Source organism: Fusarium oxysporum, chromosome VII (genome assembly GCF_013085055.1).
Source record: "Fusarium oxysporum Fo47 chromosome VII, complete sequence".
Classification (NCBI taxonomy): domain Eukaryota; kingdom Fungi; phylum Ascomycota; class Sordariomycetes; order Hypocreales; family Nectriaceae; genus Fusarium; species Fusarium oxysporum.
Window position 1 is genome coordinate 722,196 of NC_072846.1, and position 57,720 is coordinate 779,915.

At 48.3% G+C, this 57,720-nt stretch overlaps 15 protein-coding genes across 15 annotated transcripts; 9 read left to right on the top strand and 6 right to left on the bottom strand.

The window, feature by feature from the left end:
* Positions 1 to 1,061: 1,061 nt before the first annotated feature.
* Positions 1,062 to 3,186, bottom strand: FOBCDRAFT_138649 (uncharacterized protein; the record flags this gene model as incomplete). The annotated part of the gene is made up of 3 exons (XM_059608002.1): positions 1,062 to 2,034; positions 2,389 to 3,013; positions 3,075 to 3,186. The coding sequence occupies 3 exons, from the start codon at positions 3,184 to 3,186 to the stop codon at positions 1,062 to 1,064; spliced, it is 1,710 nt and encodes a 569-aa protein (XP_059465301.1).
* Positions 3,187 to 7,462: 4,276 nt separating this feature from the next.
* FOBCDRAFT_295654 (uncharacterized protein) lies at positions 7,463 to 8,522 on the top strand (the record flags this gene model as incomplete). Its single annotated transcript, XM_054705447.2, has 2 exons — positions 7,463 to 7,569; positions 7,845 to 8,522. The coding sequence occupies 2 exons, from the start codon at positions 7,463 to 7,465 to the stop codon at positions 8,446 to 8,448; spliced, it is 711 nt and encodes a 236-aa protein (XP_054561422.2). The 3' UTR covers positions 8,449 to 8,522.
* Positions 8,523 to 8,730: 208 nt separating this feature from the next.
* Positions 8,731 to 8,892, top strand: FOBCDRAFT_227376 (uncharacterized protein; the record flags this gene model as incomplete). The annotated part of the gene is made up of 1 exon (XM_059609746.1): positions 8,731 to 8,892. A coding segment is annotated over one exon (162 nt), but the record flags the coding sequence as incomplete, so codon positions are not given.
* A 569-nt stretch (positions 8,893 to 9,461) lies between these two features.
* On the bottom strand, positions 9,462 to 10,091 carry FOBCDRAFT_139433 (uncharacterized protein; the record flags this gene model as incomplete). The annotated part of the gene is made up of 1 exon (XM_054705448.1): positions 9,462 to 10,091. One exon carries the CDS (start codon positions 10,089 to 10,091, stop codon positions 9,462 to 9,464), a length of 630 nt encoding a protein of 209 aa, XP_054561423.1.
* Positions 10,092 to 11,032: 941 nt separating this feature from the next.
* Positions 11,033 to 11,275, top strand: FOBCDRAFT_104828 (uncharacterized protein; the record flags this gene model as incomplete). The annotated part of the gene is made up of 1 exon (XM_059607704.1): positions 11,033 to 11,275. A coding segment is annotated over one exon (243 nt), but the record flags the coding sequence as incomplete, so codon positions are not given.
* A 334-nt stretch (positions 11,276 to 11,609) lies between these two features.
* FOBCDRAFT_203955 (uncharacterized protein) lies at positions 11,610 to 13,980 on the top strand (the record flags this gene model as incomplete). Its single annotated transcript, XM_059609092.1, has 5 exons — positions 11,610 to 11,626; positions 11,880 to 11,905; positions 12,022 to 12,908; positions 13,065 to 13,173; positions 13,277 to 13,980. 5 exons carry the CDS (start codon positions 11,610 to 11,612, stop codon positions 13,978 to 13,980), a joined length of 1,743 nt encoding a protein of 580 aa, XP_059465302.1.
* Positions 13,981 to 14,464: 484 nt separating this feature from the next.
* Positions 14,465 to 15,268, top strand: FOBCDRAFT_104322 (uncharacterized protein; the record flags this gene model as incomplete). The annotated part of the gene is made up of 2 exons (XM_059607702.1): positions 14,465 to 14,977; positions 15,185 to 15,268. Coding segments are annotated over 2 exons (597 nt in total), but the record flags the coding sequence as incomplete, so codon positions are not given.
* Positions 15,269 to 16,310: 1,042 nt separating this feature from the next.
* FOBCDRAFT_227377 (uncharacterized protein) lies at positions 16,311 to 16,830 on the bottom strand (the record flags this gene model as incomplete). Its single annotated transcript, XM_059609747.1, has 4 exons — positions 16,673 to 16,830; positions 16,545 to 16,612; positions 16,412 to 16,486; positions 16,311 to 16,344 (listed from the first exon to the last, which is right to left on the bottom strand). Coding segments are annotated over exons 1-3 (209 nt in total), but the record flags the coding sequence as incomplete, so codon positions are not given.
* An 869-nt stretch (positions 16,831 to 17,699) lies between these two features.
* FOBCDRAFT_227378 (uncharacterized protein) lies at positions 17,700 to 18,161 on the top strand. Its single transcript, XM_059609748.1, has 3 exons — positions 17,700 to 17,832; positions 17,922 to 17,943; positions 18,004 to 18,161. Exons 1-3 carry the CDS (start codon positions 17,758 to 17,760, stop codon positions 18,117 to 18,119), a joined length of 213 nt encoding a protein of 70 aa, XP_059467477.1. The 5' UTR covers positions 17,700 to 17,757; the 3' UTR covers positions 18,120 to 18,161.
* Positions 18,162 to 22,157: 3,996 nt separating this feature from the next.
* On the bottom strand, positions 22,158 to 24,809 carry FOBCDRAFT_227381 (uncharacterized protein). The gene is made up of 5 exons (XM_054705451.2): positions 24,731 to 24,809; positions 23,828 to 24,678; positions 23,563 to 23,686; positions 23,359 to 23,508; positions 22,158 to 23,311 (listed from the first exon to the last, which is right to left on the bottom strand). The coding sequence occupies exons 2-5, from the start codon at positions 24,443 to 24,445 to the stop codon at positions 22,650 to 22,652; spliced, it is 1,554 nt and encodes a 517-aa protein (XP_054561426.1). The 5' UTR covers positions 24,446 to 24,678; positions 24,731 to 24,809; the 3' UTR covers positions 22,158 to 22,649.
* Positions 24,810 to 33,098: 8,289 nt separating this feature from the next.
* On the top strand, positions 33,099 to 34,044 carry FOBCDRAFT_203957 (uncharacterized protein; the record flags this gene model as incomplete). The annotated part of the gene is made up of 3 exons (XM_059609093.1): positions 33,099 to 33,194; positions 33,235 to 33,756; positions 33,913 to 34,044. The coding sequence occupies 3 exons, from the start codon at positions 33,099 to 33,101 to the stop codon at positions 34,042 to 34,044; spliced, it is 750 nt and encodes a 249-aa protein (XP_059467478.1).
* An 856-nt stretch (positions 34,045 to 34,900) lies between these two features.
* On the top strand, positions 34,901 to 36,152 carry FOBCDRAFT_295661 (uncharacterized protein; the record flags this gene model as incomplete). The annotated part of the gene is made up of 1 exon (XM_059611867.1): positions 34,901 to 36,152. One exon carries the CDS (start codon positions 34,901 to 34,903, stop codon positions 36,128 to 36,130), a length of 1,230 nt encoding a protein of 409 aa, XP_059465304.1. The 3' UTR covers positions 36,131 to 36,152.
* A 377-nt stretch (positions 36,153 to 36,529) lies between these two features.
* Positions 36,530 to 37,317, top strand: FOBCDRAFT_227387 (uncharacterized protein). Its single transcript, XM_059609749.1, has one exon. It carries the CDS (start codon positions 36,543 to 36,545, stop codon positions 36,780 to 36,782), a length of 240 nt encoding a protein of 79 aa, XP_059465305.1. The 5' UTR covers positions 36,530 to 36,542; the 3' UTR covers positions 36,783 to 37,317.
* A 9,451-nt stretch (positions 37,318 to 46,768) lies between these two features.
* On the bottom strand, positions 46,769 to 50,854 carry FOBCDRAFT_276514 (uncharacterized protein; the record flags this gene model as incomplete). The annotated part of the gene is made up of 4 exons (XM_054705455.1): positions 46,769 to 48,193; positions 48,247 to 49,577; positions 49,752 to 50,229; positions 50,297 to 50,854. 4 exons carry the CDS (start codon positions 50,852 to 50,854, stop codon positions 46,769 to 46,771), a joined length of 3,792 nt encoding a protein of 1,263 aa, XP_054561430.1.
* A 273-nt stretch (positions 50,855 to 51,127) lies between these two features.
* On the bottom strand, positions 51,128 to 53,345 carry FOBCDRAFT_227404 (fungal-specific transcription factor domain-containing protein). Its single transcript, XM_054705456.2, has one exon. The coding sequence runs from the start codon at positions 53,030 to 53,032 to the stop codon at positions 51,524 to 51,526; it is 1,509 nt and encodes a 502-aa protein (XP_054561431.1). The 5' UTR covers positions 53,033 to 53,345; the 3' UTR covers positions 51,128 to 51,523.
* Positions 53,346 to 57,720: the final 4,375 nt, after the last annotated feature.

A 57,720-nucleotide genomic window follows, 5' to 3' on the forward strand; every position in this document is an offset into this window, starting at 1 on the left:
TTGTCGGCGTCCATGTTGTTGTTGTTGTCTGTGGGTCAGACGGTCATGGTTAGTGGGAGGCGCGGCAGCAGCGACGCTGCTGTATGTAGGCTTTGGGGTCGCAGGTCCGGAGCAGGAGAGCTCTCGTTTCCAAGAACCGAGGAAATCATCGGCAAATTGCTGAGCGAAACGTCGTTGCGGTCCGGTGACGAATTGCTGGGCCGCTTCTTCAAACTTGGTACAGAAGGCCCGGAACACCATCAGCTTGGTGTTGTACTCTTCCGCGTGTTCTCGCGCGAGATCGTTGGCTGATTCAACGATAGAGATTGGTCGTTGTTCAAAAGTGGATACGGGACTGGCACGCTCAGCTCCTTCCGTAGCTGTGGTGGTGGTGGCGGCGGCGTTGAGTGGTGAGGATGGTGTCTGAGCCATCCGGCCGGGAGCAGGTGAAACACCAATAGTGCCGTTGATGACTACCGGACTGTTCTGTAAGAGGGCTGCACGGGCTCCCCGGTTCAGGTTGATGGGAGTGTGGATCCCCAGATCGAAGGGATCCAAGGAAGCGGGCGGGATCGTCGATGACGAAGCCATCGCCGCGGCTTGCGACTGCGCAAGGCGCAGATTGGAATGTTTGTTGTGCACTTGTTAAGGATTTACGTGCAGACAGGGCCACTTTCCTAACATTTGTATGCCAAGAAAGTGTGATGACAAAGGAAGGTGGGGTTCAAGGAAGCAGTATGTGTATCTCTGCTATATAGGTTAAGCGATTTACTACTAACATACATGCCAGGTAAACGGATCAGTCAAGTGAGCGAATTGAAAATGCCTCAGTCTACATCATCTCTCTTTAGTCAATTAATTCTCAACAATTAGCTATGTCAAAATCTATTAAAAAGTCTCAGACCCTCCTTGAATTTTATACCTATCAGAAAGATCCCAAATTAAGCCTCCGATGCGCTGTAAAGCTCTACCAGGCTTTGAATACTACTCTCTACCGCCGTCAGGATGCATTAATACTACTCGTGATACTATCTCAATACATCGTCATTGTCCATAGTTTGCTGAAGCAAGCAATTAGTGCGTTAAATAAATTTCTTTGTTTGTTCGTCGCACCAGTTCCAGAAATCAGCCGCAAGGCCGGTACCCCCGTCATCTTTCGGCTTCAAGCTTGAGAGAAGATCCCTCCTAGGGCTCGGATGCCATCTGCCCCATGGGACGCCATACCGGCCACCGTCTTCAAGCATAATCTCTGTGCTGAGCCCAGCCCAGAGCTCCGAATAAGCGCCTCGTTTGGGTGGGTGCAAGAGGATTTTGACAGGTGCCTTGATAATCCAAGGAACACGATCCCATATATTAGTCACCAGGTTGCCTGGGTTTTGGGCAATGAATAGAATTCCATCCGCTCTGGTACGGCGATCAAATTCGGACGCAAGGAACCAATTCCCAGTCTTTGAAATTGCGTAATTACGCGACGGGTCGACAGATTGATTGCCAGGGAGTAGCTCAGACAGCGGCACACCTCCCAGCGGGGCCGCCATGTCCACCATGGCTGAGGCTACGAAGATGACTCGTGTCGAAGGTCCAGGAGAGATACTAGCCGTTTGTTTTAGGACAGGAAGCAAGAGCTTGGTGAGGAGAAATGGGCCCAAGCAATTGATTCCCATGTGAGGCTCATACCCTTGAGCGGTAAGCTCATCAGATGGTGCGTAGCTAATGCCCGCGTTGTTCCATAAGACGTCGAGGCGACTCTCCCGTGCCAGAAAGGTAGAGGCACAGGCTGCCACCGAATCGAGATCATTGAGATCGAGACCGAGAGTTTGTAGATCGCCGGTACTTTCTGGGTGAGCAGCTTGTATAGCTTTAATAGTCCGTGCTGCTTTGGTGGTAGATCGGCAGGGAAGATAAACCGTGCCTCCTTTAGCATAAAGTATATCGACCAGCGCCAGGCCGACCCCACTAGTTCCACCAGTCACGAAAAAGACTTTACCCTTTAATGAGGGTATGCTTTCCTCGGTGTAGGTAGGTTTTTGTGGGAATAGCTGAGTGAAAGTAGCTCTCATGATGGTGTCTTGAAAGATGATAGAAATCTTGGAAGTTGCCAAATGGAAGAAAATAGTGCTGGAGACCTGGTATACTTTAATGTTTCCCTCAAATAGAACGGGGACGTAGTTGATACTTATATATGTGAACACACTTTGGTTTGTTAATCTTTCTGTGGGCATTCCCTACGAACAGTCTGACGTTCAGGATTGCTAGTCCTCGTCAGAAAGAAATCGGCTAAGAAAAACAATGGTCAGAATGCATCCACTAAAGCCCCCCTTCATAAACACGCAGCAGAATGACAAGAATAACGACTTATGGGATAACTACTTATACTCCTGGACCAATCATTCTAGTAGAGCCAGTGACAAAGGTTTCTCTCCTCGTTGAGATCTCCAGAAATTAGTTGTTTGGAGGATCCCATTGTCCATCAAAAACCACCACCTTTTCGCAAATTCTTTACTAACTTCCCATCCCATTGGCTCCCAAGGCACGGTTCCCCAGATTCTGAGATTTCCGTTCCGCATCTCAAGCATAAACTCATCTTCATTGATGACGGAGAGGGACTTGAGAAGCCGGTCTCTTAACGAAGCCCAGGGTAGCATGTCTAAGTAGGATCGGTGTGGAACGCTTCTTTGCAGCTGGGTCGGCGTTATAGGCGAAGGCAGATTTTGAGTTGAAGCCCTTATATGGAAGCCGGGCCTTATCTGGCAGTCAAGGTCGAGACGCTGGGCGATGACGGCCAGAGCTGCACAAGCAGTCATGTCAGTCAGCACAATAAAATGACTGTCCACCATGGGCCCCTGGTACGAGGACTGGGCCCAAAATGGGCTTAGCTCGGACATGTCCGCCACAGCCATACCTGACACATCCGTGGATGACTGCTGGTGACCGGGACCTGGATCAGCATCTCCTCGAGATGGGGCGCTCGCGTCCATGTTGTCAGATTCGCACTGTGCTATGGCTTGACCTCGTTTTCCAGCAAGCCGCGCGCCTGTGATTCATCATTAGCTAGATGATTTCTTCCATTGCAACAGCGATATCATTGTACATACGCCTTGCCCGTTGTGCCAGCCGGTTTTGAATCCGCTTGCGCTGGGCGGGGTCTGGTACGACGGTCCAATCATCAGCGATGGTCTTCATAAATGGCTCCCAGTTGGATTCCATCTTAAGGGAATGCACAGGTCTGACGAAAAATTCAAGAGCATGACAAGTGTGGAGGACGGTTGATGGTTTCGTTCTACGGGGTGATGGAATGATAAAGGCCTCCTATTATTGCTTGTCCATTTCTGACAATTTCTGACAGTGGGACTTGTCAGCTTGCCTAAACGAAGTGGGTGATGGCAATATGATCGAATCACCGTTCAGACTAATCTATACAAGGCTAGCCCTACAAGTTTTATCCCGAGCCAGCCCTGGCTTTATTCGAATGTGGAGGCTGGGGCTACTCAATCATTGTCCTGGTTTGTCGACTGGTCGAGGCTGTGTATGTCACTTAAATTAAGGAGAGTGGAGACCTTAGGCAGCCCGACTTTTGCCAGCAAATCGCTGATCAGTCACCTGTGGTGTGACCTATCCCACAATCCAATCAGATGCAAGGTATACACCGCAACACCAAAGGACCTCGTGGAACTTGAGAGATCCCCCATTCCCAAATACCACTTTGTATACACACACTTATTAAAAAAATATCTAATAAAGAGGAACTGCCTAGTTTGCAAGACAACCTGGCTACCTGTGGACAGTGAACCCAAGCATAGAGAATATACCATTACGCAGCATCTATATGGCTGCTGCCTGCGTCCGCCGTGGCGGAGAACTCAACACAGGTCGACCTAGATAGCACGTGATAATGCTAATCTTCTAATGTGCTTTACGAGGCGTGATTGGGTTCATTTTAAGATGAGGGACAATGCTAATTTAGCCCATGCCTAAAATGAGGATCTTTGGCCGGAGCCAGAACTACTCGGGTAGGGCCTTGAGACCGGACCCCCTTAGCCTAACCCATTCCACCTGTGGTGCCAGAGGGTCAGGCACGGGGGGTACGTTGACTAGGCACAGGGACGGTTGACTGAGGAAATCTAAGATACCTCTTTTTCTTTGGTCTTTCCTTATTATCAGAAGTATCCTTTATCTCCAAATTTCCCCGCATATATCACGTGACTTTGACATATTAACGGTACTTCTTTTTCCTAGGCCTTGCCTTACTATGAGAGGTATCTTAAATTTCCTCAGTCAACCGAACCTTTTCCTAGTCACCGTACCCCCCGTGCTTGAGGCACGGTCACTGGTGACTGAATGAAAAGCACGGGGGGCCGGTCTCTAGGCCCTACCCGAGTAGTCCCCACAGCACAGGCAAAGCCAAAATTAGAGCTGTGTCTTCGTGGCGTGGATTATCAGAAGATTCCAGAGGCTTAACTTCTTCGAGCTGCATCTTAACATCGGCCAGACGCGAATTCTCCAATTAACCTGTTACAACCCTCGCTATTACGTCAAGTTTACCCCACAGAAACTCATGCAAGGCATCAGCCCTGGAGACCCGCTTTATAAAACCGAGTTCATCCAGTTACAACTCGGGCGACAGAATATCTACGTCTTATTCCATCCGCCCTCAGTGCAGGGCCATCCGATGCTTCGACAACCAAGAAATAACCTTTCTCAAGAGAGTAACTGGGAAGTTGCCACAGGTTCGAGATTCATTTCGATCCCGTTAAAATTAATCATGTAATCAAAATATCTTCCTAGAAATAGCTGTCGATGTTAGAGATACGTCTTACCTTTGTCCGCCAGCTCTTGTGAAGACTGCTCAAGAAGAGGCGCGGAATACGACTCGAGACGGTGCCATCCCGGTTCAGAAGTTTCCCAGAATGCGGTCGATAACCCTTAATATCGCTCGATTAAGCCGGAGTCCTAGCAAGCACCTACCGGATAATATTAGAAAGTTGTTGAAGAGAGTCAATACTGCCCTAGCAGGCAAGCGCACTTAATAACTATATGACGGCTTGTCGTAGAGAGAAGCCAGCGTGCTGGCGCAGCTCAGGACAGGCATGGCGAGACTAAACAGATATCTCTTTCAGATCACAGCAATATCATTATGGCAATGCGCATGTAGACAAGTGACAAAGAACAGTCGAGCATTTTCTCTTCCGATGCAGAACATTGACAGCGCACCGAGCCGAAATGATATAGTGCACTGAGATACAAAGAGGAAATATCTTATTCTTCCTGGGAGGAAGGTCACTGTCAAGGCGACGCAAAATAGACGCTAAATATGAAAGCAGTCCGCGTAACTATACGATTGGCGATAGCCACAGGTCGACTTGACAATAGGCAACGTTGAGGACAGCTTTCAAAATGTCACTCACTCTCTTTTACTTACTAAGTCACCCTATATCGAACACCTCGTGCCATAGACAGCAGGCATCCCGCTGACGGGTAACAGGCTCGATAGGATGCGTCATTTGTGCCGATGATATGCTGGATAGAGTGTGGTCTACTGACGCGTTTGCAGAAATTGGGTTCTGAGGAGGAGGTTAATTTCGCGTTGTGCATGACTAATCCCTGTTACAGCCAACGACATTTCTGTAAGGTTAATTACCATTATGGCAGGCGATAGAGGTGACTGTTGCAAAACCCCTGAAATCACTGCAAGTGTGCTGAATTGGGTTAGCGGCATATTCACTTCGCCCCGCAGTACATTACACTCTGTACCTCAGCTTGAATTTCTCGATTTTTAGAGTCGTGGCAAGATCCTGTCATAGCCACGAGGTCGCACCGAACCAGCCGAATGCATTTTAATTAATTTGAAGCAAGATGCGGTCTCATGCAGGTATGACATGCACGGATGTGCATCTCAATATTAAATGAGCGCCTGGTTTTCTATCCATAGGAGCGGTGAGAGTCGGTCTCTTATGCGTATGCTCAGTCTGCTGATCTTCTTGACAGCATTCTGCCTGTGTTTTGGGCTCATTCCAACCATGAAGTTATTCACGGCGGTCGTGATCCTTGCCCTCGACGTTCCAGAACAATATCGCCCTTCTCTGTAGTGTATGAAGTCGCTAAGCTCTTTTGAGTAGGCGGTTACGGCGCTAAACCACTGATGACCAGAAACAGAATTTACCGCGTTAATCACCATGGGCTCACCAGGCTGCTTTTTATTACGAATAGAAGAGGAATGGCCAGCCGTACTTCCGTGATATCTGAAACAGGATGAGCTGTAATCATAAAGTACATGTCAAAGCTTAGGCAGCGAGCTTATTTACAAAAAAATCGACGTAGATTGTGTTCATGATGACATGTAGGTGTCTGCGCTGTGGCGATTGTCCACCAGTGTCGCATTAGGTGTGTGCTTTGAGGGACAGAAGATCAAGCCATTAATAGCGAGTAGCAGTCGTGGATTGATTAATGTATGTGTATTCTTCGTCCGGGGACCATCGGTCCCGAAAAGTCCCCTACTGGGGCACAGGACGTGCTGAGCTAGGGGTCTCTATCTATGATCTAATTACACAATGCTATTGGATGGGGAGAGGCTCAGACGTTCGCAATGCGAATTGAGACTTCCCTGTCAACTATTCATCTGATGTTGGCTACAGCGCGAGCCCGCAGCTAGTCCGCAGTACATTTTCTCGATGATCCCAAAGTATTCAGATGACTAAGAAGTGAAGCCCCTAAGCCCAAATGGAAACGACCAGGAGTTTTGCAACAGTCCCCCCTATCGCCCACCGTATACCATGCAGTACCCACCTGCCGGTCATACCCACCTACCGGTCAGCGAAAAAAAAGAATTCCCCATACAAAATGTCAAACTTCACTTGCACAGTGCTTGGCCAAAATTGAAGTTATTTACATGGAACAGATTGTGTCTTACTGAGAGTTTCATGCTGTTTCATATTGGCATATTCATTTGTATTTTTACACAAGCAGTTTGGTCGCATGACACTAGTGTAAAATTTCTCAAATGTCTCCTTCATCACCCAGCCTCCCCAAAACTTCATCAAACTTTTATCTATAGCAGCTTCCTTTAATCGCCTTGAAAATGCCTCAACGGTCTTATACAGAGAATGATGTCAGTGAAGCTATACTGGATGTTATAGATAATCACCTCTCGCAGCACCAGGCCGCCCAGAAGCATGGAATGCCCCAAACCACTCTGTCTGACCGATTAAGAGGCCTACCGTCAAAGTCCGAGGCCATCCAACCTGCCCAGTTGTTATACAAATCCCAAGGGGCTAGATTAGTTACATGGATACTTCGACAAGAGGCATTGGGCTATGCTCCTTCCCACAGTCAAGTTCGCGCCACGGTAGCTGCCCTGTTGAGACAGCAGGGCCGGGAAAGGCCTATCGGTGTACACTGGCTAGCCAGATTTATTAAACGCCATCCAGAGATCGATACGAAGGTAGGAAAACGCCAGGAAGCTTCAAGGTTCAATTCTTTTACCCCAATGGCCGTCAATTGGTACTTTGATATCCGGGAGAGCGAATATGGCTGGATCAAGCCTGAGAACACGGTTAATGTTGACGAGGGCGGTATCATGGCTGGATTTGGTGAGTACTGACCACTTCTGATACAAGACTTACCAATAAATTGCAAATATAGGTTTGGATTCCTTGGTAATTGGCAGTAGCGATCCCAGGAGGAACAGACAGCAGGCATCGCAACTCTCTCCTGTAAAAGTTTTTCCTTGGCACCCGCTGTTAGCGCTCTGCTAGGGTAGAGAACTTTTTGCAGGCTAAAATGGCAACAAAAGCAGCTGTGGGGCTAACGGGACCCTAACAGTCGCTGGAAGAAAGGGATTCGGAGAGTTGACCTTTCTTCGTGGTGAGTGTCTTCAACGACCCTGAGCTTCGCGAGCTCTTGACATCGCCTCCGGGCGCCATTTCCTATGTGTTATCTGCGACTTCTTTCTACCTCGACATTTCGGCTTCGCGAGCCTGCGACATTTCGGGCTATGCGCCCTCGATTTCCCCCCGTACGACCGACCTCTGCAGCCTCGGCTGTCCAGACAACGTTTGCGGCATCCTGCTGCTTGACATTCGGGGCCACTACACCCTCACCTTCACCTTCGCCTGCAGTTTGGCGCTGCCTCGACCGACCACTGCCGCTTTGGCTGCCCGAACAACACAAGCAGCCGCCGGCTGCTCGACTTTCTGGGCCCCCTGGTGCCCCCGACCTCGACGCACGAGCCTCACATGGCTCGCTGCCCTTTTTGCAGCTCGGAAGCTGCATGACCGATCTCTGCAGTCGTGTACTGCCCAGAGACCCTCTTCTTCTTTGCAGCATCGGCTGCTGCCCGGAACACAACCGGGCTTCGACAATTTGTCTCACTGGCTGAGACCACTTGACAAAACTGCTGGGTCAAAATGGTACAGAGCTTACCTGCAGACCGTGGAATGGGGCGACTGCCTCGTCCACAGAGCAGCGTTGTAGCCGCCTTGGATTTTTCCCCTGCGAGGGGTTTCCCCAAGGATGCACGGTCCTAGGTTGCAGCTACTGGCGATCTTAGGGATCATGGACTTGCTGCCTTAGGGTATGGAAAGCTACTTGATCTATCTGTGCAAGAGAATTCTAGGCTGGAGAGGGGTGAGTTCCCGCTGACGGGATGCCCTCTTGGAAGTAAAGCGCCATTGTGCCGATGATATGCTGGATGAACTAGATGGAATTGCAGTTGCATGGAACTTTGCCTGAACTACCTGCTTTGACGTCCAAGATGATGTGCTTGAAACTACCGTAGGGCTGGCTACGAGTAGGGCAGGTGCCACTTGGAGGAAAGGGCGTCCGGCGCTCCCCGTTGATGCAAGTGGACATTGCGGGTGTTCTAAGTGGTGTTGGAAAACTGAGAATCCCCCTTATCTTCAGGATTCAGACTGTTAGTCTGAAAGTCCTAGATTTAAAGTTCAAAGGTCCTAGATACAATCATCTAGAGATATAAACCCGAGAAGAACTCTCAGCTCAATAATAAACAACCAAGTTTCATAAAAATATACTTTCACCCAGTACTACTGCGCAATATAAACAACTGGTGGATTTGGATGCGACAGCAATTGTGGATAGGTTAGCTCAGAACGTCCTGTGCCCCCCTAGGAGACTTTCCGGGACCGATGGCCCCCCGGACGAAAAATATACATACATACATACAGCAGGCATCGCTTCAGCCGCCGAAGATAGGAAACTGAACACTTGGAGGAAATAGGTTTTAAGTTGACTCGCCACTACTGATATCTAGGAGGGCCAAGGAGAAGAGTAATAACTAGACTGGAAAGAATAAGGCAAGATTCTCATAAGCTTAGAAAGAGCAAAGCAAAGACTAGAGAAATATATGTATTTTTAGCTTTACAGCCCTTTAGGTGTTGGCCTACCGGGCGTAATAGACTTGTGTATGTATATATATATATATATATATACAAGAAGTCACTTCAGACCAAATCCTCTAAACCACTCCTTCAATACTTGTTGACTATGTTGCCGTTGAGCACCGCGGCGATCCCGAGGCCGCTGGCACAGACGGGCTGGTTGCTGATGGCGATGTCGAGGTGGCAGATCTCGTCGACACCGGATTTGCAAGCGGGGTCGTTGATATTGTAGAGGTTATAGTTCCGAGCCACCCAGCTCTCGGGCTGACTGAGGCACGATGTGAGGTAGTTCATGCTGTTGACGGCAGAGAGCGGCAGCTTGCCGTCCGTCATGAGGCTCTCACACTTGGAGACGCTAACTACCTCATAGTTCATATCAACGCCACCACTCTCACGGGGACCCTCGGTGGCAGACTCGCCGTGGGTGAGGTAGTTCCAGGCATCATTGGAGATACCGTAGTCACCGCCAGACTGGCCAATGCGGAGGAGGTACAGGGAACGACCCTCGTTGAAGACCTCGATGCAGATATCGTCGCAGCCAACGAGATCAGGCCAGTAGGCGACGCGGTTAGTGTCGATCTTGCAACCGATGACATCAATGCTGCTGGAGTACTCAGCGCGAGGAGTGATGCTGGCAGAGCTAGCTCCACGGCGAGGGAGGGCACCAGCAGAGACCAGAGTAGCCGAAGCAGCGGTGAGAATAGCAGTGAAGGAGAACATCTTTTATGTGGTTTGCGTTTATTTGTGTGAAGGGTGATATCTTTCTATAAGAGTAGTTCCGAAAAGATATTTGATGGAGAGTGGCTTGACAAATGGCTCACTTAATGCGGTTTGTTTATGTTCTTATATACAGCAAAACGCGACTCTACGTCCAAAGGACTTCGACAATCAATGCGCGTTAATTTAGTGTAACTATCCCGGCCATAGGTGTCAGAGAGGTTAGTGTATGACTTGCTTGCTAGCTCGATTAAGCGTGTCAGAAAGACCAACCAATGTATCTTGCAGGGATAATAGCCAAACAAGAAGGCTTAGAGGTGTGCCTGCGCTTCCTATAGGCCATAAGTGTCAGAAATATTCGTGTATGACTTGCTAGCTCGATTAAGCGAGTTCAAAGCACTTTAAAGTGTCAGACAGACCAACCTATGTATCTTGCAGGGATTATAGTCAATTTAAATTATCTTGAGCGTCAGACAGACCCAATTGTTATCTTACAGGACGAGAGAATATGTATGCCGCACGAAGGATTGGCTGCAGCAGGGGTACACTCTCCGCCAGTCAGCTCCCGCGAACAGAGATCGCATAACGAAACTATTTCAGCACCTACAAAAGTAGATAAGCTGCTCACATGAAAACTTCTTGACCCACAATTACGGTTGCTCTGTTGCCATGCGGTATATTGGCAAGGCTGAGAAGAAACCCTACCATGTATTTCCATCAGGAACGCGGCCCATTCCCGCTTCTGCACCAATCACCTTATCGTAACTATCCTTGTTTACTACCAGCCCGGGAACGGGACCCATTCCCAAAATCCATCTTAGTTCCCACGTAAAATAGGGATTATCTGGGAATGGGGCCTGTTTTCTCCACCTTCCAACAAAACAGCCAATTACCATCAAGGGGCCCCTACCTACTCACTATACCCCTTACCCTTTCCATCCTAGTATGGCGCATCGAATCCGACCCAGGCCATCGAGGGTCTGACTATTCACAAGGGCTTCGCTTACACCTGGCCGGCCTGCGGGCATCTCACTCCAAGCTGGAAGTGGCTGCGAGTTCACTTCAACGAGGAGCACAACATCAAAGGAGCCAAGGCCCGGGAAGACCACTGGACCAGCGTCCATCTGCAGACCTTCTTTGCAGGGCCGAAGCGTGCGATCCGCTACTTCTGCGGCTCGACGGGGACCCTTTTGCGAGTCCGCTGTGGCACTTCCTCGGCGTGCTGGGGATTGACGGCGAGACGGGGCAACTCCGACCTGCCCACCTATTCACTTACGCACTTTTAGGCCTTGTGTTTACGGGACGGGCGCTACTAGCGGAATGCGGTGGAATGCTCCTGCCTCGTCTATCTCGTGGCATATGGGATGATGTCAATAAGGGTGTATCGAGAGGGCTACGAGATATTACGCCTCTGCGGGCCAGTATTTAGTATTAATGGTAATTTAAGGAACTAGAAAGGACACGACGCGTGCGTGGATACCCCAGTAACGTGTGCAGACCGAATCTGGTCAAATTGCCACTATGACCGCGCACAGTAGGTAGGCAGTCGTGATTATGCTACTAGCAATTCATCACCACAGGCAGACTGGCTATATTACTGACGAATGAGACTCTCTTCATGCTCTGCCCCATTCCGTCAAGATTTTAGAACGATGCACCGTTTCTAGCGCCAACCTAGTACTACAGTCCAAAATCAACTCTAGTAGAGTTGATTTTATTGACCCACTTTAAACCTAGTAGAGTTGATTATTGCCAGGGTGTAGAGTTTATTTAACGCTGTCCTATATACAGGAGTAGTAGTGCTGATCAGAACAGGGGTTTGTCAGGGGTTTGCCACAGAACGCGACACGTCCTTTCGTGTAAAGTGCTATAGGGGGGTAATATCATACTACTAGACAGTCTCGTTGTTGATCAAAGCACTATCATTATTCAGATCTTACTACTAGTCACCGAGTCACTATGACAGCTTCAAACTTGCAATCTGAACCATGCAGTGCAATTTATCCCTACGTTCTTCTCTCCACATACCGTCTTCTCGTGTGCCAGGTTTGTGGGTTCGCCTCTGTAGCCGATGAGGTTGCTACGCATTTGAGAACACGACATCGCGATATACAGCCAGAGCGTCGACAGGAGCTGGTAGAGAAGATAAAACAGATCCCGAATATTCTCCACAGTCGGGACGACCTACGTCACTATTTACGGTACCCAACGAATACGATTGAACCCATTCCGTATCTTGCGCCACCGAAGCCAGACGGGTTGAAATGTCGTGCTTGCGGCCATATTGTTCGTCGCGTCCAAAAGATACAAAACCATTGCGCTGAAAAGCATCAATGGATAAACCCACGAGGCAGGGGAAGACCAGCACCGAATTGCCCCGTATCCGCTTACGAGCTACCATGGGAGGAACATGTCGCGTGCCAACGATTTTTCCCTAGCAGGGCCGGCAGCATATGGTTCCAAGTAAATGCCCAGACACAGCTACCAACCGATGTGCGTAAGAGAATGCGTACAAATCCGTTCCAATCGCGAGTGGGGCAACGAGAACTCGACCAGGCCTCATGCTCTCATCTGAGTGAAGTGATAGAACGTGAACGGACTTACTGGGAAACAGTGAACCAGCCACGTTTGAGTAGTAAAGATATTGACAGTGGCTCCTTTGCGACTACAAGCATCTGGATGGAGAGAACACGGTGGCAAGATATATACAAAGGCGCGAGGCGCGATATCTTGCGAGCATCAACTCGACTACCTGACCGGCGCGCCTTGGCAATTGACTGCTTCTTAGGACAGGGAAACCAAGAATCTGATCCAGATATCGTAAGATCGAGCGAAGCTGAGCAGAAGATTTCTTGCATCTTAGAGGCTTTAGATCGTGGTGGACCGATGCGAAGACACGATCAGTCGAACAAGCCGTTTTCTTCTATGCTGGCTGAACAGCACGAGACACCAGCACTTTCATGAAAGACCTTTCAGTCTGGTGGCGGAGAAGAGTACCGAAAAGAAGTACCGGAATGTCCAGAAACGGCTGTTGGCTTTTGCTTTTCGAACGCATATGATGACAGCCAGGGTCAGGAAAGATTGTGTGAGGTTTCAGTTGAGCGAATATCTGACCTCCCAGCTCCAAATCATATGGGAGAATAAGGTCTGGTAATTGTTTGACTGGTCCAGAGGATCTTGGCCTCTAGTACCAGGAGGTTGTGAAATCGGCGAAGTCACGGACGAGGCTTCTGTTCGCTCTGAGTATCAGCCGCTGCAGGAAGAAAGTATTCCAGTCAATGCATCACAATCTAAAGATTTTGACAGTGAGCAAGGTGAGGAAGAAGCCTATAGTGATGACGAAGACGAAGATACCGATTCGGTGTTCGGTTACGACGAGGTCGACTGTGAAAACTCAGAGTTCGCAGACAACCAAGCCGAAGCCAATGGAAGGCCCCATGCCAATTATCCAATGATGCGAGATGAGCCCAACATGGCCATGTTCATTGAGTTTCTCGAACTTTTATACCAGTTGTGTCTCACCATCAGCACTGAGCATTTCAGCGAAGGTCGACCGAGCTCTACACTACTTGTGTTCTTCAGTGGAATCCTTGGTTTCTCCAAAGACTGTTCGCAGTTTTTACTCGCGAGGCAGTTTTGTCCATACCTATCTGGTCTCATTTACATTCAACGTCTGATACTGTTGGAACGCGCGTTGCCGTTACGAGAGTATCGCGCTATTGGGGATCCCACGACGCCCATATGTGAACCAACTGGATCAGTTGAATTCAGTTCGAGAGAAGTACATGATAGCAGGCACAGAACATCCACTTACCGAAATGACCAGTCTCAGAGATTTTGGCCGCAATATCGCCCGTACCGAGCCACCATCCCTCTTATTCAGCTGGAGTGACGATAGAGAGACAATACGCTATGGTGACTTCCAATTGTCCATGGATAAATTCCGACAAATTCCAGATTATTTCAGCTCGCTAGCAGAAGAGATTTGTGAGAAGCTGATGTTTGATATCAAGCCTGACATTGACCTAGTAATGATGAAGGACGACATGGTCAATATGTCAAGCGGATATTCGTTTGTGAAACACCCCGCGGATGGCCTTGACAAAGCGTACTTGGACCTGCTTTATTCAGCATATGCTTCTCGGGAAAATAAACTCAGCAAAGACGGCCGCTAGAGATGGAAGCACCTGGATTTATACCTAAGGCAAGTTACAAAGCTGGAGGAGATGCTTGCTGGGGGCCTCTACACAGCATGTGGTCAAACTCCGCGAGCGCGCGACCTGTTCACCATAACATGCGAGAGTGGCCCTTCCACAAGTTGCAGTATCTCTGTCTGGAATGGATCAATGGGCTATGTACTGCGGCATCATAAAGTTAAACGGCAAATGGGTCGAGAGTTTTACGTGGTGCGTTTTCTACCATCACGGCTGGCGCATGTTATGTACAAATATCTTATATATGTTCGGCGCTTTGCAGCCCTCTTGAGACGAGAGCAACAGACTCAGTCATATCTATACCATCACCAACGGCTGCTGTTCCATAGTGGCGGAAAGCCGTGGTGCACTGCCCGGCTTACATCGATACTCAAGCAGGCAACTTCAGAGATCTGGCAACGCGAGGTTAATATTCGAACTTTTCGACAGATAGCCATCAGTATCACGGAGAAGCACGTCAGAGAGGTGCACTCGCCGCTCAATATCTATGACGATACCACCGCAGACGCTGATCTGAATGCCGCATTCGCCTGGCAAAGCGGACATCGTCCCTTACAGCGAGGAATCACCTATAGACTTGATGGGGCATTTCCCAACCAGCTTCAACCAGCACTTCTTCGCTCTTATGAGTGGGCATCTACTCGTTGGCATGAATTTATTCGTCAGCCTAGCAAAGTGATACATTCTCCACATGAACGAACCACTTCGCCTTCCGAACCATGGTTAAACATTGCCACATTGAAAAGAAATGTTTCGTGTTTGATGCAAAGTGATGAATCGCCGGGATATCGCCCTCAATCGACTAAAAGAAGGAAAGAATCAGATACGGCGGGGTTGTTAACGAACGCAAGCCGAGCGACTGATTTGAATCAAATTATGGAGACGAACTGTGGCCCGAGCAATGTTTCTATGAATCCTCAATGCACCCCTCACGACAATTGGCTTATGCGTGGTAACATTCACTTTATACGAGGAAAGCAGTTACACGCCATGTATACGCCTTGCTACCCAAATACATATCGTGACAGTATCTATTACGAGCCCTAATTCTCTAATGTATCTTATTAAATATGTGTATATTTTTGGTTAAGTTGCTTCCCCACTCTAAGTCCTATATACATCTTTATACTAGGGTCCAACTAGAGTATCACCGCGGTAACAATCGCACGCCCCATTATATAAAATACACAACGTAACAATGACATAGACACTTCAAGTAAGTGTGCTCTACCTACCCCTCTAAAGTTTATCAATGATTCTAACCATTTTAGGTTCAATTTCTTCTCCAAATTATCATTAATCGTTCCTCCATCTTTCCCACGGATCCGATAACTAGTCCAGAAACGGAAGTGTAGCGCCCACAGTGCTCCGCCAATGAGGGCCGTCGAGGCTTCTACTTTTGACCACGAACTGCAACAGCAACATAGACATAATGGCCGAAATGAATGTATTGACATATTAGTGATACAAACTTATATTCAATAAACCCACAGAAGACTGGAAATTCAGGTAGTGGTGCTGAAAACCTAAGTCGCAATTGTGTACTAGATTTCGGCAGGCCCCCTTTGACAATACACGAGTCCAGGTGAGACTTTTAAAGTTGGGACAGGTAAATAAGTGCACAGTAGCTTGACTCTCGGGGGCATTGTTAGTGTTGGCGTTGGCGATGCAGTCATGGAAAGGTTACAGAAAGACTGTAAGACACGATCTTGAGGTACTTTTGGGCTGCTGTTATAGGGATAAATGCAAACAAAGGAATTTCTCTAAAGAAAGATATTATGGAATAGGCGCGGGTGGTATATCGCATTGCATACTACGGATGCTATGTTGGCAAGATGTGATGAACTTCTTGGTTAATGGTTGGCAGGCAGAGTTATAAGAATGAGCGCGCTGAGTTCACTGTTGCTCATGCGTGCTTCCTAAGTTATATGGTATTTCTTAGATTGTAATGACTGCCGTTGAGGCTAATAAACACAGGGTCTTAACAACTAGACATTCGAATAATAGCCTCGCATGTAGTCTCAAATTATCCTTGTATTGCGCTTCTTGGAATAGTAGTTAGTTATTTTTTAATTCCTAGTACATTGTGCATAATACTAGGAAACTTACGTCGACCGTGGCTCTTGCCAACTGTGAATGAATTCAGTTATATTGGCAGTGGCATGTACATTTACCACCCGAGCACTGACGACGCTTAGCAAATATTCAAACCCAACTGCTAGCATGTATCTCTGGTACTCACCCTAGATCTACCACAATTCAAAAACCCATTACACCCAGCGTCCTTACAGCACTTCGAGACGCAACTACCTGCAAAATGGTGAGTAAATTGGTCTACAACTTTGAGGAGAGAGGGTAAAGAGATTGTACTGTATGTGCATGCTCGAGCCTCGAGTGAATTGGGATCGGCTTCAGCAGCCGGAAGGGCAAGCGAGAGGCCCAGAAAGAGAGGGAGAAGCTTAAATAGATGCATATTGGCAGGTGAAGATGTGTTAATGTTATATAGTACAGAAAACTCTAGAGCTGACGATGGAAGCATTGAAAATTAATTTCTGCTTAGGCGTATTTATACCTAAAATATAAGACAACGGACAAACAAATATATTGCACATTAGCCAGTCGGATCATCAGAGTCCGAGTGCTCACATGCCACCACTGTCGGTGTAACTCTCGGCCAAATACCTAAGGAGAGTGTGACACCCATGGGGTCCTTCAGAATAGGGACGGCTCAAATGAAACAGGCTAATGCCAGGCGGTATGATTCCAGTTGAGATTTACTTTCAAAGTATAAAGCTATGTACAATCTCTATCGATTACTCTTTTTTGCCCCTCTTAATAAAAAATGTTCCATTTCAATAGAGGCCTTACACCGTTATAACTAACCGTCGTAATACGGTCTCAAGAAAAGGCTCACTATATACTGCTAGTCCTGTTAAAGAATTTAATACGACGCTGCGATGCATAACGCGGGGAAGGGCACATTGAATCGATTCTTAATGCAGATCGTCTTCCCGTATATGCGGGGAGAGTAATATGCGGAGTAATAAAAATGCCGTTAGGTATAAACTCTCTTATATGGTCAGAATAGTATTAAGACTTGTCGGGTAATTAGAGGTCCGATCTTACTGTTGTTGCTTTAACAGCTTTACTTTATTAGACTCCCGTAAGCGCGGCTTAATTTTTAATATTAAATATTAAAAGACTATATCCGTACCAATTAAGACAGGAAGAACTATCCAGATCTAGGATAGTACTATATCTAGATGCCTAAAAGACATATAATTTACCCGTACCCCGCTCTCGTGCCCTGCTAGCAAGTAGCAACACATATATAAAATATCTATAGTATCCTTAACTTGCTTCAGTGACCTCATTGTTTAATATTAATTTGCATTAAGTAAAACACTACACCAAATCAGGAGAAACCATTTCACGTCTCGTATACACCTAACAGTATGCGCTTCTTCGCTGTAGCAACTCTGCTCGTGGCCCTAGCCGCTGCGGCGCCGACTGATGAAGTTGAAAGCCTCGTATGCCTGACCTCCCTCATTCTTCCCCTCTTCTCGATCTAAGGCATATTACACATATAAAAAATTTAGCTAACATACGTGGTTTGCAGGAGAAGCGGGCTTGTACCAAGCGTAAGTCGGATCTTTCTCTGTTCAGTTAATGGCGAGGAATTAACGCAATTACTATAAAAGGAGATTGCATATCGCAGTGCTGCAAGCAATATGGCAACTGTAACTTTTTTACTTGCTCGGAATCCTACTGCGGTGGGCTCACCCCTGTCTGTAAGTGTGTATGCAGGAGGGTGTGAGAGATTGTGTGCTAGACGGTTAGGTGGGGATTAGAGGTGGAGGGAGAACATGTTGCATACTCTTTCGACGGCATTAGTTCATTATCTATTATCCTGTATAAAGAAAGATGCGATATCTCTAAATCTTGTGACCGTTGAGGACGGGGAAGAATTAAATGTCTTTGTATAATTATGTTGCTCTCCATCTCTGTGAAAATCTGGGCGTCTGTGGCCTCAGCGGCGTCCTCCCTCTGACATCCTTCTTGGCCATGCAAATTCCAAACTGCTGCCAGTGAAGGTTTCGCAATCTGTGTTTAACGTTGCGTGTTGTTGAGTCGATTTGTAGCCACTGCAAACCGCACAGCCGCCCGGACTGTGCCTACAGTTATAGCAGCCAATCTCTTTAAGTGGCACAAGCCAATAGAGGGGTTATGAAAAGGGTGTACAGCCAATGAAAATAGCTTAAACTGAAGGTACTTTGATGGTGTGAGCCAATAATAAGAAAGACAGGACAAGACGCCAAACTCAAATATCTTTAACTGCAACCTAATTTCCAACAGCAAATCAGGTCAAATTAAGATAGGGTTTTCTTTATAAAATAGAGAATTAAATAATTAATCCAATGATAGTAAAATTAGGCTAAAAGGATATATTTTTCTTGCTAAGAAAGGATTATTAAGCTAAGATACTATAGAATTTTATCCCCTTTTATTAGCCTTACGTAGCAGCCATGTAACAATTAATCACGGCTAGACCTCTTATCCCTGCGTGCTTGCCAATGCCGTTATGGTACTTCTTTATATTGACTTACGGCGTGTTATGTGTCACGGGTAAGTGCGAGCAAGCGAAGCCTTTCGAGTTACGCGCAAGAGAATCTGCTGCCCGGCTCCACAGCTTGGAGCCCTGTCCCATCCGTGTTAGCTTCGCGCTCTTCTCGAGCTAGCCTGGCGTCTGATTAGAATTGATTCTTTTGAGCTCGTTATGCCTACGTACGCAAAGTTGAACGATGGGGCCATGGACGTTGAGCCTCTATGTGAAGGTCTGGGGGGGTCAATCGTATGTCTGCCGAGTGTGGATTTTGGTCTGGGACCTAGACCCTTAGACTGCTGTCTGAACACAAATGGCGTTCTCAGAATATAAGACGACAACTTGGAGATATATTTCTAATCACGGCAGAACTAATACCACACAGAACCTATTAATAGGCGAAATCCAGTGACTATGCTTTGACTTGCATGAATGTGCCTCTCAAGCGGGACCAGCGTGTTTATTGACATCTCAGCATTTTTGCCTGGGAGCTACTCGAGCTGGCCTACCCTATATGAATCCGATAGTGGCTACCACGCAACTCGCCAGGGCTAGCTACGAGTAGTAAAGTGCTTCCGAGGCTCTCTGTTGGTGCGAGTGGACATTGCAAGTGTTCTGGATGAGGTTGGATGCGATACCATCCACAACCCCTCTTTCGCCAGGCAAAATAAAAAAAGCTCCACCAAAATTCACCAACTTCACTTACATAGAATTTGACCAAATTGACAGAAATGCGTAAAATCATTCATTTAATGAGTCATAAGTAGAGTTATCTATTGTACTCTGGTTTTTTTCACTATCCGCCGCGACCGCCTGGTTGGTTAGTGGGGTATGTTTTCCTCTCTGACTTCTATGACCGAGCCAGCCTCCGATTCTGACTCTTGCTCGCTTGAAGAGACAAATTCCACCCCGACAGGCGTATAACGAGTCGCCCCTTCTGGTATGGACTCTTTACCAGCTAGAGTCTCTCCAAGAGTCATGAAACGTTTGTTAGGATTCGGCACCGCCTTCCTCTTCTTCCCTCTTTTCAGCCGAGCCAATTCTTCTTCTAGGCTGGCAATCCTCTGCGTATGCGCCGCTACTGTCTGCTGGTGAGCTTCAAAGCCCTTGGCTATCACGTTGTACCGTCTCCGCGACTTTGGTGTTTTGTTCAACCCAAGATCACGAATTTGACGGCTCGTCGGCCTGGGTTCAGGAGTCACTCTTGGGCTGCCGTTTGGCCTATCTTGTTGGATTTCAGGGTGCCGTAACGCTTTCGCACGTGAAATGGGCCAGTTTCCAGTGACCCTCCAGCCAGACAGTATGTTCTTCTTAGTCATTCCAACTCGGCGAACCGTGGCGTAGGCCCTGATGAAATTGACCTTGTCCATTGGAGCGGAATCAGTCAACGAAGCGAACTTTTCCAACTCTCGTCGATATGCAGCCTTCGACGCGTTGAAGACTCCATTGTCCAGTGGTTGGAGTCCATGAGAGCAGTGTGCTGGTAGATAGCAGCAATAAACGTTGTTCAAAAAGCACGTGGCCATCCATTCATCCTTCCGTCACTCAGCACTGATCTTGAGATGGGGAAAATGAAGGACATACTGTTGCATGGCTTCCGTGACCATCTAAAGTGATCAGTCTAGCGTCTGACTCATCGGCAGGTGTCGTCTGGGGCAGATAAACTCTTTCAAGCCATTCAATGCCTATGTGGTCATCAGTCCACCCGTTGGGCGAAGTTATGTAATACCAGTCTGCCATCTGCTTGAACTCCTCAAGAAACCATTGTTTCTGTAGTTCTTTCCCCTTGAAGATTATGCCAGGAACTAAAGCGCGGCCGTCAGCAGTGACAGCTTCAATGAATGAAGTCCAATTTCGAGTTTGTGGTCCTTTGAGAAAGGCCCCGCGCTTCGGGTCCGCGCTTCCAACAACCAAGCTATCTAGTCCTGAATGAAGAGGATTAGTCGGTCAAAACTCAAGCACTGACAAGAAACAGAGGTGAGCGCTTGCCGAAACCAGACATAATGCCGCCTTCATCAACGTTGACGGTGTTTTCAGGCTTGATCCAGCCATACTGTCCATCCCGGATATCAAAGTACCAATGAACCGCTCTAGGTGTGAAAGAGTCGAACCTCTTGGTTTCTTGACGTCTACCCATCTTGGTCTTTAGGTCTGCGCGGCGATTGATAAACCTGATCACCTAGTTGCGTCCTAAGTCAGGATGTTTGCCCTGCTGCCTCAACAAGCCCATGACACATGTGCGAATTTGACTGTGGGACGGAGCGTAGCCCAAGGACTCCTGGTGGAGTATCCAGGCAGCCAATCTATCCTCTTGACTCTTGTATAAGCGTCGATGAGGGTAGATCTGCTCTTTTACGGCCCCGCGGTCGTGAAGTCTGTCGATCAGAGTCCTTCGGGGGCACTCCCCGTCTATCAGCGGCTTGAGGAGGTGAAAAGCCATTGTCAGTAACGTCCAATATGGCCTCTGCCATGTCGTCCTCTGTGTATTTCCATCGAAGTCTTGACCTAGGCATTTTCATGTCGTTGTCAAAGACAAAGACCAAAAAACAAGGCAAAGAGCGGTGAGGAATTTGGTGATCAAACTAACGACATTTCCATAGCACAGCATGCATAGATTACGTACCCCGCACAACCTTATAGGGTCAGAATCATCATATCCAATCATTTTTATGGTCAATAGACGTAATTTCTCTCAATTGGCTATATATTTAGGCTGACTTTTGTGTAAGTGAAGTTAGTGAGTTTTGGTGGAGCTCTTTTTATTTTGCGTGGCGAAAGAGGGGTTGTGGATGGTAATGGCCCAGAGGAGCTGGGTGATAATGTTGATCTATCGGCACAAAGCCCTTGCGAAATAGAGGATGTGATTAATGCTGAATTTTGACAGTGCCCATCCGTCGTATAAGATATTGTATCAAAATAGACCGCTTAAAATGCAAGTCGTGATCGTGTTGAGGCGTTGAATATCTTCACGTGTCACAGCGGCGTCGTGGATATTGAAGCAATGGAAACTTCATTGCGAATGGACGTGAGGATCTGAAGACAATGAAATCAAAAGAATGGAAGGAGGCGCTGGTGGACTGGAAGCGATGCGACAGGGTGGTAGTTATGGCAGTGATTCCAGGTGGCAGTAACAGAAAAGCATAAATGATGAGTTTTATGACCACGAGACAAGACAAAAACGAGGGAGTACAAGTAATGCACTCGATCTATGCCACTGGCAGCGGGACGGGGCACAGGGTAATAATGCACAATAAAACTTTGGTCTAACAGCGGGATATTGATAGTAATTTACAAAACAAAAGCTAAAGTGGGAGATCGGGATGAAATACTGAAATAGAATAAATAGCACCGATGTCGTCAGAGTGCAGCAAGCAACAACATCAAGTTTGACTGTCATCCGTCATGTCATCAACATCAAATGAGACTTGGCCAATCCCACCCAAACATTGGCAGCCACTCGATTCCCGAAGCCAAGAGAAAGCGTCCATTGCTGTGACACATCTAGATAAGTCATCTTCCCTAAGACAAGCTGTATCATGTACTCATGACTTGTCAGCGGTCTATAGCGAAAGAAATAATATGCACATATTGATATTCTTTCCACAGAAATTCCCCTTGCGCCAGTTTATATGCTTGCCTCCCTATCCGGCGCCTGTCTCTCCTACGAGAGCTCCCTTGGTCGTAGACGGCATGCAATCATTATAAGCCTCACCACGTTTGGTAGAGAGTCATGAATCCATCCTGTCAAGCCCAGTTGTTTGTGTCCTCCACTCCGTACAACAAGACATATTTGAGGATGTCTGAGAGCGAGATGATGCCCTTGAGCTTATTCTCATCGTCAACCACTATCAGACGATGAACTCTGCTCTTTCGGACTGTGTCAAAGATGGAATCTAGGCTATCGCCTTCGCTGCATGTATAAATGCCAGGGCTCTCGTCAGATCTCTTGCATAGTGCCTCACCAACAGAGCCGTCCAAGTCATCGTAGGCACTACCTTTGATACAAGGGATGACATCAACTGCCTCAAAGGCATTCAGCACCCGCCCATGTGAATCGACGATTGGAACACAGCTGATGTTGTGTTTCACCATGAGATAAACCACGTCAAGCACAGAACTGCTCATCAAGACGGTAGCGATGCCTGAGTATGTGCCGAGGCCAATGTCTCGAACCGTTTTTTTCAGCAGCACCGTGTTGTGTTCATTGTTGACGGCGATAAACTTGAGGATACGATATTGGGTGATGACCGAAACGACCGTCTCCTTGTTGATCTCGCTATCGACATCGACGAGTGGGATTCGTCGAGCGCGGGTTTTGAGCATGCGTCGACAGGCCTCATAAAGCGTCTTTGAAGGGTGAACCGAGACCGTCTCGATGGGCATTGCGCCGATCGCTTTCTCGATGTCTGGCCATTGTTAGCGATACACGCACCGCATAAAGACATCGACCAACCTCTTAGGCTAATGAGTCGAAACTGGTCGAGTTTGCTGAACTCGTCAGGAAACTGGCAATAGTACTGAATCACATTGATAAAGTCCGTGCTCGTAAGGATACCGGCGAATCGAGAGGTTTTTGAGTTCCATAGAGGAGCCGATACAATTGCTATGGCGAAGGTTTAGCACTGGTGGTCAAATCTGCAGGTATCAGATGACGCACAGTTTTGCGTAAGGATGTTGATGGCTTTCTTAATGAGGAGATCGGTATCGAGGACGATGAGTCGAAACGAGAAGGGTAGAACATCGTAGCTGGTGCGAACTTTGAGGAAATCGCGAATGGCATTCTATCAAGCAGGAGATTAGCTTCAATTCAAGATATTGTCGGTCATCGGATGCGCGCGTGCCGCACGTCAGAAGTTGTACGGGCAGATGGATGCGATGAGACAAGACAAATTTGAAAGGGAGACAAAGAGATGAACATATACCAGACCCTGCAACTGACCTCTGTCCAACGGACTTAGAGGCTTTGGCTCGGTGGGTGCCATTGGGCTCCGGATAGAAGTCCTGCGTCGGAGGTAGGGTGACGGAGCGACAAATTGAGGGACATAGCCATGACCGGCGGCTGTGGTGGAGTGGCCAGTGGAGGTTGATGCAGCCCGCCCGCGTGGAGTTATCGAAGCCGGTCCAGCTACAACTCCAACTCCAGCTTTAGCGGCGGGTGGTGCTGGGTTTGGCCGGTCTGTGCCTGGAGCTAAGGTCAAGGTCGAAGCGCTTCCAGCTGTTGTGCCAATCACGCCAGGCACTGTACTGGAAGCATCATTTTCGACGCGGGGCAGCTGGCCTACAGCATTGTCCCCCTCTGCATCACCAGTTGGGGGTTCGGACGGAGGCTGTTGAGGTTGGGTTTCGCTCTGGGCTTCGATCCACGATTTGACGGGGGCTTTTGCTGAGTCTTCAACTTGAGCTTCATCTGTCACTTCAAGGTGGCCTTGGAATCCTTGAGGTTCGCTTGGTAAATCGACATCTGCTGGTGCCTTTGCTTCTGTCTTTGGTTCGAGGGGTCGGTCCCCTCGTACGGATTCGGCTTCTGGATTTCCCTCCATTCCAACCAATCCCTATCTCTTGGCGTTGCACAAGGTGATGCGATAGCAAATAGTTCACGACGCGAGTTTTTAATGGTCTGATCAAGTCGGGAAATAGCAAAGGGTGAAATTCTGCAAGCTTGTCAAAGGCCAGAAGAGAGGCAGACGAGCAGTAAGTTATGGCGCATCACTGTCTCTCACGGGGAGGAAAATCGCGGGCGTAGTAAATGTGTAGGGCAGACAGGGGAGGCAATCTGAATAAAGGTCAATGAAAATAATCCGACAACGTTGACAACGATTCCATACCATTACAGGCGCAAGTTTGTTTGATAAAACTTGAAGGGAACGTGGTCGAAGGGTAAGAGGGGAAAAGAAAGCAAACCATCCGTCACCTCTCGCAATCGCGTGCCATACGTTGCCTTAAGTATGGGAAACAGCCAACGTCATACAAGTATGACTAAATGCGTGTGAGCCAACGGCTCCCACTAGAACGGCGCCCAGGCGCCGCAATAAAATCGGCGCCCGGGAGTCGCGATAAGATTTTAGCGGGTCCCAGAGTAATTTGATTGGCTAGCCAACAGATCAACTGATACCAATTATGCTGACGGCACGACACCTTTATGTGAAGTCGTGAGTTACTACTCTAGTATTCTAGTCGGTAACGGGGCCCGTTACGGGTTTTACGCCAATCAACGGTCTAGAAATCGACAGGATTCACAAAACTCTTAACGGGCCCCGTTACTGTTAGATTGGCGGCTGGGAATGGGCTCCACTTCCCTTACTGCAATATTATTCTTGTATCCAAAAGAGGGGTTTCACCCCTCTTTGACAGACTGATCAAAGAATCAAGTCGACGATCAATAACATCACAACATTCTGCTCCACACTTGGATACACTCACCCCATCGTATTCGTGCGTATCTAACAATTAAGAGTCTCATCCGCTTACGAGCCATCTGCGCGATACCGACGATACGCGATGTCGAACGATAACCCCTCATCAAAGAAGGTGCTGTTGCAGACCTTCGAAGATTGGGGACGATGGGATGAAGAATTCCAGACGAAAGCCATAAGTCTCCACCTATGGGAGTTCATCGATCCGGAGAGTGATGAAACCCTCATGGAAAGGCCTGAAAGACCAGACATTGGGGCATATCATCGAAGGATCCCTCCCCGTACTACGGATCCGGACTTCCTCCAACCAGCAGGGATCCAGACCCGCCGAAGTGGACAATCGAGCCAAACGGTTAGCCAGCCGTCCACCGCGGAACCGGTGGTCTCGCTACCGGAGACGACCGACCCACATAATCATGCTCGAAATATATCCGAACTTACGGCCGAAGACAAAGCATCGTTCACGTTTGAATGGCGGATCTATGAGCAGGATCACCGAGAATACAAGGAACAAGAAACCAATTGTGAAAAGTTGAAGACCTGGGTCACTGAGACAGTAGACTACGGCCTACGCCAAAGCTCATGTCGAGCGATGTGGGACCTGCGAACTTGGTACACCAACCTCAAGACGAGTGTAGGCGCTACGGAGAGGGAACAACAAGCAGCCGCGCGAAGAAAGTACCAGGCAGCTACAACACCACTCGCTAAGATTCCAAAGGACTTTACTGGATGGATTACTACTTGGGAAATGGCAACCAACCATGCCTTGGTCATGAAGACGGGGGGCGTGGAAGACCCAAATACCTGGTTCGAAGACTTAACAAAGGCTGTGCAACCAATTCTCGGTAGCTGGGTTGCTATCTACGCTGGCATATACAAGGATAAACTTGAAGACAAGTCGTTGTCGATCGGAGAGGTGGCAAAGGACCTCCGAAAGGAGGCTGAACGACGAAGCATCCTCCACGTCAACCAGAAGGGATCCAAAATCACAAGAGGGGTCTTTGGACCTACGTTTGCCGAAGAGCAGCAACCACCGGAACCGACGGATATACAGAAACCGACAAAAGAACAGAATACACTACCTCAGGGGCAAGACAAACTTGGAAAACGTAAGGCAGAGCATTCACCTTCATCAAGACGAAAGCGAGTTGTGACATCCAGGGATACCGAAGCTACATGCAGGGTCTGTGATGGCAATCATGTACTCGCCCAATGCTACTATGTCTTTCCAAAGACAGCGCCAGAGTATTTCAAGGAGCGGAAGATAATCCGCGAAGCCGTCGAGCATCGTCTCAGAAGTGATACATCTCTGAAGGAAGAGATAAATCGTCTAAAGAAAGTCGGTCATAGCGAAGAGACTGAGTGACTAGGAAGGGCTGTTGGAGAATATACCTCGAGCTTCGTAGTTGCCTCCATTAAGTCGGCATTCTCCATCAGCCACTACCCACTTAAGAACTCAGCTCTGCTGGATTCTGCTGCGACCATTCACATTTTCAACAACTGCGACCGATTTGACAAATACCGTCCTGCTGGACCTGAAGACTACGTATTCGCGGGCAAGCAGCGAGTACCCATCCAAGGGTATGGTAACGTGGACCTCCACGCCCAGGGCCCAGAGGGATCGAAGACGATTCGATTATGCGACGTGGCGTTCTGCGAGGGATTCCCTTGCAATTTAGTTTCGCTACGACAACTACACAAGAGAGGATACTGGTGGGATAACAAACCGCCGTCGAACTGCATTCGAACACTAAACGGAATCGTGGTGTGCAATGTGGTCATCCGACATGAACAATTCGTCATTGAAGATATAGCAATGGGAGAGACCGCTTTTGTCACCCAGAGACATAAATTTAACTCTTGGACGGGAAGAAGGCCCGCAAAAGCAGACGGACGAAGATGGCACCTGCGCCTGGGCCATCCAGGGCCTCGGGCTCTCGAGCATCTCGTCAATTCATCTCAAGGTGCGAAGATCAAGGGAATACCAACAGTTGAATGCGATGACTGTGCGGTTTCCAAGATACGACGACAAATCCACCGTCAGCCTCGAGAAGTAGGGCACAAACCTGGAGAACGGTTAGCTATCGACTTCCATGACATTACTCCTGACCCAGAGGGCAAGAGTAGCGTGATGTTGATCACAGATCGATGGTCCGGTTTCATTTGGGATTATTACTTGTGCAGCAGAGGAACAGGAGAGATCATCGCTGCAATCAGAGACCTTTTCGGTTTTCTCCATCATCAACATGGAATTCAGCCCAAAGTGGTGGAGTGCGACAACGAAATTGTCGGCAAGAATCAGTTCGATGCAGAACATAGCATGATCTTCACGTTTCTCCGCTCGCTTTATCTGACAATCGAGAACACTGCCGCGTACACCCCAGCTCAGAACGGGAACGCAGAAGTCTCAGGACATATAATCAAGGCAAAGGCTAGAGCAATGAGGGCGGGAGCACGACTACCTGCCAGCCTTTGGGTAGAGATTTACCGATGCGCTGTGTACCTCTACAACCGAACACCCAAGTACATTTACGATTGGCGTACACCATACGGTCGGTTCCATACATATCTCGCTCAACGAGACGGGATCCCTGTGGAAGATCGTAAACCTCAGCAGTCACACCTTCGAGTGTATGGATGTAAAGCATTTGCGATGACAAGAGATGCAATGAAAGGTGCAAAGAAAAAGCAAAGACTCAATCCGAGGGCTTGGATAGGATTCTTGGTCGGCTACCAATCCACAAATATCTACAGAATCTGGAACCCTCAAACCGGAAGAGTCATCTCAACAAGAGACGTCATTTTCAACGAAGATGAGCGATTTAATGGAAATATTGACCAACTGAAAGACGACTTATTACACATGGAAAAAGAAGAGCTCATTGAATTACTCGATCAAGTCGAGGAGCCTGAGATGGATCGTAACACGATGGCAGAAGAAGACCCGAGCGGTGCCTATATACCCCAAGGTAATTGGGAGGGCCTTCGTGGAGAAGACGAGGATGTTGAAGCCCAGCACACCTGGGAAGACCCCGCACTCCATGAAGTGGTAGAAGACACGGGAGCTGAACAGTCAGAGGTTGAGCCTGATCAGCCAACTGGAACTGACGAAGGCTTTGGAATATCCAGGGACGCGGAAGTCAGCGACGGACTACCAGAAGGCGGCACGGAAGACCAGGCGACAGCCGGCACCGATGACCAAGCCAAGAATTCTGACGCCTTCGTTCGGCCGTACCCGACCCCTGTGTCTCTTCCACCCATGGCACTTTTGACCATAGTGAACCGAGAAGTCTCAGGTGATTCGCAGGAAGAGTATCTCAAGCTCTGGGATACCCATGAACCTATTGAGGTGTGGAAGGCTGCCTTTGTTGCTGGGCGCCTGGCCACGCCACTTGGGATCTTTGAGGAAAAGGTGATTGACAAAGCAAAGTTTCAACGACTACTCAGAAACCCAAGGGTTCTGCATAGAAGAGATATGCCACCCTTACCACGAAGTCATTCAGACTTGATCAATCATCCAATGGGAACTCTATTTGAGGAAGCAGAAACAGCGCATCTTAGGAGCCATGAAGAGATGGAATCATGGACTGAAATTCCTCGAGACGACCCTCAAACAAAGGGAAATCAAATTCTTGACTGCATGTGGGTCTACGTGTACAAGTTTGACAAACACGGTCGCTTCCAGAAGTGCAAGGCGCGTCTGGTAGTGAGGGGCGACCAACAAGCCAAGTCAATTCACGAAGAGACCTATGCGGCAACACTTGCTGGACGATCCTTCAGGACGTTGATGGCCATCGCTGCACGCTTTGACTTGGAATTGATCCAGTACGACGCGGTCAACGCGTTTGTGAACGCTAAGCTAGACAGGACTGTTTTCATGCGCATGCCACAGGGCTATCGGAAACCAGGAATGATCCTGATGCTCCGGAAAGCGCTTTACGGGCTAAGGGAGTCGCCACTACTATGGCAAAGAGACCTCACAGCTACCCTACAAGAACTTGGATTCAAGACCGTTCCACATGAACCCTGCTGTATGACCAAAGGAGCAATAATCATCTTCTTCTATGTTGATGATATCGTTCTGGCGTACAAGAAGGAGAGAAAGAACGAGATCCAAAGTATCATAAACAAATTACAGAACAAATACAAACTCAGTGGAGGAAAACCATTGCAATGGTTCCTCGGGATTGAAATCATCAGAGACAGAGAGAAGAAACTCCTCTGGCTATCACAATCCGATTATCTTGACAAGATTGCTAACCTTGTTGACCGGACAGATTATCGACATGAAACCCCGATGAAACGAGAAGAGCTACTAGCGTACAACGAGCGAGCTAGCCTACCATCTATCAGACGCTACCAAAGAAAGGTCGGATCGGTTCTATACGCAGCAGTCATCACACGTCCGGATGTTGCATTTGCAGCGGCCAGACTTGCCAGATTCAACGCAAACCCCGGACCTCACCATCACGCAGCGGCAGACCAGGCACTGCTCTATCTTAGAAGCACGAAAGCATTGGCACTGCAATTCGGTGGAGATGATACATTCAACGTAGCCAGCGATGCTTCGTTTGCCGACAACACAATGGATCGCAAGAGCTCTCAAGCATATGTTATGAAGCTATTTGGCGGTACCATTGGATGGAGAGCCAACAAGCAAGGCACCGTGACTACCTCGACCACAGAGGCGGAGCTCCTTTCACTTGCCCAAGCTGCAAAGGAAGCAATGTTCATTTCAAGACTGATCAAAGAATTGGGGATCAAATTGGATGACGAACGGATACGAATCCAGTGTGACAATCAGCAGACCATAAGGCTGGTGAACAAGGATATTGGAAAGCTCCAAACCAAACTCAGACACGTCGACATTCACAACCACTGGTTGAGGCAGGAAGCACAAAGGAAAAGAATTCAAGTGGAATATCGACAGACAACGGACATGATCGCAGATGGACTCACGAAGGCTATGAATCATGGACAACTTCAAAAATTCGTCAAACAGATTGGCCTGACTGACATCACGGAGCATCTGATGAACAGACGCCTCCAGAATCTCGGAGAGGACGAAATTTCAGAAAGACTAGCTAGACTGGAACTTCATGTGTGAGCAGTTTCAGCCAGTAGGCCTCAACTGGGGGGGTGTGTTAGATTGGCGGCTGGGAATGGGCTCCACTTCCCTTACTGCAATATTATTCTTGTATCCAAAAGAGGGGTTTCACCCCTCTTTGACAGACTGATCAAAGAATCAAGTCGACGATCAATAACATCACAACATTCTGCTCCACACTTGGATACACTCACCCCATCGTATTCGTGCGTATCTAACAGTTACTGTTCAGGTCATGTTTACCAGAACGAGAAACGGTGCCCGTTTTATAACACAGTGATCCGTACCCATGCTGAGTTCATTGCGCGTAGGCAAGAGCCAATCATAGGTAACGTATATGATAAGCGAGTTGGCCAGATAAGCGAGTTGGCCACAAATCTCAACCTTCTCAATTAAACATGCGATAAAAACACCATAACCTATCTAATCAATTCTAACTAGCTACTTTCCTCTTCCTCAGATATCACAATTACCTCTTGACAGGTCCGTATATTATGTCCGGCCTTGCCGCAAGTCCCACAGCGCCGAACCCTCGGTCCCTCTGACCTTCTGCGACCACCACTTCTCGAGGATTCAGCCACTACCTGTGTATCTACATCTATCTGATCAATTTGACTCTGACCATCCCCTATAGTCATCTTCCCACTATTCTGTAGGCGTGTTCTTTTTATCCTTTTATTCCGGTTAAGTGTTGTATTCTCTTCTCGAAGGTCTCTGACCTCAGCCCATCTCGTGCATATTTTCCTTCAATGCCTTAGTATTAGATATAATAGCATTAATAATTGACTCTGGAGAGCTGCTTTTATGTCCTCCGATTCGTCTTGGAAGATATTCTGAATGAGAATCAGCTTCATTGATAGTCCTTGGTGTCTTTGGGGTCCAAGGTCGAGCCTGGCTGGTATCCTCTTTGGCAGGCGTTGGAGTCCGTAGCTGCACATCAAGCTTCGATATCACACTTTCCGGATCAAAAAGAACAAGCCCGGCTCCTCTAAAACCTCCCTTGATATTCTTCTCAGTTATAGTAGCTTGAAAGGCGGCATAAAAGGCCCGGAAGAACTCGGTCTTGGTACTATGGTTTATAGAGCGTCTCATTAGATGCTCTATTTCTCGACTATAGGCCTTTTTCAGCGGCCCAAAGCAACCGACATCAAGAGGCTGAAGTAGATGAGAGGAGTGAGGAGGCATACGAAGCGGGATAATCTTCTTTTCCTTGCAGTATGCTTCAAAGTCGGCCGAGTGATGACATTCGTGACCATCAAGGATTAGAAGGCGATAAGTACCAACTGATTGGTTGTTTGTATGCTCACGGAAGTGTTTAAGCCAGTTGAGGCCTGTCTCGTTATCTGTCCATCCATTTTGGGTTGTGGCAATAGCCCAATCGGTCGGGAGGCTGCTTCCTTCATACCAATTGCGAAGGTGATGCTTGCCCGCAACTACAATGAATGGCGGAATGGCCCAGCCTTTCGCATTGATCGCTTGAATTACTGTAACCCATTCCCGATTTCCAAGCTGCACTGATTTTGGCTTTCCACGCCTCTCTGCACTTGTGGCTACTTTGCCGGTTGAAATCATACCCATCATAAAGCCGGTCGCATCAAAGTTATAGATATCATCTGTATGGATACCATATTTCGCAATCATGTTCTGCACGAGCTCAAACCACTTGCGAATAATAGTCGGATCTTCACATCTGGCTCTCTGATAGTCATATCACCGCTGGAAACGCATCTTAAGCTCTGGTTGTCGCCTGATAAAATTGATAGCCCTAGTCCTACAGACCAAAATCAATTGTTGTACAATTGATTTAATTTACCCCACTTTACAGGGGGTAGAATTGACTTTTGACCGGGGGTAAACTTGAATTTCGAAAAATGGACTAGCATTGGGGTAAGCCCGATTTTGACATAGAGGTTAACTTGGATTTCTGATTGGTGCTTGGCTACACGTTCAGGCAAGACAACACTTCAACAGCAGCGCGTCAAGTTCTGACTCTGGTTTATCAGCATCTATCGCGACAAATGTGACAGCTAGCCAGCGATTACTGTTAATTATATTCAGGATTGATTCGTCAGACCATGGCACTCAAGCCTATAACGGAGCTTGGCCCTTCTAACCCTATATACCCGTTTATGCTTCTTTCTCAATATCGGATTCTCGTTTGTCAGAAGTGCCAACATGCATGCTTGGCTAACGAAGTCGCCACACACCTTGCCAAAAAGCATCCTGGGATAGAGCTGGGGACTCGGCGCAGACTGGTAGACGATGCCAAAGTGATACCGAATCTGCTACAAAGTCGGGTCGAACTACTACTGTACAAAGGACCATCAGAATCCCGTCGGGTTGTCTACTTTTCGTCCGTGCCAACCCTGAGCCCCTCCGACGTTTTCCCGAATAATCACCCTTAAATTCTACACTTTCCGTCCGTGCACATCAATATGGTAACCAGGTTCAACAAAAACAACCTGTTGTTTATATACTTTTTACCCGTGCACATTCATGCTTCTCCTTTCCCACTTTCATCCCGTTCCTTCTACCTTCATATACCCTATTGTTGAACTCGAGTACCGGTTATATGAGGAGGCTCGATTGTTTGAGAAACGCATCAAGTATAAGCAGGTTATCGTGGGTATCCTGACCAAAGAAGTGTGTGTGGAGGTTGGTTAGCCTACCATCATGGCGGACCCAATGGGAGCCGAGATCGTGGTGGAGCAGGACGCCCCTTTTTCGACGCCAAAGCGCCCGAGTCGGGTGGTGAAGCCTACGAGCAAGGTCCGAGACACGGCGCGACAATTGGAAGATACTGCCATAGAAACGCGACGAAACACCCGACAGACGACGCGAGAAGGTGCAGCGGTTCATGACAGTCACGTCCGGCAATGCCAAGGCCGAGCCAACGCCAATGGATTGGATTTACGAGGCACGTACGTACGGCATGCACATACGATTTAATACACCGGCGGGGGGGACAATCGATTGGGTTGGGGACCGCATTAAGCACCGCCGAGTGCAATTCCGGATGGGCGAGTTGACGGAGATGTTGCATTCGTTGAAGGACGAAGCACGAGGGTTGTTGACAACATTGGCCATGGTGGACGATGTCAGCCAGTTACCGCAGATCCCGTGGTCGTCATTCGAAGATGACCACAGCGAAGATAGAGTAGGTTATTCGTTTTTAGAAGACGACCGCAACCATACGTGGTTAGAAGCTGGCAAGAATTGGGGTATACGGCGAATCACCGATTCCCCAGGCCGTCGGAAGATTTGGTTCGACCACGGGAGAGAGGACGGGAAGCCGTTCCAAGCCAGAGCAGTACAGTCATATGGGCAGACGGTAAAGGAGTTGATGGAAAGGATGTTTTTGTTAACATCGATTTTTTACCCACTCAAACTGGACACTAAATGTAGTATAAAACTTATCAACATTATATAAATACATACACTGTAGCCTTTAGACTCGACTTATTTATATTTTTATAAGACCTTCTAGCTTGTTGTTGGTATATTCGTCTTGGAAGTTGCTGACCTCGTCGTCGGCCCCAAGCTTTGCAGCCAATCAGAATTTAGTGGTCAAGATGTGGCCGTTTTGGGATATGTGGGACCGTCACTCAGCCAATCATGAATTTCGTGGTCAAGATTCATCCATTTTCAGAAGCGTATCGCCGCTAACTCATATAGGGCCTACTCAAGAATTACTAGCAGAAACGCATTGCGTTTCCTGTTTTTGACCAATCATCGTCTAGCATTTTCGCCCCATATTTCCCGGATGGAAACGCACTGCGTTTCTTGGACCGCACTCATGAAATTAGAAAACCTAAAACACGAAACGCGTCGCGTTTCCGTCGGCTGACCCTTGTCGTGTTCAACTGGACTACTTCGGACCTAAAAAAACAACATTCATTACCATCTTCTATTAAACTCACATGTTTTCTAGTATCTAATCTATCTCCGCCATTCCATCCTCTCAATTACATTTATATATGCTTAGTCATAATGGCCAGCTCTTCTATTCATAGGCAACAAAGTCACCCCACTTTACCTCCAGCAAAGCTGCAGAAGCTCGAAAGGCTCAGCCTTTATTACAAGTTGCCGGAAGCAGCTATTATATGTACTAAATGCGGATTTGATTTGAGTCCTAGACGCGCATCGGAGCATCCGGGCAAAAAGCATGGCATTGCCAGATCTGCTCGGCATGGCCTCAAGCCCCTCCTGTCCTCACTGAACCTCCCAGATCCAGACACCTTAGCCCCCAGGCCTCATGGATCACGACGTCACCCGTACCTTGCCGTACAAAAAGGCCTGTCTTGTAAGCACTGCGGTCTCCACTCTGCTAGTAGGAAGGTTTTGGAGGATCACCTCAGGGCCGAACACAGCGACAAGTTGGAATTCACAGCTGAAAGAAAAGTCGACAGCACTGGCTGCGAGACCATATCCAACAAGAAGTTCTGTTCCAGAGCTGGACAGCGAATAATACTCGAATGTCATGGCTCGTCAGCAATGACGACGACGTCAACAGCAGGTCTATACCCAGCAGCATTCTTCTACAGGCTAGTCCTGATCCAATTAAGCTTCTTGCTCAGAAGCTGTTCACTGAGGAGCATGTTCGGTTGGAAAACCAGCAGAGTGGAGGTCGAAGGTCGTGTGGTAGAGAGACGCTAGCTTCTTCCGCCTTACAGACCAACTGGCTGCGGCGTACAGGCTGGGAAACAACATTTAGAAAAGCGCGTTGTGATGTTCTAGTTCGCCTCACGGCGCTACCTCACTGCACGGATAACCGACCCTTGCCTCTCGGTGTCGTTGAAGGAGACGCCATCATCAGTCCGGCGCGTGATGAGCGAAGGTTATTATTTATGATGGCCGCGCTTGATCATCTCCTGGATCAATGCGGTGAGACAGTCCGGACAACGGATGTATGTTTGAGAAGGTGGCTCCGCGGCAGGTTTCCAGACCGTCCTTACAAGATGCCCTTCGAATTGGTTGCAAAGTCATCTTCCGAGAAGGTTTACCGGAAAGAACTGAAGCGCTTTGTCTGTTTCTGGCTCCGATTATTTCGGTTATTGCCGACGACTTTTCAGAAGGTTACAGGGCATGGGCTAAAAAAGCATCAGTTCAGAGTCCTACGGGAGCTTTGGGTAGATGACATATGGAAGTCTGGAGAACATGTTGATGTAGACCCTGCTGCTGACAAGGATGGAGGATACGATGGGGACGAAGGGGAGTATGAGGATCAGGATGATGATGAGGATCAGGATGATGATGAGGATCAGGATGATGATGAGGATGAGGACGAGATCCAAGATGATGACGAAGGTGAAGATGATGAGGGTGAGGACGAGTTCCCAGATGATGACGAAGGTGAAGATGATGAAAGATACAACGAGATTGAAGATGAAAGTCAGAAAAGGGTGGTTATGAACACAGGTGATCCATCTGATGCCGAGGTAATTTCCACTTGGTCTTCGAACAGTCAAGAGGATCACCCACAAGACCCTACTACAATGATTACCGCGAACATTGCGACGCAATGCACATGTTCTGGTCCGTGCACGCTAGACGTCCTTCCAATTTCCCCGGATTTGCGTCGTAATACATTCTTTTCGTCCGTGCACGCTTTCAGGGTTCGCGGAGCTACGGTGGAACCCCTATTATTTCTGCATCATCAGACAACGTTGACTTTCCTTTCCTTCCCGACCAAGCTGAAATTTTGAAGAACATTCGATACGTGTTTGCCATTGCCTCACCCTACTCTTCTATTCCTAATTGTCGTGTACCCCTAATTGCCGCGTATCCCTGTTCACTTCTGAAGTGACTATCTATCTCCGGTTTATTCCCATGCAATCCATACTATTCTATGTGCCGTATTGTGCCTAACGGTCGGGCCATTGTAATGTACTCTTTGGAATTTTGCGGTCACGGTACTAGCCATTTTAGGATTTCGCGGTCAAGTCTATGGCCAATTAGAATTTAGCGGTCATAACTTCTACCTCTTTAGCTTTCGCGTCCACCGCGCTAGCCTATTCAGGATTCTGCGGTTATCTCAGGAGTAAATTCGATTGATGGGGCTCCCAAACCTCCTCCACTTACTTTCCACTTTCCACTCGCGTCTCTCCTTACGTCGCCATGCCACAAATATCCACCAAACGCGGTCGACCCCGCAAGTATGGCTCTAAAGAAGAGAAGGCGAGACAAGACGTTATCGCGAGGCGTGCTCGACGACGGCTTCAGTCGACAGCAGCTCGGGACAATACCCGATTCAAAATTTACACAACTTCAATGGTGAAAAATAAGCGACAACCCAGCAAGCCAAGAAATATGCCCACAATCTCTGGACTATCTCGACGTTCTCGCAAATTCTGCTAGCTCGCTGCAGCAACCGGATACCTCAGATCATAGACCCTCCGTGTTTGAGCCTGAAGAATCTATTTTTCTCCGTGAAGGTCTTAACACGCCGGCTACAAGGATTTCTCTTGCGACACGTACCGCATCATGCGAAATCATCGACACCCAACCGAATCCGCCGGAACCTATGAAAGTAGGTATAGTGTCTTCTTGCGATGCATCGCACGATGCCAGTTTTGCTTCGCTCGATGACAGTGACACGTACTCAGCGCCAGCCAGTCAACCGGAGTATGCCAGGTACCGCAAGCGGATGGGCAGCCGAAGTCTTCGATGGCGAGGCTGCGGGGGCATGGCGGGTTGATTTATTCCTACTCGGTTGTGGCCTCAGCAATAAGAGAGCATTATAGTTGACATATGGGGACAGAAGCGCGCCTTCATACGTGGGCAATTCAAGCATGTCATACAAGGACCGGAAGGCCAGTATCCCCTCAATTTTCGAAAGGCTCCCGCCAGGTCACTCAAGGGATGTCTGCCCAATTAAAATGCAAGAATTGAGGGTACATTATTCCCTACCTAAATTAGCCTAACGTGCATGATAAGCGAGTGCTCCAGACAAGCAAGTGCTCCACTATACTGTATAATATAAAGGCAGACTACCCTATAGTATTTAAAACCTTAAATAAAATAGTTAAAACTCTAATAAAAATATTTTATATAATAGTATAGCTAGCTTTATTAAATTGTATTTTTTAAAGATTTTTAGCTATTTTATTTTATATAGAGAACCTTAAAATACAGTGTTTTTTACAGTGTAAATAAACTTTAAGGTTTATAGCTATATAAGATTTTTTTTTAAAAATCTTAAAAACTTAATATAGCTTACTTTAGTACCTATATATAAGCTATTAAAATTATAGCCATTTTGGGCTTAAGTTAAGCTTTTTATAAGCTTTTTAAAACTGAATTTTAAGGTGTATAGTGTGACGGTTGGGTTTCCAAACAGGTAAACTAGTCCGTACTAGGTTTATGTTTGCAGATAACGTAGGGCGTGATGCTGAGCGATGCGAAGTGTCACGTTTCTTAATGATCAAGTAATGCGTGTTAGGCTTATTGATGTAAAGATGCTTTATTGATAGCTGGTGAGCTAAGTTCTATGAAAGTGCAAATGAATGTGTTCTATATACTACTGTGTGTGATGTGAGGACGACGATATGTGCGGACGCTGTCGTCCTTGGGACGCTTCGTTCCATGGGACGACGGCGTCCCTACGCTGGTCGTCCCTGCATGGTTGCATCGTGATTGGTTCTTGAAAGGAGTGAAATTGTGGGGTACACGTGACGTAACCGCTGGGGTCGTAACACGATCTCTCCCCTCCGTTGGGCCTCGTCCTCGAGACCTGCATACCCTGTCCATCCCGAATTTCACTTGGTGCGTTCTAACCTAAACCTTTCATCATCATGTCGCGAAATGTCTGACCGTGTCTCCAAACAGTATTCTCGCAAGACCCACGCGGAACGTGAGTTAGAAAAATTAAAAAAGGAGCGTGACGTTGCCAAACTTGCTGAGTCCGTTGCGTTGTCCGGCGAGCAAGCGGATATGCCGTGCACCCGTTGTTTTAGGGCAGGTAATGGGGACAAATGTTTGATGTCTCCCGATTCCAGTCGTTGTAGCGAATGTGTGCGCAAGAGAAAACCTTGTGATGGTACGCGGGTGGCGTCCTCTCGTGAGTTCTTTTCTGTGTTTTCTTGTTTGTCGCTGATTGCTTTTAGTATCTTCCCTTATGAAGCAGGAGAAGAAACTGGAGGTGGATGAGGATGAAGCGAGCGATGACCTTTTGAAGCTTCATGAGGAAATGGCGGCCTTGCAATCTCGTCTTGCTGCGGCTGCTGGGCGTCTGTCTCGTATCCGGAAGATTCGTGCTAGGGTGAAGGAGAAACGTTCTGAGGCCACTCGCCGTGGTCTCCAAGAAGTCGAGAAGGAGGATGGTATCTTGTCCATGTTGGATGCTCATGAAGATGCCGTGGTGCGTGATCTCCAGGTGGATCATGTTCCTAATGATGTTGACTGGTCTTCTCTTGGTTTGGGGGATGATTTTCTGAACGCATCGCCTTTGTTTGATTTTGGTGAAAGTTCTTCAGGAGCCGCTGGGCACCAACAAGGTGCTTAGTTGGTTCCCACGTATTCTCGCTTTCTGGGTAGTTTTTCCATTTCACCAAGTATTCCTTTCTGCCGTTTTCTTTGCGCATCTTCCTGATTTCTTCTGCTTCGTATACCTCTGGTCCTGTGATTTGTCGGGGTTCGTTGCCGGTCTTGACATGTATTGTGTCGGCGGCTGATTCTAACATCGAGATATGGTAGATTGGGTGACATCTGATGTTCGGGGGTAGATCTAATTCGTATCTGTCTTCCCCTGTCTTCCGTTTGATCTTAACTGGTCCTAGGTACTTGTAGTCCAGTTTGTGACTTGGTCGGTCTGTTTTGATGTTTTTGGTGGATAAGTAGACCATGTCCCCTTCCTTAAAGGTTGGTCCCTTCAACCTTTTAGGGTCATAGTGTCTCTGCATCCTTTTTCTGACGAATTCTAGCTCTGTCTTGAGTTCGTCGTGTATTTCCTTCAGCTTGTCGCTTGCGATAATGGCTGCGGGGTTCACATTCTTGGGTTCTTGAGCGTCGTAGTACGCGTTTGGGGTGAATCCGGCGTTTGCGTCGAACGGCGTGAGTTTCGTACTTTCGTTGTAGGCGGTGTTGTAGGCTAGCTGGGCGTTCGGTAGTTTCTCAACCCAGTTATCCTGTTCGTAATTGATGTAACACCGAAGGTACTGTTCTAGCACTTGGTTCATTCGTTCTGTCTGTCCGTCTGCCTGTGGTCTGAAAGCCGTTGTGAGCCGGTGTTTGACTCCCATGAGTGCCATAAGCGATTGCCAAAATTTAGAGGCAAATGTCGGTCCTCTATCCGATAGGATTTCCTTGGGTAATCCTCGTTCTCTTACTACCCTGTCGTAGAAAATGTAGGCCATGACTTCTGCGTCCGTTGCCTCTCTGTAGGGTAAGTAGATTGAGAATTTCGTGAGTCTGTCCACGATAACCATGATACTGTCGTAAAAGATTCCGGTTGAGGGGTCTTCAGATAACGGTAATTTAGTTATGAAGTCCATAGTGATTGAACTCCATGGTCGTTCTGCAACTTCGATTGGTTGTAGTTCTCCGTAGGGTTTGTGTCGTCGTGCTTTCGTTCTAGCACAGACATCGCATTGTTTGACAACCTCTTCTACTACCTTTCGTGTCGTGCGATATCCTTGCTGTAATAGCCGTTTCAGGGTCTTGGTGACCCCTGGGTGTCCATGTAGTGGATGTGCGTGGAATTCTTGGATAAACTCTTGTGGATCTCCTGGAATTTCTTTGGTGTCTGCTGCTTGTATCCATCCCAATGTTTGCATTTGTTGGGTGAATCGGTATTCTCCCTTTTCGTTCTTTTCTAGCACTTGTTCTCTTGCTTTGGTAGTGCCAGTGTCGTAATCTGGTCGTCGACTGATTGCGTCTGCTCTTCCATTTTCGGATCCCTTGCGGTGGATGATTACAAAATCAAATTCGCATAGGTACTCTGCGTAGCGTAATTGTCGTCGGTTGAGTTCGTGTGTCGTGGCGAAGTACGAAATATTTTGATGGTCGGTGTAAACCTTGACCTGATGTCTACTTCCCATTAAGTAATGTCTGAACTCCTTGAAACAGTTGACAATTGCTAAGAACTCCTTGTCGTAGATTGGATAGTTAAGTTCTGCTCCGTGCAACTTGTGTGAATAGAAGGCAATAGGGTGCAATTTTCCTGTGTCGTCTCGTTGACCGATTTGCCCTCCTAGTGCGAAATCCGATGAATCCGTCTCTAGTTCGATTTCCTTGTCGGGATCGAACATCGCTAGTACGGGTTCGCTGAGGATTGATTGTTTGAGCCCGTCGAAGGCTTCTTGTGCCTTGTCGTTCCAGGTGAAGGGCTTATCCTTCTTCGTAAGTTCTGTTAAGGGGTTCGCGATCTTGCTGAAGTCCTTAATGAATCGTCTATAGTAGTTGGCAAAGCCTAAGAAGGCTTGCGTTTCTTTGACGTTGTTGGGTACTTTCCATTCTGCTACCGCGGATATCTTCTTCTTTTCCATTCGGATTTCTCCGGGTGTGATGGTGTGTCCCAGGAAGTCTACCTTCGTAACGTGAAAGTGACTTTTCTCTGGTTCGACCAATAGCTTGGCGTCTTGTAGTGTTTTCAAGACCTTGTGGACGTGTTCCTTGTGTTCTTTTTCGTTGTCCGAGAAGATTAGGATGTCGTCCAGGTAACAGACTACAAAGATGTCGAGGTATTGTCGAAGTACGCTGTTGATCATCCGCTGAAACGTTGCGGGTGCGTTGGTGAGACCGAAAGGCATTACCAGGTATTCGAACAGTCCGAATCTGGTTCTGAACGCCGTCTTCCATTCGTCTCCTTCCTTGATACGGATGAGGTTGTACGCGCCTTTAAGGTCTAGAGCTGTGAAGATCTTTTTGCCTTGTAACCGATCCTTGAGTTCCGTGATGAGCGGAAGCGGGGTTCGATCTTTGATGGTTTTCGCGTTGACCGGTCGGTAGTCGATGACGGGTCTATCCTTTCCGTTTTTTTTTTGGTACAAAGAACATGGATGATGCTGAGGGTGAACTAGATTCCCTGATATAGCCTTTTGCTAGCATCTCGTCGATGTATTCCTTCTGTACTCGTAGCTCTTTTTCGTTGAGCGAATACAACTTCTGAAATGGTAAGTTGTCGTCTGTGAGATTGATTTCGTGGTCCCATTGGCTGTGTTCGGGGACTCCTGTTTCTAATTCTTCTCTGAACAGTTTGTCGTATATCCGGTATTCTTTCGGAATGTTTTTTAGTCGGTCCTGGCTTGTCGTTGGTGGTTCGTCCTTTCTTGGATCTTGTTGTTGGAGAATGCCTAGGATTTCTGTTTTATTTCTTTGGCCTTTCTTGTGCTTGTGTCGTACTCCTTTTGGAGGTGGTGGAATCTTTGTTCCATGCCGGTCCACGCTTTCTCCTTTAGTCGTGGATTGAGATCTCTTCTTGCTCATCGTGATCGTTTTACTATCGCTGTCGGGGTCACTGGGGAAAGTGATCTGGCCGGTCCTCCAGTCGATGTGCGGGTTTTGTCGTCTAAGCCAGTTCATACCAAGTAGAATGTCCATATTCTCTCCCAAAGGTATGATGTCGAAGCTTATCCCTTGATTCTTTCCTCCGATACGGACCTTGAGGTGATCAATCTCTTGATCCACAATACCGTTGTTGTAATCAAAGTACTGTCCTTCCGCATTCACAAGTCGGTATGACAGTCGCTTCTTCTTCCATGGTAATCCTAGCTTTGTGACTATTCTTGGGTCGATGAAGTTCTTCTTTGCTCCACTATCGATCCATGCGTTTAGCCATCTTCCCTTGATCTGAGCTCGTAGCACTAGGCGATCGGGTTTGTTGTCTTGTGTGGCTCCCAGAGCACTTGTAGGTACGGGTCTTGTCCGTCCTTGTCTGGCGCTTTCCTGTGGCTCTGTTGTTACAGGAAGCGTATCTCTTTTCCCGAGGCGTCCTTGTGAGTTTGTTCGCAGTCGCTGTCTGCGCATTCTTCGCCGTCGGTGCAATCGTTGCTGAATTCGTCGTCGAATAGTCGCTGTTGAAAGCGTATTTCCAATTCTTCGTATTGTTTTTCAGATGTCTTTAGACGTGCTTCATATTTTTCGGATTCCGTCATCTGTCTGTCATGTAACGCTCCGATGTTTTCGAGGTATAGTTGGTGACATTTTTCCGGATCCGTACATCCTTCGATGTGATCCACCTCGCTTAGTTCTTGTCGTTCTTTCATGAGTTCTAACTCATATCTGCACCATCGTCGCCATGCTTTCTTTTGTTCGTCTGTTGGCTTCCCTCTGGTGTCGTGAGGTTTTTTGAAGAATTCCTCTATGGCTTCGAGTTCGCTGTCTGGCATCGTGTCCTCCGAACTGGTGTCGTCGATTGAAGCCTGATCGAATCCTTCGCCGAAGTCGATGGATTTGAAGGTGCTTCCTTGTTTCGCACATTCTTTCAAGGTCAAGGCTTCGAGTTCTTTTTCAACTTCTGTGATTTCCAGCGTCATTTGCTTGATTCCTTCGCAGAGGTTCTTGTTCTTTTGGATCTCGCGATAGTACGGCATATGGAACCGTAATTCCACTACTCCGAGATTTTCGTACCATAGGTGTACTAGGTATCCTTCTGTTTCAGTTGCTAGGTAGGGCTTGTCGTTCGGTGTGCCAGGAATCGTCACAGGAAAGCAGTCGTTGTCTTCCTTGTTTTGTCTATGTTCCTTACACCAATGATATTTGCATGAGAGCCACGATAGTTCCTCATGTTCTGAATGCGTTGGAAATGTTCTTACATCGTCCTTGACGTTGAACTTTGGTTCCCTGTGGAGTGGGTTTGTAGCAGTGTCCATGTGGTAGGCGCGTATGTTCAGGGGTGCGAGTTTGTTTGTTTCGCCATGTTCTCTGGCTTCCTGGGTGTACCTGTCTTCGGGTGAGGTCCACATCCTGCTGCCTGTTTCGTCGAACAGTTGTTCGTAGGGTTGTTGCCATTTCTGTTCCAGGCGTTCATCTTGTTTGCGGAGGTATCGTGCGGTTTCTCGTGCTACTCCTCCTCTGTGTCCCATGTGGCGGGATTGTCGATGGTGGTAGGTGCGGATCTTTGCTCCTGCCTCTCGTGCCTTTTGGAATGCCTGCTCGGTGTCTTGTAGGGTGACTCTAACTGGGATATCATCCACTTGTTTGAGTACTTCGGGTTGCTTGCCCTTGTTAGGGGTAGCGTCCTTCCCTTGTAGACCCTCTAGGTATTCCTTTGTTCCTTGTTTTGAGAGTCTTTGTTCTCTCATCATGCCTAGGGTTTCGGTGGGTGCATCTTGTGTGCTATTCTTCTTGTCTTGCTTGTATTTTCTGTGTCGGGCGTTTGTTCGTTCTCTGTATTCAGGATCGTCGCGAAGTTTCTGTTTTCTCCTTTCGTTGTATTCTGCCATCCTTTTGCGGTATGCTTCTTCGTCTCGCATCCTTTGTGCATGCCTTTCTCTCTGGAGTTGATTTTGGATTTCCCTAGTTCGTGGTTCTGGTTTCTCTTTGTTTGCTTCCTCGTAAGTGGGAAATATATCCCGGGGCTCTCTGATTGAGCTGTCCGGGTGCGGGTTCCATTCTTTTGCTGGCGTGTAGTCTTCATACAGGGCGGTGGTTTCCGCCATGTCGTACAGACTTCGTGTCATTCCCAGTGTCTGGGTCTTGATGGCCATCTGAGGGTCCTGTTCGTTAGTTGCTCCTAGTGTTTGCTTACCTCGATTAGGGTCTCTAGGTTTCTTAGGTTCCGGGCATTTGCTGGCCATATGTCCCATCCTGTTGCAATTGTAACACCTGATTTTGGACATGTCGCGGGGTCTTCTGTTGTTGTCTCGCTGTGTGGCCCCGAGGACCATGGGTCCAGGCTCAGTTCCGTGTTGAGTGTCGACGTGTCTCTTGCGTCCTTGATTGGCATTTTGCTGTTTGGTGTTCCACCGGGGGTTGTATGATCCTCCGTGTTTCTCAGCCTGTTTTTCTTTACGTCGTTCATACTGCTGGTTGTCGATTTCTACAGCGATGCTGGCAAGTTCGTTTAAATCCTTGGGCTTGGGCCTAATGTTCACCATGGCATCCTTTACTTCGGACTTGAGTCCCAAGTATACCTGTGCCATATGGGCCTCTTCGCCCCAGTTTAACTTGGCTGCCTGGTAGCGGTATTCAGCTAGGTAGTCTGCAGCTGATCCTCTTTGTTTGAGTTGCCGGATCTTCATTTCCGCCATTCGTTTTTCGTCCATGATTCCGAAAGCATTCCTGAGTTCGGATTCGAAATGTTCGTATTTCTCATAGACATATTTGGTCATTTGCTTCCGTTCGTGGGGTGGATTATTGACATAGTCGCGGATGATAGGCTCCATCATTCGTAACGCCTTGTCCTTGAGGAATCCCATCCCGTGTCGAACCCTCAGTTCCTCGGTGGTGAACTGAATCGGGTAGTACATTTGGTAACTCCGAAGGCTGGTGAGGAATCCTTGTAATTTATCGGCGTCGCCGTTGAACGAGTCAGGCTGACGGGGTCTAAGGATCTCTCCAGGGTCTTTTCCGGTAGCAGTAAGAGCTGCGGTGTGTTCGATATGTTCCTTGTACAGCTTCTGACTGTTCTCAGCTGTTTTTCCGAGTGACTCTGCAATCTCGGCGAGGTCGGCCACCTTCTTCTCCAAGGCCTCGATCCTGTTTTGCGCGATCTTGGCGTTGTTTTTGGCGTTGTCCAGGAGGGTGTCATGCTGTTTTCCCAGGTCACGAAGTCTTTTCTTGAGCTTCTTGACTTCGTCCTCATGGGAATTCGGATGAATAGGAGGACTCTGTATCTCGTCCTCTTCGTCCGTTTCCATTGGGACCTCCTGCAGTTCCTCTGCGAGGGGTCGTGGTTCCTCAGGGGGAGTAACGTGCTGGGCACGTCCTGCGGTTGAAGGGCGGTTTGGAGTAGCAGGTGCCATTGCGTGGATATTGCTCAGCGTTACGCGGTACGGTCTGAACAAGAGCTATCAACGTGTGACGGTTGGGTTTCCAAACAGGTAAACTAGTCCGTACTAGGTTTATGTTTGCAGATAACGTAGGGCGTGATGCTGAGCGATGCGAAGTGTCACGTTTCTTAATGATCAAGTAATGCGTGTTAGGCTTATTGATGTAAAGATGCTTTATTGATAGCTGGTGAGCTAAGTTCTATGAAAGTGCAAATGAATGTGTTCTATATACTACTGTGTGTGATGTGAGGACGACGATATGTGCGGACGCTGTCGTCCTTGGGACGCTTCGTTCCATGGGACGACGGCGTCCCTACGCTGGTCGTCCCTGCATGGTTGCATCGTGATTGGTTCTTGAAAGGAGTGAAATTGTGGGGTACACGTGACGTAACCGCTGGGGTCGTAACATATAGGGTAGTGGAGCACTTGCTTGTCTGGAGCACTCGCTTATCATGCACGTTCTGATAGATGTTCCAACAATATTTTGAGTTACAAATCGCGACATCACACTGCTCACCCCCAAATTGATTGATGCCTCTTCCTCTTTAATTGAGACCTCTTCTTATTTTTGCTGACCAGCGCGAAAGGCTTCCTTAAGCTTCTTGACCTTGGCTGCCCAACCCGCTGGCCCTGAAAACCAACGCAATTAGCTTCTTTTTTCCCTTCGGACAAGTTTATGCTGTGCCATAGGCGTAAATTCGTCTCAGGTCTTTAGGTTCTCCTCATGTACCTGTCATGTAACAGGGGCTATGTGGGGCAAGGTACTTTCGGGAGCCTTTCGACAATTGAGGGGATAGGCCATCGGGGAAAAGTGGATACAATTGATGCCGAGCCGGCCCGTAACATCCGGGGCGCCTTATCAGCGGAACCTGGCTGACGGGGTCAAGTTGGAACAACCGCTTTCCGCTCGAGACCAAAATGGGTGCCCCGGACGGCCAGGAAATAGGCGCCGTCTGACAAGCAAAATTTATTTATCCGTAGCCGCCAGCCTCTATCTCAACGTAAAATAAAGCAGTAACCAAACGAAAACTCCATCCACGGAATGTCCCATGTCTTCCAATGTAAAAGAAACCACATATCACATGATTCCCGGCGCTAGACGGTTCTCGTTTGGTCTAGAAGGCAAGAACGTCTCAGTCCGTTCCAATATAAATTTTGCTTGGCCCCTACTATCCTCAGAGATCAAAGTGAAGGGAAATTAAAGACAAAGAAATAACGATCGCGCTTCCTATAGCACACTTGAAGCTCAATGAATACAGGGCTAATTGGTCAAGGTAGGAAATAGTTCCTAGCCGGGGCTTCCTGCTTCCAAAGCTATAGCAGCTTCGCGACGTGGAATCAAACATACGTAGATCACTGAGAACCGGAAAAGGGCTGCTTGTAACCAAAGAGGTCATTATGCCTGCCTCCGCTCTAAGTGAATTTCATCACCAGTACACGACCTGAACGACAGCCGATAGCGACCGTTGATCCCACCACAGCCGATTTCATCATTCGATACTCCGGAGGTAGCCAAAGCATCGCCTTTCCATCTTTTACAATCCATACACCGTCGGTGCTTATACCCCAACCAGAGTGGCGAACACCCCATAAGGTTAGGTCAGTCGACTGATTGTCGATGCAAGGCGGTAGAGCCGGGAGATCCAGGTTCAGAGGTCCAATGTCGGTAAAGAGGAGAGACTTTGTCATCGGATCGAATGAAAGGTGGGTAATCACCTGGTCAATCACGAGCGTCTGCACGCACGCGCCCGTTGTCGCATCCCAGACCTTGACCGTCTTATCGCGCGAGCCCGAGGCGAGCCACTGGCCATCCGCCGAGAAGGCCACCGACTTCACCGAATCGTCATGGCCTTTGAGCGTCTGCACGCACACACCCGTTGTCGCATCCCAGATCTTGACCGTCTTATCGTCCGAGCCCGAGGCGAGCCGCTGGCCATCCGCCGAGAAGGCCACCGAGCTCACCGAACTATGATGGTCCTTGAGCGTCTGCACACACGCGCCCGTTGTCGCATCCCAGACCTTGGCCGTCTTATCGCGCGAGCCCGAGGCGAGCCACTGGCCATCCGCCGAGAAGGCCACCGACTTCACCGAATCGTCATGGCCTTTGAGCGTCTGCACGCACACACCCGTTGTCGCATCCCAGATCTTGACCGTCTTATCGTCCGAGCCCGAGGCGAGCCGCTGGCCATCCGCCGAGAAGGCCACCGAGCTCACCGAACTATGATGGTCCTTGAGCGTCTGCACACACGCGCCCGTTGTCGCATCCCAGACCTTGGCCGTCTTATCGCGCGAGCCCGAGGCGAGCCACTGGCCATCCGCCGAGAAGGCCACCGAGTTCACCGAATCGTCATGGCCTTTGAGCGTCTGCACGCACGCACCCGTTGTCGCATCCCAGATCTTGACTGTCTTATCGAGCGAGCCCGAGGCGAGCCGCTGGCCATCCGCCGAGAAGGCCACCGAGTTCACCCAACGCTCATGGCCCTTGAGCGTCTGCACGCACGCACCCGTTGTCGCATCCCAGATCTTGACCGTCTTATCGAGCGAGCCCGAGGCGAGCCGCTGGCCATCCGCCGAGAAGGCCACCGAGTTGACCAAACTGCCATGACCCTCGAGCGTCTGCAGGCATGCATTCCAGTCTGATCCCACGCTCGGCTTTAGTGTGATCCAGTTCGGCTCTTCTTTTTTGAAGAGCTCTCGGATTAGGCTGCGGGTGGGGCTAAACATGAGTGCTGATGCATAGACCTGCAATGGAGCAATTTCCATAGCCCTCTTGTGAAAAAGAATAAAGCGGCGCGCATCTCGGAGTAGTTCGGTCAATGGCTGTGCTTTCGTGTGTCTCTGTGAACATGTTAGGTCGCCTCAAGCATATGGATGAATTCACGGCAACTCACTACTAAAACCTCGAGCTTCAGAACTGCCAAAACTCCCTCTGACATACTGCGTAAGAGACTAAGAGACTCTAGCCAATGCAGGTACTTCTTTTTAATGAAGTCATGGACGACGCCGCCGTCTTGTAGGGCGCTGTCGCTCATCTTCGCCTTGGATCCTGAGTCATTAAGATGGTCAACCCAGTAGACACAAGGATATCGAACCGAAGCCAACGGGTCAGGGTCGGGTGGCGAAATCTGATCGATGTGAAACCCTGGGGCGCTTACGCTGTAAATATCTCGTCGAAGGGTCTTTGACAGAGCTTCCAGTGACCTCGAGAAGATAGCATGGTGCTGGTGCGCAATGCCAGAAGGTAGGATTTGTTCGGACGCATTCTTGAGCAGGAAATCTTTAGCCGATTGATGCACAAAATATATGATACCTTGTCTAAGAGTCAAGAAAGATCCGCAGAGCGCGATGATTTCTTCCAAGTCATTGTCGCTTAGGTCCTCGACCGACTTATCAAGAACCCTCAATTCCTCCAAGTCAACAGGACGGTAGACGAGGGAGGCAGTAGCTAAGATCTTCTTACAGCGGTCGGAGTCGTTTCCTTCCAAGTCATGAATATATTCCATCATTCGCATGTAGAGAGGATTCAGCCCTGGAGGAAACTCCTTCACCGTAGCCCAAGCGTTCCTTGCTCGGGCCTTAGGAAGGGCAAGCTTCTGACAAACTAAAGCTACCCAGAGGAAAGTGCCGTCGGCATTGGAAGTTAAGTGATTCTCGATGGCGTGTCTTGTTTCCTTATCGTATTTCTTGTCACGTGCCAGTTGATCCACCTTGTATCCAATGTACATATCAACAGCCTTGGAGATTGAGTCCTTGTTCAACTCGAGGGGCAACCTGACCTTCTGCTTCGCACTGTCAAGTTTATCCTCAATGTCTGGCCAGTTGCGACTGGATATGATCCACTTGACGCGGGATGAAGGAGTGGATGACGATTGAATGATGAAATCAAGAAGCTGAGGTCGATCTGTAATGCACTCGTCAAGGGCATCGACGACCAAGACTGCATCTTTCAAAGTGGGGTCCTTCAGCATGTCTGTGAGTATCTCGACCAGAGACACCCAGACATTAATGCCTTGGAAGAGTTTCTCGCCCGTAACATCGTGCTTGGACCGGACGTACGAGATGAGCGATGGTTGCTGGATGATGAGGAGGTAGATGAGGCCACGCAGCACAGACGCCGCATTGCTTAGTTGGGCCTCAGTGGCCTGGCAGAAGAAATAGGAAAGGAGACTGTTAGGTTCCTTCTCTAGCTCGTCGATGATGCCGCACAGGAGCATGGTCTTGCCTTTGCCAGGGTCACCCTTAATTCAGAGCAGCCGGCTCTGCGGATCGTCGCGAAATTGCTGGAATTTGGCGTGGTCAAGAATCCAGCGATAAGAGTCCCTGAGCAGGCCACCCTTCGTGTCTTGGACTCGCTTCTTATCCTCGCGTGGATCAGTCACGTGCAGATCCTGCATACATTTCTCGTACTTGGCGTCTTGGTATCTCTTCTCTTGCTGTCGTGTTTGATCCTTGATGGCCGAATGGATGCCCTGGAGATTCATCTCCAGAGCGCTTGCGGTGTCGGTGAGTTTCCGGAGATAAATCTTGCTCTGTTCAGTGTTGTATTGATCCGAGTCTGTTCGAACAGCAGCCTCGGCATCTTTGATCTCGTCGAGCTGGCCAGCCCAGTCATCCAGTCGGAACACATCCCTCAAGACCACAGCAGCCCAATTGCGGTGGTAAAGGCAGACGCTCTTCACCTGATACGAGAGAAGTTTCTCGTATAGCTGCACAACGTGCTTCTCCAGTTGGGCACGCAGTCCCGCGGAGGACTTCTCTGCCTTATTTTCATCGAGAAGCAGGGACACCAAGTTCCAGTACCACTCCATTCTCGACAGGACGTAGGCGATGCCTTGGCGATTGTAGCGTGCCTCAGTGACGGGGTTCGAAAGGATCTATCAAACTGTTAGCGAGGGATCATCCACCGTTCTCTCTTCAGTTGGGAAAACTGATATCACACACCTCTAGTCCAAGGCAGACACCGACCCAGGCTATGGCGGCTTCCGGAGCGGCCTGTACCGCCTTGTCCACTATTCCCCTCACCGCTTGCACTGCTTGTAAGCCTTCATCGATTCCTCGCTTAATAGACGCTGCTTTCTGCGTCCGGTCTAGTCCACCCTGGACCAACTGCCGCATTTGGTGGCGTCGTGTCTCGCGAGCCACCCCTATCTCGTTTTCCGTTGATTCGCAATTAACAGAGCTCGGGTCGTTTCCATGGAGTCCAACTGATAGGATTTTCTCGTACGCTTCGACCAGCTTGGGCTCGCTCGCGTTGAGCTCGTCGTAGGCCTGGTTCCACAGTCGCTCTTGTAGATTCGGCAGCGGCAAGGCTTCGGTATCTGTCGAGGTAGGTGGAGAAGGCGTTGGCTGAGATGTTGGTTGAGTTGCTGGTTCGGATGCACGCTGAGGCGGTGTCGGCGAAGGTGTTGGTGGTGAAGGAGCCGAGGCGGATTCTTGGTGAGCGGGCTGCAATAGCCTTCTGGCCTTGAATTTGGCTTTCTTAAACAAGCTAGGCGCCATCTTCACAGAGATGACACCTTAAGCTTGGCCTTGTTGCGCGATATGACGGTATCAGCGAGATCACTTCTCCCCTGATCGATGATGAGTCGGGATGACGATGGAGTGTCACGACTGGCAACTTGGGCAGTAACATTTTTGCGGGATTTCTCCTGCGGGGAGGGGAGGCGTCAGCAGCTGAAAAGGAACCCCCTGTAGCTCGGCGCGGCTTGCGAGGCCAATAGGGCAGCCGAGTAATGTGATCTGCAGCTGCGCTCGGTCAATCGCAGGGCTCTGCCGTGTTGGAATTGGAAATTGCATTGCAAAGCAGGTGAGGAGAGGTAAGAACAGGCTGGCGCGATTAACTTTATGTGTGCACGGCCCGTTTTCAAATCACGCCGGGCGGGGTAGCTTACCTGGCCCCCCCCACAAAACGGGTTCAAGGAGGTTGTGCCAAAGGAGGAGCACTCTGGTCGGTACCGGTATCGCGGCCTGCTTATGCCCTTATACCAAGCCTCAGCGCCGTAAAGTCGCACTTGCTCAACGCATGCCCTGATAGTAAGTCCTCGCAAATAGTAAGCTTGGCGAGATTAAGACGATAACTAGCAAAATGTCTGTATTTTTAGTTCTTTGGCCCCTATGGGCGTTGGCCTACCGGGCGTAATAGACCTGTCTGTGCAGTAGGGAATTGAGTTAGGAAAAGCACAGCTTCCAACCTTTTGCGAGACTTAATTCCAACCAAGACACGCCCACGCTACTATCTTTCAAGGACCAGATTTCTTGCAGTAGTTGGATGGACCAAATCTGGACTGGGACCCGATTAATGGAGTAGAGCATCTTAAATTGCAAGATGACTTTACTCCTCCAATCATCTTCATGAGAGGTGAGCTCGGCTGCAGCGCTGAGCAAAGGCAGAGATTGAAAGTTGGCGCAAGGCTCAGTGAGCGGGATCTCCAGCAGGTTTTCTATTCCTTCCAAAGCAAGAGATAGGATGTTAGATGGAGATTCCTTTTGCCTCTCATCAGAACCAGGCTCGCCATGAGCGATTGATGTTGAAAGTGGCCCAAGATCTTCAAGTTGAAGACGTGTTTGGCAGCGCGTTTGATATAGCATCAGCAGCCCATGGTTCCGATAGGCATTGCTGAGGTTCTGGATATGCTTCTCCCCGCGGTTCGACGACCATGCCAGCAGTCGCTGCTCGGCTTCCTTATCAAAAGTGGAATCTACCAGGCCGTGCTCATAAACCCGCTTGCAGTACCGGCCAATATCGGCTACCATGGCATAGAGCTCGAAGGAGAAACCTACTATTGGATGGAAGGAGCGATGGTCCTGCTCAAGGGACAATATATTTTGCAAGATACATTGGTCTGAAGAGTCACCAGTGTCATCAAGAAACGCGCAGGTCACGTCCCACCAGAGGTACCAACCGGATAAGAGCTGAGTGATGGAATCTTGTCTAGCCTTTTTATCGACAACGATGAACTTCATGAGTGCGCGTGCGCCGTCTAAGTGTTCTTTGCCCCACGAGGCGGGCTGGGGCTCGATCCACGAAGAGGATACTCCGAGTAGGAAGACTGTCAGTACAGAAAGGGGCGATATGGTTCCAGAATTCTGCAAGTCCTCGCGAAGGAACCGTATAGCATGGCCACGCTCTTGGAGACAGACAGCGAGAGCTTTTCCGCTGAAAAAGACCTCGTGACCGGCGCTGATGCTTTGTATTGCATGTAGAAGCGAGGGACTTGAGGCCAAATATGGCAGAAGGGGCAGGGCTAGTGGGTTATTATTGCGGTCAATACACAGCATCTGGCTGGCCTGCTCGACCCAGTGTTGAACCAGCCTCTTGTTAGGAAGACTATCACCAGGCCACGAGTCGAAAACGGTCATATAGGATAACCAGGGCATCTCAACCTGCCATTGCGCTGGGCGGTTACTGGCCATACAAACAGAGCCACGACGTTGGCACCGGAGACACACCGGAAAGGTCTCATCACATTTGACACGCCTGACTCGGCATTCCAGGCACCCATAGCGGCTCTTAGTGTGCTGAGTTTTCAAGTCATTGCGGGGAAAGGACGTGGTGGAGACGGTTGATGAAGAGGACGAGCGAGCGGACGGCGAAGGATCTTGAGCTTCGATGACCTTTTGGTACTTGCTGCCGCTTGCGAACCGGACCTTGTAAGAACGCCTATTTGATGCGCTCATGACGTCAGTGGAAGAGGACGGACAGGGCAGGGATTAGCTGGAAAGAGGAGGGTTTGATATGACCTGATGTGTTTGGAAAGCGAGAATCTTCGCTTCTGAATGATGACGCTGGCATAACGGCGTGTGACTTGGACTGCCCCGCACGTCCAATCAACTCCTGGTTGGACAGGTAACAACGGCCTTTGCCTCTTCGAGAGCTAGTGTGAACTTGGCATCAGGCTGGATCTCGCCTCATGTACAATGGTTACATGAACATATATTAACCATGCGACAGACTTTTCCCTCCTACACATGACTTTTTACTTAATCCATTAAATCTCATCAACTAACTATACCATGTTGTTAAAATTTGGGGTGAATTATGTGTTATTCATTTTCTTGTGTGTTTTTTCCCCCTTACTGCTTAAGATTTAAGGCAAGCCCTAGATATCTTTTCTGTGCTATGTGGGATCAACTAGAAACTGTTTGCTAAGCCTGTCGCAATGTGTGGTAACTGTTATCTTTGATGGCAATATTTGTTAAACAGGTGCTGAGGTCTCACGTGCAAGCAGGGATACTTTAAGTATACAACCGAAATGGTAAAACCTCTACGCGGCAGAATTCAACACAACACAACATGAACATACCAATCTGGATCAATGGACCGAATACACGTAATGTCTGACATATTCGAGTTCATTACGATCGAAAATGGAGAGCAATGCAGCGGATACCGCTATTAAAAGAAACAGCGCGACAGCGACTTTTATGATGCCAAGCTTGGAGGGACGAAATCTATGAATTAATCGAGGTATTTCTATTTAAAGATCCTGTGTTATTCCAATTCCGGAAGAGTTCACTTAACTAACGACAACTTCAGACAATTTTCAGCGATAAGTCTACAATTCAGTCCCGACCTAACTATAAACGATGCTGGGTATTCCGCAAGCCACATGAGAAGTTCATGAGGCCATTCGTCGATGTTACAGTACACGGGAAGTCCGGAATATCGATTATGGTATGGGGAGTAATCCGGAGAGGTGGAAAATCCGATATTATTATTATGACCCGCGATTCTTTGTCCCGGCGGAGTGGTTATACCTCAAAGAGTTATCAATTAGCATTAACAGAGGGATTAATTCCTATTTACGATGGTACGAGACGATTCCAACAAGATAACGCAAAGATACACGTCTCGGAGTCATCGACAGAGTGGTTATTGGAGTACGGAATTGAATTTATCGACTGGCCTGTACATTCGCCTGATCTCAACCCCATTGAGCATATTTGGAAGCTTTTAGAGTTGAAAATAAGGAAGACGTTCCCTCACTTAGAACACCTGAAAAAGAACGAAACGAATGTCACAGAATTGATCAAATGCATCAAAGTTGGCATGGGCAGCAATTACAACAGAAGAGATTAATACCCTAATTAACTCTATGTCGCGCCGGATTGAAGCATGCATTCGCGCCCAGGGATGGTATACAAAATATTAAAGAGAGAATTTAGGGCTTTCTTTTAATATATAAAACACAATAATTGACTGTGAATTGAAAGGTATTTCTGTAAATGAAGTTATCGCTGCCAAATTAATTGAGGTGGTTGGGGTGGAGGCGTTCGTAGACTTGTGACCCCCAATTTTTTAACGGAAATCATCTACAATGAATGGTGGACAGAGTCTACAGCATGTTTTGTGAGCATTTTCAAAAAGCTGTTTGAAGAAATTTATTAACCATGCCGTCAAAGCCTATTTGCCAAAGACACCCAATAATATCAAATGATAAAACGATTGAACCGCTCGTTTATCACCGGTACGCCTGGGAGCAGGTCAACTGCGGCTCCTCGGGTGCAGGCAACAAAGCTTGCTTGCCTATCTGGGACTCGGAGCGAGTTTGCGGGGTATCGACCCATAATTATACCACTAACCCAGACGCGGCAAGGTTGTAATAGAGCCCGGGTCCCTCCCAATTTCCATGTTTGGTATAGCTTTCTCCGCTATCAGACCACCTCACGCCTCTATGTTCCACTGCTTCTGTTGAGACCGTGTGACTAAGGTGGTCCGATCTGCTGGGGGCTGGGATGTGGGTATTGTGTAAGGAGCTGTGCTCCTCTCGGACATATGTAACTTAGAACTAACAACAGCATGAACCTATTCGCTTCATCACATCCTTAGCCTCGGAAGGATCCAGGTCTGAGCGAGTGGAGCTAAGGTCTTATCCAGTGGGGTAAAGATAGGCAATCTAAGGTAATATAACGTACACGATAAGCGTGCGGGACAGACAAGTGCGCGGGACAAAAATCTCAACCTTCTTAAGATAAATCATAATGAAAACACAACAGACTATCTGATCAATTCAAATTAACTACTATACTCATTTCCAGAGGCCTTAATTCCCTCCTGACATGTCCTTGCATTATGACCGGTCTTGCCGCAAGTCCTACAATGCAATACCCTCGGTCCCCGCGACCTTCTTTAACCACTACTTCTCGATGATTCGGCCAATACCTGCGTATTTACTTCCATCTGATCAATTAAATCCTGACCTTCCTGTATAGTTATGCTCCCTCTATTCTGTAGGCGTGTCCTTTTTGCCCTACGCCGCCGGCTAAGTATATCATTTGCCTCACGAAGCTCCCGGTTCTCAGCCTCTACTAAGGCAGTCCTCTGCGTATTCCTCGTGACTGCCTTTGTAAGAGACTGAAGAGCTTCAAGGATTGACTCTGGAGAGCTACTATGATGTCTTCTGATTCGTCCCCGAAGATATTCAGACTGTGATCCGGCCTCAAGGACTGTGTTTGGGGTCCTTGAAGTCCAAGCTCGAGCTTGTTGGGCTACCTCTTCAACAGGCGTTGGAGTCCGTAGCTGCACATCAAGCTTTGAGATCACAACTTCCGAGGTAAAAGGAGCAAGCCCAGCTCCTCTAACCCCCCCCTTGATATTTGACTCGGTCATAGTTAATTGAAAGGCGGCGTAAAAGGCCGGGAAGAACTCGGTCTTAGAAATGTGGGTTATAGACCGTCTGATCAGTCGCTCTATTTCTCGACCATATGCCTTTTTCAGCGGCCCAAAGCACCCAACATCAAGGGGCTGTAGCAGGTGCGAAGAATGAGGTGACATACAGAGCGTGATGATATTGTTAACCTCACAATATATCTGGAAATCGGCAGACAGATGACTTTCGTGGCCATCGAGGATCAGAAGACGATAGGGACCAGTTGATTGGTCGGTTGTACATCGATTAAAGTGCTTTAGCTAGTCGAGACCCGTCTCGTTATCTGTCCAGCCATTTGGTGTTGTGGCGATAGCCCAAGTGCCCGGGAGGTTGCTCTCATGATACCAATTGGCAAGGTGATATTGGCCTGCAACCACGATAAATGGATTAATTACCCGGCCTTCCGCATTGATCACTTGAATCGCAGTAACCCATTCCCGGTTTCCAGGCTGGACTGATTTTGGGTTTCCACGCCTTTCCGAGCTGGTAACCACTATACCGCTTGATATAACACCCATCATAAAGCCGGTCTTATCAAAGTTCCAGATATCATCTGATCGGATGCCATACTTCGCGATTGTATTCTCTACAAGCCTGAACCAATTACGAATAATAGTCGGATCTTCGCATTTAGCCCTCTGATAGTCATATCTACGAAAAGAACGTGTCTTAAGCTCTGGTTGCCGCTTAATAAAATTGATAGCCCAGCGCTTGCCAACTGGTGATGCATCACGGTCAGCAAGGAGTCGATTCGCCATTTCTTCAATATCGCGATGCCGAGAGGGAAATCCTCGCGAATCTAGGTTCAGGATATACTCGACTATAAGCTGTTCCTCCTGATTACTCAGTTTCCGTGAGCTGGGGATATAATCATCACGAGCCTGCCTGCCCTGAGATCGGTAGTGGAGGGTCTGGAAGTGAACGTCATAGATCTTTGCAGCTCGTCGAAGACTTAATTTTGGGTCTGCCTGATAGGCCTGAAGCGCCATGATAATACGAGCCTCTTTATTAGCTTGCGGCATGTTATTTGGTTGAGAATTGATTGATCTGATAGTGATGATGTAGGATGAGGGATTTTTGTCCCGCGCACTTGTCTGTCCCGCACGCTTATCGTGTACGTTATGGTAATTAAACCAGATTCATAAACTACACGACACTAATGTACTCGTGGGTTTGACTAAAAAGGAACCCCACTCATAGAGTGGGCGGCAAAATTCTGGGACAAGGGCAAAATTCTGGGACAGCCGAATACCCCGCTCAGTCCGAATTTGCTTGATTTCACCACCAAAAACCCAACTTTTGAAAGACATTTCTAAGTATCATTCGGTCATATCTTGTATCTCAATTTGACTTTTCATCTAGACCGTCACTATGACTGATCTTTATCAACCCAACCCTGCCGTTGCGGCTGCACGTGCGATTTTGCTCTCACAACGCCGCCACCGCAACACTAAGGAAGGGAAACCTCTCACCGTGAGAGAAGCTGCGGATAGATTCAGCGCCTCCAAGAGCGCTGTTGGTCGTCATCTGAAGTCAATGAAGCTGTACGGAAAACCTGACTTCAGTGATAACAGCCGCGGCCGGCCGAGGAATCTCGATGAGGCTGAGGAGCGTGCCGTGATCGCGTATATCGTTTGGCTCGAGAGAGCAGGTTTTCCCTGTAATCAGCTACTTATTGAAGAGGCAGCAAATGATTTGAGGGCATCACGAACGCCT

What these genes read in the sequence shown, in the direction of transcription:
- FOBCDRAFT_227378 (XM_059609748.1), top strand. Translation starts at nt 17,758, where the DNA reads ATGCGCTTCTTCGCTGTAGCAACTCTGCTCGTGGCCCTAGCCGCTGCG. An exon ending in CTGATGAAGTTGAAAGCCTC is followed by an intron (nt 17,833 to 17,921) that starts GTATGCCTGACC and finishes CGTGGTTTGCAG; the next exon opens with GAGAAGCGGGCTTGTACCAA. An exon ending in GAAGCGGGCTTGTACCAAGC is followed by an intron (nt 17,944 to 18,003) that starts GTAAGTCGGATC and finishes TTACTATAAAAG; the next exon opens with GAGATTGCATATCGCAGTGC.
- FOBCDRAFT_227381 (XM_054705451.2), bottom strand. Translation starts at nt 24,445, where the DNA reads ATGGAGGGAAATCCAGAAGCCGAATCCGTACGAGGGGACCGACCCCTC. An exon ending in CAACATCCTTACGCAAAACT is followed by an intron (nt 23,509 to 23,562) that starts GTGCGTCATCTG and finishes CCTTCGCCATAG; the next exon opens with CAATTGTATCGGCTCCTCTA. An exon ending in TCGACTCATTAGCCTAAGAG is followed by an intron (nt 23,312 to 23,358) that starts GTTGGTCGATGT and finishes AACAATGGCCAG; the next exon opens with ACATCGAGAAAGCGATCGGC.
- FOBCDRAFT_227387 (XM_059609749.1), top strand. Translation starts at nt 36,543, where the DNA reads ATGCCACAAATATCCACCAAACGCGGTCGACCCCGCAAGTATGGCTCT.
- FOBCDRAFT_227404 (XM_054705456.2), bottom strand. Translation starts at nt 53,032, where the DNA reads ATGAGCGCATCAAATAGGCGTTCTTACAAGGTCCGGTTCGCAAGCGGC.